Here is a 72,089-nt window from a genome sequence, read left to right as displayed (position 1 = left end):
GGGGGTGTGGGTTCTTGAGGTTTGATGAGGGATAGGGGGCCAATATAAGGGCCAAATACCAGCACGCATCACACATCATGTGCGCACACTCCTCCGCCCCCCGATCATCGGAACCCCACTACCGTCGGTCAGGTTCTCCGGCGATGGTGCCTCGACGAAGAAAAATACGGCACCAGCACATGCCCGAGCCCAGCATGTGCTACCGCAAACCTCTGTCCGGTTCGATCTTAGACTGGGAATGAACTCCATATGCTTAGACTGGGAATGAACTCCATATGCCTAAGTCAACCCACGAAACGAGCATACGGGCGCTCAAATTAGCTAAGGGGCGGGATGCACAAACCGGGGATGGTCGGGTCCCCCTCTACGTGCTGCCGATCCTGCTACCGCAACCCTCTATCCGATCCAATCTTAGACTAGGAATGAACTCCGTATGCCTAAGCCAACCGATGAAATGAGTGGTCGGGTAGGCGGGCGGGCGCTACGCCGGCCAAAAAGACGGGATGCGCAAGCCACGGATCGATAAGGTGGTAGGTAGGTTTAGGCACATCTCCATATTTTTGCATGCCAATGCCATTTTTGAGGCTTGTAAATTCATACAATGGTCCCTTAAGCCTTCACGTGAAGTTTCATCGCAAGACGACTCATTTTCTATTTTTCATGATTTTCAAAACTTTTTTCGGTTCAGGATTTTTTAACATTTTTTCGGGAGGAGTTTTGGCCCCAAACTTGGTAGACATGATCGTTTTATTTTTTTTGGCATGCACAAAAAAATTCAGCTAAAAACTCGAAGTGTACAAGATTTTGTGACCATTTGAATAAAGTGTCCCCATTTCAAACACTTTAATGGCTACTGGCAGCAAACCTGTAAAATCTCAAATGCTTTTTAAGGGGGTGTGAGTTCTCGAGGTTTGATGAGTGATAGGGGGCCAATATAAGGGCCAAGTACTAGCACACATCGCACATCATGTGCGTACACCACCCCGGCCCTCCCGATCGCCAGAACCCCAATGCCGCCATTCACGTTCTCCGGCGATGCTCCGGCGATGGTGCCCCGACGAAGAAAAATGCGGCACCAGCACATGCTCGAGCCTAGCATGTGCTACCGTAACCCTCGATCTGGTCTGATCTTAGACTGAGAATGAGCCGAGCATGTGCTACCGTAACCCTCGATCTGGTCTGATCTTAGACTGAGAATGAACTCCGTATGCTTAGATTGGGAATGAACTGCTTATGCCTAAGTCAACCCACGAAACGAGCGTGCAGGCGCTCAACCGGCCAGAGGGGGGAGATGCGCAAGCCCGGGATCGGTCGGGTCCCCCTCTGCGTGCTGCTGATCCTATTGCCACAACCCTCAGTCCTATCCGATCTTAGACAGGGAATGAACTACGTATGCCTAAGCCAACCGACGAAATGAGAGGGCGGGCGGGCGGGCATTACGTCGGCCAGAGAGACGGGATGCGCAAGCCGTGGATCGATAGGGTGGTAGGTGGGTTTACGAACATCTTCATATTTCTGTGTGCCAATGCCATTTTTATGGCTTGTAAATTCATACAATGGTCCCTTAAGTCTTCACGTGAAGTTTCATGGCAAGACGACTCGTTTTCTACTTTTCACAATTTTTGAAACTTTTTACAGTTCGGGATTTGTTAAAATTTTTTCGGAAGGAGTTTTGGCCCCAAACTTGGTAGAAGAGATCCTTGTATTTTTGTTGGCGTGCACAAAAAAATTCAGCTAAAAACTCGAAGTGTACAAGATTTTGTGACCATTTGAAAAAAGTGTCCCCATTTTAGACACTTTCCTGGCTACTGGTAGCAAACCTGTAAAATATCAAATGCTCTTTAAGGGGGTGTGAGTTCTTGAGGTTTGATGAGGGATAGGGGGCCAATATAAGGGCCAAGTACCAGCACCCATCACACATCATGTGCACACACCCCCCCGGCCCCCCCGATCGCCGAAACCCCAATGCCACCGGTCAGGTTCTCCGACGATGCTCCGGCGATGGTGCCCCGGCGAAGAAAAATACAGCACCAGCACATGCCCGAGCCTAGCATGTGCTGCCGCAACCCTTGGTCCAATCCGATCTTAGACTAGGAATGAACTCCATATGCTTAGACTGGGAATGAACTCCGTATGCCTAAGTCAACCCATGAAACGAGCGTACAGGCGCTCCGCCGGCCAGTGGGACGGGATACGCAAACCGGGGATCGACCGGGTCCTTCTCTGCGTGCTGCCGATCCTACTGTCGCAACCTTCATTTTTGTCTAATCTTAGACTAGGAATGAACTCTGTATGCCTAAGCCAACCGACGAAACGAGCGGGCAGGCGGGTGGGCACTACGTCGGCCAGAGAGACGGGATGCGCAAGCCGTGGATCGATAGCATGGTAGGTGGGTTTAGGCACATCTTCATATTTCTGCGTGCCAATGCCATTTTTATGTTTTGTAAATTCATAAAATGGTCCCTTAATCCTTCACATGATGTTTCATGGCAAGACGACTCGTTTTCTATTTTTCACGATTTTTAAAACTTTTTGCGGTTCGAGATTTGTTAAAATTTTTTCGGAAGGAGTTTTGGCCCCATACTTGGTAGACGAGATCCTTGTATTTTTGTTGGAGTGCACAAAACAATTCAGCTAAAAGCTCGAAGTGTACAAGATTTTGTGACCATTTGAAAAAAGTGCCCATTTCAGACACTTTATTGGCTACTGGCAGCAAACCTGTAAAATCTCAAATGCTCTTCAAGGGGGTGTGAGTTCTTGAGGTTTGATGAGGGATAGGGGGCCAATATAAGGGCCAAGTACCAGCTCCCATTGCACATCATGTGTGCACACCCCCCCCGGCCCCTCGATCATCGAAACCCCAATGCCGTCGGTCAAGTTCTCCGGCGATGCTCCGGCGATGGTCCCCCGGCAAAGAAAAATGTGGCACCAGCACATGCTCGAGCCCAGCATGTGCTGCTGCAACCCACGGTCTGATCCGATCTTAGACTGGGAATGAACTCCATATGCTTAGACTGGGAATGAATTTCCTATGCCTAAGTCAACCCACGAAACGAGCGTGCGGGCGCCCAACCGACCAGAGGGGCGAAATGCGCAAGCCGGGGATCGATCGGGTCCCCCGCTGCGCGCTACCGATCCTGCTACCGTTACCCTCGGTCTGATCCAATCTTAGATTAGGAATGAACTCTGTATGCCTAAGCCAACCGATGAAACGAGCGGGTCGGCGGGCAGGCAGTACGTCGGCCAAAGAGACGAGATGCGCAAGCCGTGGATCGATAGGGTGGTAGGTGGGTTTGGGCACATCTTCATATATTCTGCATGCCAGGGCCATTTTTATGGCTTGTGAATCATACAATGGTCCCTTAAGCCTTCACATGAAGTTTCGTGGCAAGACGACTCATTTTCTGTTTTTCACGATTTTTGAAACTTTTTGTAGTTCAGGATTTTTAAAAATTTTTTTGGAAGGAGTTTTGGCCCAAAACTTGGTAGACGAGATCCTTGTATTTTTTTTGGCATGCACAAAAAAATTCAGGTAAAAACTTGAAGTGTACAAGATTTTGTGACCATTTGAAAAAAGTGTCCCCATTTCAGACACTTTAATGGCTACTGGCAGCAAACCTGTAAAATCTTAAATGCTCTTTAAGGGGGGTGAGTTCTCGAGGTTTGATGAGAGATAGGGGGCCAATATAAGGGCCAAGTACCAGCACGCATCGCACATCATGTCCGCATACCCCCCAGCCACCCCGATCGTCGGAACCCTAATACCGTCAGTCAGGTTCTCCGACGATGCTCCAGCGATGGTGCCCCAACGAAGAAAATGCGACACCTGCACATGCCCGAGCCCACAAGTGCTATCACAACCCTCGGTCCGGTCTGATCTTAGACTGGGAATGAACTCCGTATGCTTAGACTGGGAATGAACTTCGTATGCCTAAGTCAACCCACGAAACGAGCATGCGAGCGCTCAGCTGGCCAGAGGGGCGGGATGCGTAAGCCGGGGATCGGTCGGTCCCCCTTTGTGTGCTGCCGATCCTGCTGCCGCAACCCTCGGTTTGGTCCAATCTTAGACTGAGAATGAACTCTGTATGCCTAAGCCAATCGACGAAATGAGCGGGTGGACGGGCGGGCACTATACCGGCCAGAGAGACGGGATGCGTAAGCTGTGGATCGATAGGGTGGTAGGTGGGTTTTGGCACATCTTCATATTTCTGCATGGAATTGCCATTTTTATGGCTTGTAAATTCAAACAATGGTCCCTTAAGCCTTCACGTGAAGTTTAATGGCAAGACAACTCGTTTTCTATTTTTCACGATTTTTGAAACTTTTTATGGTTTGGGATTTTTTAAAATTTTTTCGGAAGGAGTTTTGGCCCCAAACCTGGTAGACGTGATCATTTTATTTTTGTTGGCATGCACAAAAAAATTCAGCTAAAAACTCGAAGTGTACAAGATTTTGTGACCATTTGAAAAAAGTGTCCCCATTTCAGACACTTTAATGGCTACTGGCAGCAAACCTGTAAAATCTCAAATGCTCTTTAAGGGGGTGTGAGTTCTCAAGGTTTGATGAGGGATAAGGGGCGAATGTAAGGGCCAAGTACCAGCACCCATCGCACATCATGTGCGCACACTGCCCGGCCCCCCCAATCACCGGAACCCCAATGCCGCCGGCCAGGTTCTCTGGTGATGCTCCGACGATGGTCCCCCGGCGAAGAAAAATGCGGCACCAGCACATGCCCGAGCCCAGCAAGTGCTGCCGCAACCCTTGATCTGGTCCGATCTTACACTGGAAATGAACTCTGTATGATTAGACTGGGAATGAACTCCGTATGCCTAAGTCAACCCATGAAACGAGCGTGCGGGCGCTCAGCCGGCCAGAGGGGCGGGATGCGCAAGCTGGGGATCGGTCGGGTCGCCCTTTGCGTGCTACCGATCCTGCTGCCACAACCATTAGTCCAGTCCAATCTTAGACTGGGAATGAACTCCGTATGCCTAAGCCAACCGACGAAACTAGCGGGCGGGCGGGCGGGCACTACGTCGGCTAGAGAGACGGGATGCGCAAGCCGTGGATCGATAGTGTGGTAGGTGGGTTTAGGCACATCTTCATATTTTTGCATGCCAATGCCATTTTTACGGCTTGTAAATTCATACAATGGTCCCTTAAGCCTTCAAGTGAAGTTTAATGGCAAGATGACTCGTTTTCTATTTTTCACGATTTTTGAAACTTTTTGCGGTTCGAGATTTTTTAAAATCTTTTCAGAAGGATTTTTGGCCCCAAACTTGGTAGACGTGATCCTTGTATTTTTTTTGGCATTAACAAAAAAGTTAAGCTAAAAACCCGAAGTGTACAAGATTTTGTGACCATTTGAAAAAAGTGTCCCCATTTTAGACACTTTAAGGGCCACTGGCAGCAAACCTGTAAAATCTCAAATGCTCTTTAAGGGGGTGTGAGTTCTCAGGGTTTCATGAGGGATAGGTGGCCAATATAAGCGCCAAGTACCAGCCCCCATCGCACATCATGTGCGCAAACCCCCCCGGCCCCCCGATCGCCGGAATCCCAATGCCGTCGGTCAGGTTCTCCGGTGATGCTCCGACGATGGTGCCTCGGCAAAGAAAAATGTGGCACCAGCACATGGTCGAGCCCAGCAAGTGCTGCTGCAACCCTCGATCCGATCCGATCTTAGACTGGGAACGAACTCCGTATGGTTAGACTGGGAATGAACTCCGTATGCCTAAGTCAACCCACGAAACGAGCGTACGGGCGCTCAGCCGGCCAGAGGGGCAGGATGCGTAAGCTGGGGATCGGTCGGGTCCCATTCTCTGTGCTACCGATCCTGCTGCCGCAACCATCGGTCCAGTCCGATCTTAGACTGGGAATGAACTTCGTATCCCTAAGCCAACCGATGAAACTAGCGGGCGGGCGAGCGGGTGGGCACTACGTCGGCCAGAGAGACGGGATGCGCAAGCCGTGGATCGATAGGGTGGTAGGTGGGTTTAGGCACATCTTCATATTTCTGCATGCCAATGCCATTTTTATGGCTTGTAAATTCATACAATTGTCCCTTAAGCCTTCACCTGAAGTTCCATGGAAAGACAACTCGTTTTCTATTTTTCATTATTTTTAAAACTTTTTACGGTCCGGAATTTTTTTAAATTTTTTCGGAAGGAGTTTTGGCCCCAAACTTGGTAGACGTGAGCCTTGTATTTTTGATGGCATGCATAAAAAAATTCAGCTAAAAACTCAAAGTGTACATCATGTGCGCATAGCCCCCCGACCCTCCGATCGTAGGAACCCCAATGCCGCCGGTCAAGTTCTCCGATGATACTCCGGCGATGGTGCCCCGATGAAGAAAAATACGACACCTGCACATGCTCGAGCCTAGCATGTGCTGCCGCAACCCTCGGGCAGGTCTGATCTTAGACCGGGAATGAACTCCGTATGCTTAGACTGGGAATGAACTCCGTATGCCTAAGCCAACCGATGAAACGAGCAGGCGGGCGGACACTACGTCGGCAAGAGAGACGGGATGCACAAGCCGTGGATCGATAGGGTGGTAGATGGGTTTAGGCACATCTTCATATTTCTACATGCCAATGCCATTTTTATGGCTTGTAAATTCATACAGTGGTCCCTTAAGCCTTCACGTGTAGTATTATGGCAAGATGACTCGTTTTCTATTTTTCATGATTTTTTGAAACTTTTTGCGGTTCAAGATTTTTTAAAATTTTTTCAAAAGGATTTTTGGCCCCAAACTTGGTAGACGTGATTCTTGTTTTTTTGTTGGCATGCACAAAAAAATTTAGCCAAAAACTCGAAGCGTACAAGATTTTGTGACCATTTGAAAAAAGTGTCTCAATTCTAGACACTTTAATGGCTACTAGCAGCAAACCTGTAAAATCTCAAATGCTCTTTAAGGGGGTGTGAGTTCTCAGGGTTTGATGAGGGATAGGGAGCCAATCTAAGGGCCAACTACCATCACCCATTGCACAACATGTGCGCACACCCCCTGGCCCCCCAATCATCGGAACCCTAATGCCGCCAGTCAGGTTCTCCGGCAATGCTCCGGCGATGGTGCCCTAGTGAAGAAAAATGTGGCACCAGCACATGCCCGAGCCCAGCACATGCTGCCACAACCCTCGGTCCAATCGAATCTTAGATTGGGAATGAACTCCGTATGCTTACACTGGGAATGAACTCCGTATTCCTAAGTCAACCCACGAAACGAGCGTGCGGGGGCTCAACCGGCCAGAGGGGCAGGATGCTCAAGCTGAGGATTGGTCGGGTCCCCCTTTGCATGTTGTCGATCCTGCTACTGCAACCCTTGGTCCGGTCCAATCTTAGACTGGGAATGAACTCCATATGCCTAAGCCAACCGATGAAACAAGTGGGCGGACGGATGGGCACTACGCCGGCCAGAGAGATGGGATGCGCAAGTCGTGGATCGATAGGGTGGTAGGTGGGTTTAGGCACGTCTTCATATTTTTGCATGCCAATGCCATTTTTATGGCTTGTAAATTCATACAATCGTCCCTTAAGCTTTCACGTGAAGTTTCATGGCAAGACGATTCGTTTTCTATTGTTCACGATTTTCAAAACTTTTTGCGGGATGGGATTTTTAAAATTTTTTCGAAAAGAGTTTTGGCCCCAAACTTGGTAGATGTGATCCTTGTATTTTTGTTGGCATGCACAAAAATATTCAGCTAAAAACTCGAAGCGTACAAGATTTTGTGACTATTTGAAAAAAGTGACCCATTTTAGACACTTTAATGGCTACTGACAGCAAACCTGTAAAATCTCAAATGCTCTTTAAGGGGATGTGAGTTCTGGAGGTTTGATGAGGGATAGGGGGCCAATATAAGGGCTAAGTACCAGCACCCATCGCACATCATGTGCGCTCACCACCCTCCGACCCCCCCAATCGCTAGATCCCCAATGCCGCCAGTCAAGTTCTCCGACGATGCTCCGGCAATGGTGCCCTGGCGAAGAAAAATGCGGCACCAACACATGCCCAAGCCTAGCATGTGCTATTGCAACCCTCGGTCTGATCCGATCTTAGACTGGGAATGAACTCTGTATGCTTAGACAGGGAATGAACTTCGTATGCCTAAGTCAACCCACGAAACGAGCGTGCAGGCACTCAGCCGGACAGAGGGGCAGGATGCACAAGCTGGGGATCGATCGGATCCCCTTCAGCGTGCTACCAATCCTGCTGCCGCAACCCTCGGTCTGATCTGATCTTAGACTAGGAATGAACTCTGTATGACTAAGCCAACCGACGAAACGAGCGGGCGGGCGGGTGGGCAGGCACTACGCCGGCCAGAGAGACGGGATGCGCAAGCCATGGATCAATAGGGTGGTAGGTGGGTTTAGGCACATCTTCATATTTCTACGTGCCAATACCATTTTTATGGCCTATAAATTCATACAATGGTCCTTTAAGCCTTCACTTGAAGTTTCATGGCAAGGCGACTGGTTTTCTATTTTTCATGATTTTTGAAACATTTTGTGGTTCAGGATTTTTTAAAATTTTTTCAGGAATAGTTTTGGCCCCAAACATGGTAGACGTGATCCTTGTATTTTTGTTGGCATGCATAAAAAAATTCAGCTAAAAACTCGAAGTGTACAAGATTTTGTTACCATTTGAAAAAAGTGTCCCCATTTCAGACATTTTAATTGCTACTGGCAGCAAACCTATAAAATCTCAGATGCTCTTTAAGGGGGTGTGAGTTCTCGAGGTTTGATGAGGGATAGGGGGCCAATATAAGGACCAAGTACCAGCACCCATCGTACATCATGTGTGCACACCCCCCCGTCCCCCCGATCGCCGGAACCCCAATGCCGTCGCTCAGGTTCTCCGGTGATGCTCCGACGATGGTGCCTTGGCAAAGAAAAATATGACACCAGCACATGCCCAAGCCCAGCAAGTGCTGTCGTAACCATCGGTCTGGTCCGATCTTAGACTGGGAATGAACTCCGTATGCCTAAGTCAACCCATGAAATGAGCGTGCGGCCACTCAGCCGGCCAGAGGGGCGGGATGCGTAAGCCGAGGATCGATCGGGTCCCACTCTCCGTGCTACCGATCCTGCTGCTGCAACCATCGGTCCAGTCTGATCTTAGACTGGGAATGAATTCTGTATCCCTAAGCCAACCGACGAAAATAGCGGGCGGGCGGGCAGGCGGGCACTACACCGGCCAGAGAGACGGGATGCGCAAGCCGTGGATCGATATGATGGTAGGTGGGTTTAGGCACATCTTCATATTTCTGCATGCCAATGCCATTTTTATGGCTTGTAAATTCATACAATGGTCCCTTAAGCCTTCACGTGAAGTTTCGTGGCAAGACGACTCGTTTTCTATTTTTCACGATTTTTGAAACTTTTTACGGTTTGAGATTTCTTAAAATTTTTTCGGAAGGAGTTTTAGCCCCAAACTTGTTAGACGTGATCCTTTTTTTTTTGTTGGCATGCACAAAAAAATTCAGCTAAAAACTCGAAGTGTACAGGATTTTGTGACCATTTGAAAAAAGTGTCCCCATTTCAGACACTTTAATGGCTACTGGCAGCAAACCCGTAAAATCTCAAATGCTCTTTAAAGGGGTGCGAGTTCTCAAGGTTTGATGAGGGGTAGGGGGCCAATATAAGGGCCAAGTACCAGCACCCATCGCACATCATGTGCGCACACCACCGGCCCCCCCGATCGTTGGAACCCCAATACCGCCAGTTAGGTTCTCCGACGATGCTCCGGCGATGGTGCCCCGACGAAGAAAAATGCGGCACCAGCACATGCCCAAGCCCAGCATGTGCTGCCACAACCCTTGGTCTGGTCCAATCTTAGACTGCAAATGAACTCCGTATACTTAGACTGGGAATGAACTCCGTATGCCTATGTCAACCCACAAAACGAGCGTGCGAGCGCTCAGCCGGCCAGAGGGGCGGGATGCGCAAGCCGGGGATCGGCCGGGTCCCCCTCTGCGTGCTGCCGATCCTGTTGCCACAACCCTTGGTCTGGTCCGGTCTTAGACTGGGAATGAACTCCTATGCCTAAGCCAACCGACGAAACGACCGGGTGGGCGGGCGGGCGGGCACTACGCCGGCCAGAAAGACGGGATGCGCAAGTCGTGGATCGATAGGCTGGTCGGTGGGTTTAGGCACATCTTCATATTTTTGTGTGCCAATGCCATTTTTATGACTTGTAAATTCATACAATGGTCCCTTAAGCCTTCACGTGAAGTTTCGTGGCAAGATGACTCATTTACTATTTTTCAGGATTTTCAAAAATTTTTGAGGTTCAGGATTTTTTAAAATTTTTTTGGAAGGAGTTTTGGCCCCAAACTTGGTAGACGTGATCCTTGTATTTTATTTTGGCATGCACAAAAAAATTCAGCTAAAAACTCGAAGTGTACAAGATTTTGTGACCATTTGAAAAAAGTGTCCCCATTTCAGACACTTTAATGGCTATTGGCAGCAAACCTGTAAAATCTCAAATGCTCATTAAGGGGGTGTGAGTTCTCGAGGTTTGATGAGGGATAGGGGGCCAATATGAGGGCCAAGTACCAGCACCCATCACACATTATGTGCGCACAGCCCCCCCGGCCCCCCCCGATCATCAGAACCCCAATACCGCTGGTCAAGTTCTCCAGCGATGGTGCCCCGACGAAGAAAAATACGGCACTAGCACATGCCCGAGGCCAGCCTGTGCTGCCACAACCCTCGATCCAGTCTAATCTTAGACTGGGAATGAACTCCGTATGCTTAGACTGGGAATTAACTCCGTATGCCTAAGTCAACCCATGAAACGAGCATGCGGGCACTCAGTCGGCCAAAGGGGCAGGATGCGCAAGCCGAGGATCGGCCAGGTCCCCCTCTACGTGCTGTCGATCCTGCTACCACAACCCTTGGTCCGGTCCAATCTTAGACTAGGAATGAACTCTGTATGCCTAAGCCAATCGATGAAACGAGCGGGCGGGCGGGCGGGCACTACGCCGACCAGAGAGACGGGATGCGCAAGCCATGGATCGATAGTGTGGTAGGTGGGTTTAGGCACATTTTCATATTTCTGCATGCCAATGTCATCTTTATGGCTTGTAAATTCATACAATGGTCCCTTAAGCCTTCACTTGAAGTTTTAATGGCAGGACGACTCATTTTCTATTTTTCATGATTTTTGAAACTTTTTGCGGTTCGGGATTGTTTAAAATTCTTTCGGAAGGAGTTTTGGCCCAAAACTTGGTAGACCTGATCCTTGTATTTTTGTTGGCATGCACAAAAAAATTCGGGTAAAAACTTGAAGTGTACAAGATTTTGTGACCATTTGAAAAAAGTGTTCCCATTTCAAACACTTTAATGGCTACTCGCAGCAAACCTGTAAAATCTCAAATGCTCTTTCAGGGGATGTGAGTTCTCGAGGTTTGATGAGGGATAGGGGCCCAATATAAGGGCCAAGTAGCAGCACCCATTGCACATCATGTGCCCAAACCCCCCCGGCCCCCCCGATCACCGGAACCCCAATGCCGCCGGTCAGGTTCTCCAACGATGCTCCGGTGATGGTGCCCCGATGAAGAAAAATGCGGCACCAGCACATGCTCGAGCCCAGCATGTGCTACCACAACCCTCAGTCCAGTCTGATCTTAGACTGGGAATGAACTCCATATCTTTAGACTGGGAATCAACTCCGTATGCCTAAGTTAACCCATGAAACGAGCGTACGGGTGCTCAGCCAGCCAGCCAGCCAGAGGGGCAGGATGCGCAAGCCGGGGATCGATCGAGCCCTTCTCTATGTGCTACTGATCTTGCTGCCGCAACCCTTGATCCGGTCCAATCTTAGACTGGGAATGAACTCCGTATGCCCAAGCCAACCGACGAAATGAGTTGATAGGCGGACGGATGGGCACTACACCGGCCAGAGAGACGGGATGCGCAAGCCGTGGATCGATAGGGTGGTAGGTGGGTTTAGGCACATCTTCATATTTCTGCATGCCAATGCCATTTTTATGGTTTGTAAATTCATACAATGGTCCCTTAAGCCTTCACGTGAAGTTTCATGGCCAGATGACTTGTTTTCTATGCTTAGACTGGGAATGAACCCCATATGCCTAAGTCAACCCATGAAACGAGCATGCGGGCACTCAGCCGGCCAGAGGGGTGGGATGCGCAAGCCGGGGATCGGCCGGGTCCCCCTCTGTGTGCTTTCGATCCTGTTGCAGTAACCCTCGGTCCGGTCTGATCTTAGACTGGGAATGAATTTCGTATGCCTAAGCCAACTGACGAAACGAGCGGACGGGCGGACAGGTGGGCGCTACGCCGACTAGAGAGACGAGATGCACAAGCCATGGATCGATAGGGTGGTTGGTGGGTTCAGGCACATCTTCATATTTCTACGTGCCAATGCCATTTTTATGGCTTGTAAATTCATACATTAGTCCCTTAAGCCTTCACGTGAAGTTTGATGGCAAGATGACTCGTTTTCTATTTTTCACGATTTTTGAAACTTTTTGCGGCTCAGGATGTTTTAAAATTTTTTTGGTAGACGTGATCCTTGTACTTTTGTTGTGATGCACAAAAATATTCACTAAAAACTCGAAGCGTACAAGATTTTGTGACCATTTGAAAAAAGTGTCCCCATTTCAGACACTTTAATTGCTACTGACAGCAAACTTGTAAAATCTTAAATGCTCTTTAAGGGGTTGTGAGTTCTCGAGGTTTGATAAGGGATAGGGGAACAATATAAGGGCTAAGTACCAGCACCCATCGCTAATCAAGTGTGCACACCCCCCGGTCCCCCCAATCGTTGGAACCCTAATGCTGTCAATAAGGTTCTTCGATGATGCTCCGGTGATGGTAACCCGACGAAGAAAAATGCGGCACCAGCAAATGCCCGAGCCTAGCATGTGCTACCACAACCCTCGATCTGGTCTGATCTTAGACTGGGAATGAACTCCGTATTCTTAGATTGGGAATGAACTCCGTATGCCTAAGTCAACCCACAAAATGAGCGTGCGGGTGCCCAGCCAGCCAGAGGGGCGAGATGCGTAAGCCGAGGATCGACCAGATCCCTTTCTACGTGCTGCTGCAACCCTCGGTCCTATCCGATCTTAGACTGGGAATGAACTCCGTATGCCTAAGCCAACCGATGAAACGAGCGGGCGGGCCGGCGGACACTACGCCGGCTAGAGAGACGGGATGCGCAAGCCGTGGATCGATTTGGTGGTAGGTGGGTTTAGGCACATCTTCATATTTCTATGTGCCAATGCCATTTTTATGGCTTGTAAATTCATACAATGGTCCCTTAAGCCTTCACGTGAAGTTTCATGGCAAGACGACTCGTTTTCTATTTTTCATGATTTTTGAAACTTTTTGCGGTTCGAGATTTTTTAAAATTTTTTCAGAAAGAGTTTTGGCCCCAAACTTGGCAGACATGATCCTTGTAGTTTTGTTGGCATGCACAACAATATTCAGCTAAAAAGTCGAAGCGGACAACATTTTGTGACCATTTGAAAAAAGTGTCCCCATTTCAAACACTTTAATTGCTACTGACAGCAAACCTGTAAAATCTGAAATGCTCTTTAGGGGGGTGTGAGTTCTCAAGGTTTGATGGGGGATAGGGGGCCACTATAAGGGCCAAGTACCAGCACCCATCGCACATCATGTGTGCACACCCCACGGGCCCCCCGATCGTCGGAACCCCAATGCCGTCGGTCAGGTTCTCCGGCGATGCTCCGATGATGGTGCCCCGATGAAGAAAAATGCATCACCAGCACATGCCGGAGCCCAGCATGTGCTGCTGCAACCCTCGGTCCGGTCTGATCTTAGACTGGGAATGAACTCCGTAAGCCTAAGTCAACGCACGAAACGAGCGTGCGGGCGCTCAGCCGGCCAGAAGAACGGGATGCGCAAGCCGGGGATTGGCCCGGTCCCCCTCTGCGTTCTGTCGATCCTGTTGCTGCAACCCTCGGTCCAGTCTGGTCTTAGACTGGGAATGAACTCCATATGCCTAAACCAACCAACGAAATGAGCGAGCGGGCGGGCGGGAGGGCACTACGCCAGGCAGAGAGACGGGATGCACAAGTCGTGAATCGATAAGATGGTAGGTGGGTTTAGGCACATCTTCATATTTCTGCATGCCAATGCCATTTTTATGGCTTGTAAATTCATAAAATGGTCCCTTAAGCCTTCACGTGAAGTTTCATGGCAAGACGACTCATTTTCTATTTTTCATGATTTTTGAAACTTTTTGCGGTTCGGGATTTTTTAAAATTTTTTCAACAGGAGTTTTAGCCCCAAACTTGGTAGACGTGATCCTTGTATTTTTGTTGACATGCACAAAAAAATTCAGCTAAAAACTCGAAGTGTACAAGATTTTGTGACGATTTGAAAAAGGTGTCCCCATTTCAGACACTTTAATGGCTACTGGCAGCAAACCTGTAAAATCTCAAATGCTCTTTAAGGGGGTGTGAGTTCTCAAGGTTTGATGAGGGATAGGGGGCCAATATAAAGGCCAAGAACCAGCACCCATTGCACATCATGTGCGCACACCCCCTGGCCCCCCCGATCGTCGGAACCCCAATGCCGTCGGTCAGGTACTCCGACTGGGTCCCCCTCTACGTGCTGTCGATCCTGTTGCCGCAACCCTTGATCCGGTCTGATCTTAGACAGGGAATGAACTCTGTATGCCTAAGCCAATCGACGAAACGAGCGGACGGACGGGCGGGTGGGCCCTACGCTGGCCAGAGAGACGCGATGTGCAAGCCGCGGATCAATAGGGTGGTAGGTGGGTTTATGTACATCTTCATATTTCTGCATGCCAATGCCATTTTTATGGCTTGGAAATTCATACAATCGTCCCTTAAGCCTTCAGGTGAAGTTTCATGGCAAAACGACTCGTTTTCTATTTTTCATGATTTTCGAAACCTTTTGCAGTTCGGGATTTTTTAAAATTTTTTCGGAAGGAGTTTTGGCCCCAAACTTGGTAGACGTGATTCTTTTATTTTTGTTGGCATGTACAAAAAGATTCAGCTAAAAAATCGAAGTGTACAAAATTTTGTGACCGTTTGAAAAAAGTGTCCCCATTTTAGACACTTTAATGGCTACTGGCAGCAAACCTGTAAAATCTCAAATGCTCTTTAAGGGGGTATGAGTTCTAAAGGTTTGATGAGGGATAGGGGCCAAATATAAGGGCCAAGTACCAGCAGCCATCGTACATCATGTGCGCACACCGCCCACCCCCCGATCGTTGGAACCCCAATGCCACCGGTCAGGTTCTCCGACGATGCTCCGGCGATTGTACCCCAGTGAAGAAAAATGCGGCTGTAGCGAATGCCCGAGCCCAGCATGTGCTGCCACAACCCTCGGTCCGGTTCGATCTTAGATTGGAAATGAACTCCGTATGCTTAGACTAGGAATGAACTCTGTATTCCTAAGTCAACCCACGAAACGAGCGTGCAGGCGCTGAGCCGGCCAGAGGGGCAGGATGCGCAAGTCAGGGATCGACCAGGTCCCCCTCTGTGTGCTGATGATCCTGCTGCTGCAACACTTGGTCTGGTCTGATCTTAGACTGGGAATGAACTCTGTATGCCTAAGCCAACCAACGAAACGAACGGGCGGGTGGGCACTACGCCAGCCAGAAAGACGGGATGCGCAAGCCGTGGATCGATAGGGTGGTAGGTGGGTTTAGGCACATCTTCATATTTCTACGTGCCAATACCATTTTTATGGCTTGTAAATTCATACAATAGTCCCTTAAGCCTTCACGTGAAGTTTCATGGCAAGATGACTCGTTTTCTATTTTTCACGATTTTTAAAACATTTTACGATTCGGTATTTCTTCAAATTTTTTCGGAAGGTGTTTTGACCCCAGACTTGGTAGACGTGATCCTTGTATTTTTTTTGGCATGCAAAAAAAAATTCAGCCAAAAACTCGAAGTGTACAAGATTTTGTGACCATTTGAAAAAAGTGTCCCAATTTTAGACAATTTAATGGCTACTGGCAGCAATCCTGTAAAATCTCAAATGCTCTTTAAGGGAGTGTAAGTTCTCGACATTTGATGAGGGATAGGGGACCAATATAAGGGCCAAGTACCAGCACCCATCACACATCATGTGCGCACACCCCCCGGCCCCCCCGATTGTCGGAACACCAATGCCGTCGGTCAGGTTCTCCAGTGACGCTCCGACGATGGTGCCCCGGCGAAGAAAAATGTGGCACCAGCACATGCCTGAGCCCAGCATGTGCTGCCACAACCCTCGGTCCGGTCCGATCTTAGACTGGGAATGAACTTCGTATGCTTAGACTGGGAATGAACTCCGTATGCCTAAGTCAACCCACGAAACGAGCGTACGGGCGCTCAACCGGCCAGAGGGCAGGATGCGTAACCCGGGGATCGGTTGGGTCCCCCTCTGTGTGCTACCAATCTTGCTGCCACAACCCTCGATCCAGTCTAATCTTAGACTGGGAATGAACTCCGTATGCCTAAGCCAACCGACAAAACGAGGAGGCGGGCGGGCGGGTGGGCACTACGCCGGCCAGAGAGACGGGATGCGCAAGCCGTGGATCGATATGGTGGTAGGTGGGTTTAAGCACATCTTCATATTTCTACGTGCCAATGCCATTTTTATGGCTTGTAAATTCATGCAGTGGCCCCTTAAGCCTTCACGTGAAGTTTCATGGCAATACGACTGATTTTCTATTTTTCACAATTTTTGAAAATTTTTGCGGTTTGGGATTTTTTAAAATTTTTAGGAAGGAGTTTTGCCCCCAAACTTGGTAGACGTGATCCTTGTATTTTTGTTGGCATGCACAAAAAAATTCAGCTAAAAACTCGAAGTATGCAAGATTTTGTGACCATTTGAAAAAAGTGTCCCCATTTCAGACACTTTAATGGCTACTGGCAGCAAACCTGTAAAATCTCAAATGCTCTTTGAGGGGGAGTGAGTTCTCTAGGTTTGATGAGGGATAGGGGCCAATATAAGGGCCAAGTACCAGCACCCATCACACATCATGTGCGCACACCCCCTGGCCCCCCCGATCGCCGGAACCCCAATGCCGTCGGTCAGGTTCTCCGACGATGCTGCCCCAGCAAAGAAAAATACGGCACCAACACATGCCTGATCCCAACATGTGCTGCTGCAACCCATAGTTCGGTCTGATCTTAGACTGGGAATGAACTCCGCATGACTAAGTCAACCCACGAAACGAGAGTGCGGGCGCTCAACCGGCCAGAGGGGTGGGATGCGCAAGCCAGGGATCGGCCGGGTCCCCCTCTGCGTGGTGCCGATCCTGCTGCCACAACCCTTGGTTTGATCCAATCTTAGACTGGGAATGAACTCCGTATGCCTAAGCCAACTGACGAAATGAGCGGGCAGACGGGCGGGCACTACGTCAGCCAGAGGGGCGGGATGCGCAAGCCAGGGATCGATCGGGTCCCCCTTTACGTGCTGCCGATCCTACTGTCACAACCCTCGATCCGATCTGATCTTAGACTGGGAATGAACTCTGTATGCCTAATCCAACCAATGAAACGAGCGGTCGGGCGGGCAGGCACTATGCCGGCCAGAGAGACGGGATGCGCAAGCCGTGGATCGATAGGGTGGTAGGTGGGTTTAGGCACCTCTTCATATTTCTGCATGCCAATGCCATTTTTATGGCTTGTAAATTCATAAAATGGTCCCTTAAGCCTTCACGTGAAGTTTCATGGCAAGACGACCCGTTTTCTATTTTTCATGATTTTCGAAACTTTTTGCTGTTCGAGATTTTTTTAAAATTTTTTGGAAGGAGTTTTGGCCCCACACTAGATGTGATCCTTGTATTTTTGTTGGAATGCACAAAAAAATTCAGCTAAAAACTCGAAGTGCACAAGATTTTGTGACCATTTGAAAAAAGTGTCCCCATTTTCAGACACTTTAATGGCTACTGATAGCAAACTTGTAAAATCTTAAATGCTCTTTAAGGGAGTGTGAGTTCTCGAGGTTTGATGAGGGATAGGGGGCCAATATAAGGGCCAAGTACCAGCACCCATTGCACATCATGTGCGCACACCCCCTGGCCCCACCAATCGTCGGAACCCCAATGCTCCGGAGATGGTGCCCCAACGAAGAAAAATACAGCACCAGCACATGCCCGAGCCCAGCATGTGCTACCGCAACCCTCGGTCTGGTCCGATCTTAGACTGGGAATGAACTCTGTATGCTTAGAGTGGGAATGAACTCCGTATGCTTAAGTCAACCCATGAAACGAGCTTGCGGGTGCTCAGCCGGCCAGAGGGATAGGATGCGCAAGCCGGGGATCGACCGGGTCCCCCTCTGTGTGCTGTCGATCCTGCTGCCAGAACCCATGGTTCGGTCTGATCTTAGACTGGGAATGAACTTCGTACGCCTAAGCCAACTGACAAATCGAATGGGCGGGCGGGCACTACGCCGGCCAGAGAGACGGGAGGAGCAAGCCGTAGATCGATAGGGTGGTAGGAGAGTTTAGGCACATCTTCATATTTCTATGTGCCAATGCCATTTTTATGGCTCATAAATTCATACAATGGTCCCTTAAGCCTTCACGTGAAGTTTCATGGCAAGACGACTCGTTTTCTATTTTTTACGATTTTCAAAACTTTTTACGGTTCGAGATTTTTTAAAATTTTTCCAGAAGAACTTTTGGCCCCAAACTTGGTAGACGTGATCCTTGTATTTTTGTTGGCATGCACAAAAAAATTCAGCAAAAACTCGAAGTGTATAAGATTTTGTGATCATTTGAAAAAGGTGTCCCCATTTCAGACACTTTAATGGCTACTGGCAGTAAACCTGTAAAATCTCAAATGCTCTTTAAGGGGGTGTGAGTTCTCGAGGTTTGATGAGGGATAGGGGGCCAATATAAGGGTGAAGTACCAGCACCCATTGCACATCATGTGCGCACACCCCCCTCGGCCCCCCCATTGCCGGAACCCCAATACCGTCAGTCAGGTTCTCCGGTGATGCTACGACGATGGTGCCCCGGTGAAGAAAAATGCGACACCAGCACATTCTCGAGCCCAGCATGTGCTATAGCAACCCTCGGTCCGGTCCGATCTTAGACTGGGAATGAACTCCATATGCTTAGACTATGAATGAACTCCGTATGCCTAAGTCAACCCATGAAACGAGCGTGCGGGCGCTCAGCCGGCCAGAGGGGCGGGATGTCCAAGTCGAGGATCGGTCGGGTCCCCCTTTGCATGCTACCGATCCTGCTGCTGCAACCCTCAGTCCGGTCCAATCTTAGACTGAGAATGAACTCCTTATGCCTAAGCTAACCGACGAAACAAGCGGACGGGCAGGCGGGCGTGCACTACGCCGGCCAGAGAGATGGGACGCGCAAGCCGTGGATAGATAGGGTGGTAGGTGGGTTTAGGAACATCTTCATGTTTCTACGTGCCAACGCCATTTTTTTGGCTTGTAAATTCAGACAAGGGTCCGTTAAGCCTTCACGTGAAGTTTCAAGGCAAGACGACTCGTTTTCTATTTTTCATGATTTTCAAAACTTTTTGCGGTTCGAGATTTTTTAAAATTTTTTCGGAAGGAGTTTTGGAGCCAAACTTGGTAGACGTGATCCTTGTATTTTTGTTGGCATGCACAAAAAAATTCAGCTAAAAACTCGAAGTGCACAAGATTTTGTGACCATTTGAAAAAAGTGTCCCCATTTCAGACACTTTAATGGCTAATGGTAGAAACCTGTAAAATATCAAATGCTCTTTAAGGGGGTGTGAGTTCTCAAGGTTTGATGAGGGATAGGGGGCCATTATAAGGGCCAAGTACCAGCACCCATCATGCATAATGTGCGCACAACCCCCCGGCCCCCCGATCGTCGGAACCCCAATGCCGTCGGTCAGGTTCTTTGGCGATGGTGCCCCGACGAAGAAAAATACGGCACCAGCACATGCCCGAGCCCAGCATGTGCTGCCGGAACCCTTGGTCCAGTCCGATATTAGACTGGCAATGAACTCTGTATGCTTAGAATGGGAATGAACTCCATATGACTAAGTCAACCCACGAAACGAGCATGCGGGTGCTCAGCCGGCCAGAGGGGCGGGGTACGCAAGCCGGGGATCGGTTGGGTCACCCTCTACGTGCTGTCGATCCTGCTGCCACAACCCTCAGTTTGGTCTGATCTTAGACTAGGAATGAACTTCGTATGCCTGAGCCAACCGACAAAATGAGCAGGCGGGCGGGTGGGCGGGCACTACGCCGGCCAGAGAGACGGGATGCGCAAGCTATGGATCGATAGGGTGGTAGGTGGGTTTAGGCACATCTTCATATTTCTGCATTCCAATGCCATTTTTATGGCTTGTAAATTCATACAATGGTCCCTTAAGCCTTCATGTGAAGTTTCATGGCAAGACGACTCGTTTTCTATTTTTCACGATTTTTAAAACTTTTTACGGTTCGGGATTTTTTAAAATTTTTTTGGAAGGAGTTTTTGAACCAAACTTGGCAGACATGATCCTTGTATTTTTGTTGGCATGCACAAAAAAATTCAGCTAAAAACTGGAAGTGTACAAGATTTTGTGACCATTTGAAAAAATTACCCACATTTCAAACACTTTAATGGCTACTGGCAGAAACCTGTAAAACCTCAAATGGTCTTTAAGTGGGTGTGAGTTCTCAAGGTTTGATGAGGGATAGGGGGCCATTATAATGGCCAAGTACCAGCACCCATCATGCATCATGTGTGCACACCCTCGGGCCCCCCGATCATCAGAACCCCAATGCCATCGGTCAGGTTCTCGGTGATGGTGCCCTGATGAAGAAAAGTGCGGCACCAGCACATGCCCAAGCCCAGCATGTGCTGCCGCAACCCTCGGTCCGGTCCGATCTTAGACTGGGAATGAACTCCATATGTTTAGACTGGGAGTGAACCCCGTATGCCTAAGTCAACCTACGAAACGAGCGTGCGAGCGCTCAGCCGACCAGAGGGGCGGGCTGCGCAAATCGGGGATCGATCGGGTCCCCCTCTGCATGCTGCTGATCCTGCTACCACAACCCTCGGTCTGATCCGATCTTAGACTGGGAATGAACTCCGTATGCCTAAGCCAACCGACGAAACGAGCGGACGGGCGGGCACCACGTCGGCCAGAGAGACGGGATGCGCAAGCCGTGGATCGATAGGGTGATAGGTGGGTTTAGGCACATCTTCATATTTCTACATGCCAATTATATTTTTATGGCTTGTAAATTCATACAGTGGTCCCTTAAGCCTTCACTTGAAGTTTCATGGCAGGACGACTCGTTTTCTATTTTTCATGATTTTTGAAAGTTTTTGCGGTTCGGGATTTTTTTAAATTTTTTCAGAAGGAGTTTTGGCCCCAAACGTGGTAGATGCGATCCTTGTATTTTTGTTGGCATGCACAAAAAAATTCAGCTAAAAACTCGAAGTGTACAAGATTTTGTGACCATTTGAAAAAAGTGTCCCCATTTCAAACACTTTAACGGCTACTGGAAGCAAACCTGTAAAATCTCAAATGCTCTTTAAGGGGTTGTGAGTTCTCTAGGTTTAATGAGGGATAGGGGGCCAATATAAGGGTAAAATACCAGCACCCATGACACATCATATGCGCACACCCCCTCGACCCCCCCGATCACCGGAACCCCAATGACGTCGGTCAGGTTCTCTGGCGATGCTCCAGCGATGGTGCCCCGACGAAGAAAAATGCGGCACAAGCACATGCCCGATCCCAGCATGTGCCATCGCAACCCTCAGTCTGAGTTGATCTTAGACTGAAAATGAACTCCGTATGCCTAAGTCAACCCACGAAATGGGCGTGCGGGCGCTCAACCGGCCAGAGGGGCGAGATGCGCAAGCCGGGGATCGGTCGGGTCTCCTTATGCGTGCTGTTGATCCTGCTGCCACAACCCTTAGTTCGGTCTGATCTTAGACTGTGAATGAACTCCATATGCCTAAGCCAACCAATAAAACGAGCGGACGGGCAGGCACTACGCTGGCCAGAGAGACGGGATGTGCAAGCCGTGGATCGATAAGGTGGTAGGTGGGTTTAGGCACATCTTCATATTTCTGCATGCCAATGCCATTTTTATGGCTTTTAAATTCATACAATCATCCCATAAGCCTTCACGTGAAGTTTCATGGCAAGACGACTCATTTTCTATTTTTCACGATTTTTAAAACTTTCTGTGGTTCGGGGTTTTTCAAAATTTTTTCAGAAGGATTTTCGGTCCCAAACTTGGTAGACATGATCCTTGTATTTTTGTTAGCATGCACAAAAAATTTCAGCTAAAAACTCGAAGTATACATGATTTTGTGACCATTTGAAAAAAGTGTCCCCATTTCAGACACTTTAATGGCTACTAGCAGCAAACCTGTAAAATCTCAAATGCTCTTTAAGGGGGTGTGAGTTCTCGAGGTTTGGTGAGGGATAGGGAGCCAATATAAGGGACAAGTACCAGCACCCATCGCACATCATGTGCGCACACCGCCCCCCGGCCCCCCCGATCATCGGAAACCCAATGCCGCGGGTCAGGTTCTCCGACGATGCTCCGACGATGGTGCCCCGACGAAGAAAAATACGGCACCAACACATGCCCGAGCCCAGCTTGTGCTGTCGAAACCCCCAGTCTGGTCCGATCCTAGACTGGGAATGAACTCCGTATGCTTAAACTGGGAATGAACTCCGTATGCCTAAGTCAACCCACAAAACGAGCGTGCGGGCACTCAGCCGGCCAGATGGGTGGGATGCACAAGTCAAGGATTGATCGGTCCCCCTCTGTGTGCTGTTTATCCTGCTATCATAACCTTCGGTCTGGTCTGATCTTAGACTGGCAATGAACTCCGTATGACTAAGCCAACCAACGAAACGAGCGGACGGACAGGCGGGCACTACGCCGACCAAAGAGACGGGATGGGCAAGCCGTGGATCGATAGGGTGGTAGGTGGGTTTAGGCACATTTTCATATTTCTACGTGCCAATGCCATTTTTATGGCTTGTAAATTCATACAATGGTCCCTTAAGCCTTCATGTGAAGTTTCATGGCAAGACAACTCGTTTTCGATTTTTCACGATTTCCAAAACTTTTTACGGTTCGGGATTTTTTAAAATTTTTTTGGAAGAAGTTTTGGCCACAAACTTGATAGACGTGATCGTTGTTTTTTTGTTGGCATGCACAAAAAAATTAAGCTAAAAACTCGAAGTGTACAAGATTTTGTGACCATTTGAAAAAAGTGTCCCCGTTTCAGACACTTTAATGGCTACTGGCAGCAAACCTGTAAAATCTCAAATGCTCTTTAAGGGGGTGTGAGTTCTCAAGGTTTGATGAGGGATAGGGGGCCAATATAAGGCCAAGTACCAGCACCCATCGTACATCACGTGCGCACACCCCCTGGCTCCCCGATCGTTAGAACCCCAAAGCCGCCGGTCAGGTTCTCCGGCGATGCTCCGACGATGGTACCCCGACGAAGAAAAATGTGGCACCAGCACATGCCCGAGCCCAGCATGTGCTACCGCAACAATCAGTCCGGTCTGATCTTAGACTGGGAATGAACTCCGCATGCTTAGACTAGGAATGAACTCCGTATGCCTAAGTCAACCCACGAAACGAGCACGCGGGGGCTTAGCCGGCTAGAGGGGCGGGACGCGCAAGCTGGGGATCGACTGGGTCATTCTCTGCGTGTTGTTGATCCTACTGCCGCAACCCTCAGTCCGGTCTGATCTTAGACTGGGAATGAACTCCGTATGCCAAAGCCAACCCATGAAACGAGCGGACGGGCAGGCGGGCGGGCGGGCACTACGTCGGCCAGAGAGACGGGATGCGCAAGCCGTGGATCGATAGGGTGGTAGGTCGGTCTAGGCACATCTTCATATTTCTATGTGCCAATGCCATTTTTATGGCTTGTGAATTCATACAATGGTCCCTTAAGCCTTCACGTGAAGTTTCATGGCAAGACGATTGGTTTTCTATTTTTTAAGATTTTTGAAACTTTTTGCGCTTCGAGATTTTTTAAAATTTTTTCGAAAAAAGTTTTGGTCCCAAACTTGGTAGACGTGATCCTTGTATTTTTTTTGGCATGCACAAAAAAATTCAGCTAAAAACTCGAAGTGTACAAGATTTTGTGAGCATTTGAAAAAAGTGTCCCCATTTTAGACACTTTAACGGCTACTGGAAGCAAACTTGTAAAATCTCAAATGCTCTTTAAGGGGGTATGAGTTCTCTAGGTTTGATGAGGGATAGGGGGCCAATATAAGGGCCAAGTACCAGCACCCATCGCACATCATATGCGCACACCCCCCAGCCCCCCCGATTGCCGGAACCCCAATGTCGCCGGTCAGGTTCTCCGACGATGCTCCGACGATTGTGCCCAGACGAAGAAAAATACGGGACCAGCTCATGCCCGAGAGACGGACAGACGGGCATGCACTACGTTGGCCAGAGAGACGGGATGCGCAAGCCGTGGATCGATAGGGTTGTAGGTGGGTTTAGGTACATCTTCATATTTCTGCGTGTCAATGCCATTTTTATGGCTTGTAAATTTATAAAATGGTCCCTTAAGCCGTCACGTGAAGTTTCATGGCAAGACGACTCGTTTACTATTTTTCATGATTTTTGAAACATTTTACGGTTCGAGATTTTTTAAAATTTTTTCGGAAGGAGTTTTGGCCCCAACTTGGTATACGTGATCCTTGTTTTTTTGTTGGCACGCACAAAAAACTTCAGCTAAAAATTCGAACTGTACAAGATTTTGTGACCATTTGAAAAAAGTGTCCCCATTTCAGACACTTTAATGGCTACTGGCAGCAAACCTGTAAAATCTCAAATGCTCTTTAATGGGGTGTGAGTTCTCGTGGTTTGATGAGGGATAGGGGGCCAATATAAGAGCCAAGAACTAGCACCCATCGAAAATCATGTGCGGACACCCCCCTCGGCCCTCCGATTCACCGAAACCCCAATGTCGCCGGTCAGGTTCTCCGGCGATGCTCCGACGATGGTGCCCCGACAAAGAAAAATACGGCACCAGCACATGCCCAAGCCCAGCATGTGCCATCGTAACCCTCTGTCCGATCCGATCTTAGACTGGGAATGAACTCCGTATGCCTAAGTCAACCAACGAAACGAGCGTGCGGGCGCTCGACTGACTAGAGGGGTGAGATGTGTAAGTCGGGGATCGGTCGGGTCCCTCTCTGCGTGCTGTCGATCCTGCTGCCACAGCCCTCGATCTGGTCAGATCTTAGACTGGGAATGAACTCCATATGCCTAAGCCAACTGACAAAACGAGCAGGCGGGCGGGCGGGCGGGCACTACGTCGGCCAGAGAGACAGGTTGCGCAAGCTGTGGATCGATAAGGTGGTAGGTGAGTTTAGGCACATCTTCATCTTTCTGTGTGCCAATGCCATTTTTATGGCTTGTAAATTCATACAATGGTCCCTTAAGCCTTCACGTGAAGTTTCATGGCAAGATGACTCGTTTTCTATTTTTCACGATTTTTGAAACTTTTTACGGTTCGGGATTTTTTAAAATTTTTTTCGAAAAGATTTTTGATCCCAAACTTGGCAGACGTGATCCTTGTATTTTTTTTGGCATGCCCGAAAAAATTCAGCAAAAAACTTGAAGTGTACAAGATTTTGTGACCATTTGAAAAAAGTGTCCCCATTTCAGACACTTTAATTGCTACTGGCAGCAAACCTGTAAAATCTCAAATGCTCTTTAAGAGAGTGTGAGTTGTCGAGCTTTGATGAGGGATAGTGGGCCAATATAAGGGCCAAGTACCAGCACGCATCGCACATCATGTGCGCACACCCCCCGGCCCCCCGATCACCAGAACCCCAATGCCGTCGGTCAGGTTCTCCGACGATGCTCTGACGATGGTGCGCCGGTGAAGAAAAAAAAGCACCAGCACATGCCCGAGCCCAGCATGTGCTTCTGCAACCCTCGGTCTGGTCTGATCTTAGACTGGGAATGAACTCCGTATGCATAGACTGGGAATGAAGTCCGTATGCCTAAGTCAACCCATGAAATGAGCGTGCGGGTGCTTAGCCGGCTAGAGGGGCGGGATGCGCAAGCCGGGGATCGGTCGGGTCCCCCTCTACATGCTGTTGATCTTGCTGCTGCAACCCTCGGTCCGATCTAATCTTACACTAGTAATGAACTCCGTATGCCTAAGCCAACCAATGAAACGAGCGGGCGAACGGGCACTACGTCGGCCAGCGAGACGGGATGCGAAAGTCGTGGATTGATAGGGTGGTAGGTGGGTTTAGGCACATCTTCATATTTCTTTGTGCCAATGCCATTTTTATGGCTTGTAAATTCATACAATGGTCCCTTAAGCCTTCACGTGAAGTTTCATCGAAGGACGACTCGTTTTATATTTTTCACGATTTTCAAAACTTTTTATGTTTCGAGATTTTTAAAAATTTTTTCGGAAGGAGTTTTGGCCCCAAACTTGGTAGACGTGATCCTTGTATTTTTGTTGGCATGCACAAAAAAATTCAGCTAAAAACTCGAAGTTTACAAGATTTTGTGACCATTTGAGAAAAGTGTCCCCATTTCAGACACTTTAATAGCTACTGACAGCAAACCTGTAAAATCTCAAATGCTCTTTAAGGGGGTGTGAGTTCTCAAGGTTTGATGAGGGATAGGGGGCCAATATCAGGGCCAAGTACCAGCACCCATCGCACATTATGTGCGCACACCCCCCCCGGCCCCCCCGATTGCCGGAATCCCAGTGCCGTCGATCAGGTTCTCCGACGATGCTCCGACGATGGTGCCTCGGTGAAGAAAAATGCGGCACCAGCACATGCTCGAGTCCAGAATGTGCAGCCACAACCCTCGGTCCAGTCTGATCTTAGACTGGGAATGAACTTCGTACGCCTAAGTCAACCCACGAAACGAGCGTGAGGGTGCTCAGCCGGCCAGAGGGGCGGGATACGTATGCCGGGGATCGACCGGATCCCCCTCTATGTGCTGCCGATCTTGCTGCTGCAACCCTCGATCCGATCTGAACTTAGACTGGAATGAACTCCGTATGCCCAAGCCGACCGACGAAACAAGCGGACGGGCGGGAGGGCACTACGCCGGCCAGAGAGACGGGATGCGCTAGCCGTGGATCGATAGGGTGGTAGGTGGGTTTAGGCAAATCTTCATATTTCTGCTTGGCAATGCCATTTTTATGGCTTGTAAATTCATACAATGGTCCCTTAAGCCTTTACGTGAAGTTTCATGGCAAGACGACTCGTTTTCTATTTTTCACGATTTTCGAAACTTTTCATGGTTCAGGATTTTTTAAAATTTTTTCAGAAGGATTTTTGGCCCCAAACATGGTAGACGTGATCCTTATATTTTTGTTGGCATGCACAAAAAACTTCAGCTAAAAACTCAAAGTGTACAAGATTTTGTGACCATTTGAAAAAAGTGTCCCCATTTCAGATAGTTTAATGGCTACTGGCAGCAAACCTGTAAAATCTCAAATGCCCTTTAAGGAGGTGTGAGTTCTTGAGGTTTGATGAGGGATAGGTGGCCAATATAAGGGCCAAGTACCAGCACCCATCGCACATCATTTGCGCACACCCCCCCGGCCCCCCCGATCATCGGAACCCTAATGTCGTCGGTCTGGTTTTCCGGTGATGGTGCCCCGACGATGATGCCATCTTCATATTTCTACGATGGTGCCCCGACGGTGATGATGCGCAAGCCGTGGATCAATAGGGTGGTAAGTAGGTTTAGGCACATCTTCATATTTCTACGTTCCAATGCCATTTTTATGGCTTGTAAATTCATACAATGGTCTCTTCAGCCTTCACGTCAAGTTTCATGGCAAGACGACTCGTTTTCTATTTTTCATGATTTTCAAAACTTTTTGCAGTTCGGAATTTTTTAAAATTTTTTCGGAAGAAGTTTTGGCTCCAAACTTGGTAGACGTGATCCTTGTATTTTTTCGGCATGCATAAAAAAATTCAGCTAAAAACTCGAAGTGTACAAGATTTTGTGACCATTTCAAAAAAGTGTCCCCATTTAAGACACTTTAATGACTAATGGCAGCAAACCTGTAAAATCTCAAATGCTCTTTAAGGCGGTGTGAGTTCTAGAGGTTTGATGAGGGATAAGGGGCCAATATAAGGGCCAAGTACCAGCACTCATTGCATATCATGTTCGCACACCCCCCGACCCCCCCGATCGCGGGAACACCAATGCCGCCGGTCAGGTTCTCTGACGATGCTCCGACGATGGTGCCCTGGTGAAGAAAAATGCAGCACCAGCACATGCCCGAGCCTAGCATGTGCTACTGCAACCCTCGGTCCAGTCCGATCTTGGACTGGGAATGAACTCCGTATGCTTAGACTGGAAATGAACTTCGGATGCCTAAGTCAACCCACGAAATGAGCGTACAGGCGTTCAGTCGGCCAAAGGGGCGGGATGCACAAGCCGGGGATCGGCCAGGTCCCCCTCTGCGTGCTACTGATCTTGCTACCACAACCCTCAGTCCGGTCTGATCTTAGACTGGGAATGAACTCCGTATGCCTAAGCCAACCGACGAAACGAGCAGGCGGGCAGACGGGCGGGCATTACGCCGGCCAGAGAAATGGGGTGCGCAAGCCGTGGATCGATAGGGTGGTAGGTGGGTTTAGGCACATCTTCATATTTCTGCATGCCAATGCCATTTTTATGGCTTGTAAATTCATACAATGGTCCCTTAAGCCTTTACGTGAAGTTTCATGGCAAGATGACTCGTTTTCTATTTTTCATGATTTTTGAAACCTTTTGTGGTTCGGGATTTTCTAAAATTTTTTCGAAAGGTGTTTTGGGCCCAAACTTGGTAGACATGATCCTTGTATTTTTGTTGGCATGCCCAAGAAAACGAGCATGCGGGCGCTCAATCGACCAGAGGGGCCGGATGCACAAGTCAGGGATCGACCGGGTCCCCCTCTACGTGCTACCGATCCTGCTGCCGCAACCCTTAGTTCGGTTCAATCTTAGACTGGGAATGTAATCCGTAAGCCTAAGCCAACCGACAAAACGAGGGGGCGGGCGGGCGGGCACTACGTCGGCCAGAGATACGGCATGCGCAAGCCGTGGATCGATAGGGTGGTAGGTGGGTTTAGGCACATCTTCATATTTCTATGTGCCAATGCCATTTTTATGGCTTGTAAATTCATACAATGGTCCTTTAACCCTTCACGTGAAGTTTCATGGCAAGACGACTCGTTTTCTATCTTTCACGATTTTTGAAACTTTTTACGGTTCGGGATTTTTTAAAATTTTTTCGAAAGGATTTTTGCCCCCAAACTTGGAAGACGTGATCCTTTTATTTTTGTTGCCATGCACAAAAAAATTCAGCTAAAAACTCGAAGTGTACAAGATTTTTTTTCTACCATTTGAAAAAAGTGTCCCTATTTCAGACATTTTAATGGCTACTGGCAGCAAACCTGTAAAATCTCAAGTGCTCTTTAAGGGGGTGTGAGTTCTCGAGGTTTGATGAGGGATAGCGGGCCAATATAAGGGCCAAGTACCACCACCCATCGCACATCATGTGCGTACACCCCCCGACCCCCCGATCGTCGGAACCCCAATGCCGTCGGTCAGGTTCTCCGGCGATGGTGCCCCGACGAAGAAAAATGCGGCCCCAGCACATGCCCAAGCCCAGCACGTGCTGCCGCAACCATCGGTTCGGTCCGATCTTAGACTGGGAATGAACTTCGTATGCTTAGACTAGGAATGAACTCCGTATGCCTAAGCCAACCCAAGAAATGAGCGTGCGGGCGCTCAGCCGGCTAGAGGGGCGGGATGCGCAAGCCGTGGATCGGCTGGGTCCCCCTCTGTATGCTGCCGCAACCCTCAGTCCGATCCGATCTTAGACTGGGAATGAACTCCGTATGCCTAAGCCAACCGACAAAACGACCGGACGGGCGGGCGGGCACTACGCCGGCCAGGGAGACGGGATGCGCAAGCCATGGATCGATAGGGTGGTAGGTGGGTTTAGGCACATCTTCATATTTCTATGTGCCAATGCCATTTTTATGGCTTGTAAATTCATACAATGGACTCTTAAGCCTTCACGTGAAGTTTCATGGCAAGACGACTCGTTTTTTATTTTTCACGATTTTTGAAACTTTTTACTGTTCGAGATTTTTTAAAATTTTTTCGAAAGGTGTTTTGGCCCCAAACTTGGTAGACGTGATCCTTGTATTTTTATTGGCACGCAAAAAAAATTCAGCTAAAAACTCGAAGTGTACAAGATTTTGTGACCATTTGAAAAAAGTGTCCACATTTAAGACACTTTAATGGCTACTGGCAACAAACCTACAAAATCTCAAATGCTCTTTAAGGGGGGGTGAGTTCTGGAGGTTTGATGAGGGATAGGGCGCCAATATTAGGGCCAAGTTCAGCACCCATCGTACGTCATGTGCGCACACCCCCCCGGCGCCCCCGATCGTCGGAACCCCAATGCCGCCGGTTAGGTTCTCTGGTGATGCTCCGACGATGGTGCCCCGACGAAGAAAAATGAGTCACCAGCACATGCCCGAGCCTAGCATGTGCTGTCGCAACCCTCGATCTAGTCTGATCTTAGACTAGGAATGAACTCCGTATGCTTAGACTGGGAATGAACTCCGTATGCCTAAGCCAACGCTCGAAATGAGCGTGTGGGTGCTCAGCCGGCCAGAGGGGTGGGATGTGCAAGTCAGGTATCCACCGGCTCCTCTTCTGCGTGCTGCCAATCCTGTTGCTGCAACCCTCAGTCCTGTCTGATCTAAGACTACGAATGAGCTCCGTATGCCTATGCCAACTGATGAAACGAGCGGACGGGCGGGCGGGCACTACTCCGGTCAGAGAGACGGGATGCGCAAGCTGTGGATCGATAGAGTGGTAGGTGGGTTTAGGCACATCTTCATATTTCTGCGTGCCAATGCCATTGTTATGGCTTGTAAATTTATACAATGGTCGCTTAAGCCTTCACGTGAAGTTTCATGGCAAGACGACTCGTTTTCTATTTTTCACGATTTTTGAAACTTTTCATGGTTCAGGATTTTTTAAAATTTTTTCAGAAGGATTTTTGGCCCCAAACATGGTAGACGTGATCCTTATATTTTTGTTGGCATGCACAAAAAACTTCAGCTAAAAACTCAAAGTGTACAAGATTTTGTGACCATTTGAAAAAAGTGTCCCCATTTCAGATAGTTTAATGGCTACTGGCAGCAAACCTGTAAAATCTCAAATGCCCTTTAAGGAGGTGTGAGTTCTTGAGGTTTGATGAGGGATAGGTGGCCAATATAAGGGCCAAGTACCAGCACCCATCGCACATCATTTGCGCACACCCCCCCGGCCCCCCCGATCATCGGAACCCTAATGTCGTCGGTCTGGTTTTCCGGTGATGGTGCCCCGACGAAGAAAAATGTGGCACCAGCACATGCCTGAGCCTAGCATGTGCTGCTGCAACCCTCGGTCCGATCTGATCTTAGACCGGGAATGAACTCCGTATGCTTAGATTGGGAATGAACTCCGTATGCCTAAGTCAACCCACGAAACGAGCGTACGGGCGCTCAGCCGGCCAGAAGGGTGGGATGTGCAAGTCTGGGATCGGCCGAGTCCCTCTCTGTGTGCTGCTGATCCTGCTACCATAACCCTCAGTTTGGTCTGATCTTAGACTGGGAATGAACTCTGTACGCCTAAGCCAACCGATGAAACGAGCGAGCGGGTGGGTGGGCACTATGCCAGCCAGAGAGACGGGATGCGCAAGCCGTGGATCGATAGGGTGGTAGTTGGGTTTAGGCACATCTTCATATTTCTGCATGCCAATGCCATTTTTATGGCTTGTAAATTCACACAATGGACCCTTAAGCCTTCACGTGAAGTTTCATGGCAAGACGATTCGTTTTCTATTTTTCACGATTTTTGAAACTTTTTACAGCTCGGGATTTTTTAAAATTTTTTCGGAAAGAGTTTTGGCCCCAAACTTGGTAGATGTAATCCTTGTATTTTTGTTGGCATGCACAAAAACATTCAGCTAAAAACTAGAAGTGTACAAGATTTTGTGACCATTTGAAAAAAGTGTCCCCATTTCAGACACTTTAATGGCTACTGGTAGCAAACCTGTAAAATCTCAAATGCTTTTTAAGGGGGTGTGAGTTCTCGAGGTTTGATGAGGGATAGGGGGCCAAGATAAGGGCCAAGTACCAGCACCCATCGCACAACATGTGCGCACACCCCCCGGCCCCCTCGATCGTCGGAACCCCAATGTCGCCGGTCAGGGTCTCCGGCGATGCTCTGGCGATGGTGCCCCAGCAAAGAAAAATGCAGCACCAGCACATGCCCGAGCCCAGCATGTTCTGCCTTAAACCTCAGTCTGGTTTGACCTTAGATTGGGAATGAACTCTATTTTCTTAGACTGACAATGAACTCCGTATGCCTAAGTCAACCCATGAAACAAGCGTACGGGCTCTCAACCGGCCAGAGGGGTAGGATGCACAAGCCGAGGATCGGTCGGGTCCCCTCTGCTTGTTGCCAATCCTACTACCGCAACCCTTAGTCGGGTCCTATCTTCGACTGGGAATGAACTCCGTATGCCTAAGCCAACCAACGAAATGAGCGGACGGGCAGGCGGGCACTACGTCGGCCAGAAAGACGGGATACGCAAGCCGTAGATCGATAGGGTGGTAGGTGGGTTTAGGCACATCTTCATATTTCTGCATGCCAATGCCATTTTTATGGCTTCTAAAATCACACAATGGACCCTTAAGCCTTCACGTGAAGTTTCATGGCAAGACGATTCGTTTTCTATTTTTCACGATTTTTGAAACTTTTTGCGGCTCGGGATTTTTTAAAATTTTTTCGGAAAGAGTTTTGGCCCCAAACTTGGTAGATGTAATCCTTGTATTTTTTTTGGCATGCACAAAAACATTCAGCTAAAAACTCAAAGTGTACAAGATTGTGTGACCATTTGAAAAAAGTGTCCCCATTTCAGACACTTTAATGGCTACTAGCAGCAAACCTGTAAAATCTCAAATGCTCTTTAAAGGAGTGTGAGTTCTCGAGGTTTGATGAGGGATAGGGGGCCAATATAAGGGCCACGTACCGGTACGCATCGCACATCATGTGCGCACACCCCCCCGACCCCCCCGATCGTCGGAACCCAATGCCGCCGATCAGGTTCTCCGACGATGCTCCGGTGTTGGTGCCCCGACAAAGAAAAATGCGCCACCAGCACATGCTCCAGCCCAGCATGTGCTACCTTAACCCTTGATTTGGTCCGATCTTAGACTGGGAGTGAACTCCGTATGCTTAGACTGGGAATGAACTCTGTATGCCTAAGTCAACCCATGAAACGAGCGTGCGGGCGCTCAGCCGGCCAGAGGGGCGGGATCGGTCGGGTCCCCCTCTGCGTGCTGTCGTAACCCTCGGTCCGGTCTGATCTTAGACTGGGAATGAACTCTGTATGCCTAAGCCAACCGACGAAACGAGCGGGCGGGCGGGCAGTATGCCGGCCAGAGAGATGGGATGCGCAAGTCATGGATCGATAGGGTGGTAGGTGGGTTTAGGCACATCTTCATATTTCTTCGTGCCAATGCCATTTTTATGGCTTGTAAGTTCATACAATGGTCCCTTAAACCCTCTTGTGAAGTTTGATGGCAAGACGAATCGTTTTCTATTTTTCATGATTTTCAAAACTTTTTGCGGTTCGGGATTTTTTAAAATTTTTTTGGAAGGAGTTTTGGCCCCAAACCTGGTAGACGTGATCCTTGTATTTTTTTTGGCATGCTCAAAAAAATTCAACTAAAAACTCGAAGTGTACAAGATTTTGTGACTATTTGAAAAAAGTGTCCCCATTTCAGACACTTTAATGGCTACTGGAAGCAAACCTATAAAATCTCAAATGCTCTTTATGGGGGTGTGAGTTCTCGAGGTTTGATGAGGGATAGGGGGCCAATATAATGGCCAAGTACCAGCACCCATCGCACATCATGTGTGCACACCCCCCCGGCCCCCTCGATCGTCGGAACCCCAATGCCACCGATCAGGTTCTCCGATGATGCTCCGGTGATGGTGCCCCGGCGAAGAAAAATGCGACATCAGCAAACGCTCGAGCCCAGCATGTGCTGCGACAACCCTCGATCCGATCTGATCTTAGACTGAGAATGAACTCCGTATGCTTGGACTGGGAATGAACTCTGTATGCCTAGGTCAACCCACGAAACGAGCGTGCGGGCGCTCAGCCAGCCAGAGGGGCAGGATGCGCAAGCCGGGGATCGATCGGGTCCCTTTCTGTGTGTTACCGATCCAGCTGCCACAACCCTCGGTCCGGTTTAATCTTAGACTGGGAATGAACTCCGTATGCCTAAGCCAACCGATGAAACGAACGGCCGGGCGGGCACTACGTCGGCAAAAGAGACGGGATGCGCAAGCAGTGGATCGATAGGGTGGTAGGTGGGTTTAGGCACATCATCATATTTCTGCGTGCCAATGCCATTTTTATGGCTTGTAAATTCTTACAATGGTGCCTTAAGCCTTCATGTGAAGTTTCATGGCAAGACGACTCTTTTTCTATTTTTCACGATTTTCAAAACTTTTTACGGTTCGAGATTTTTTGAAATTTTTTCGAAAGGAATTTTGGCCCCAAACTTGGTAGACGTGATCCTTGTATTTTTCTTGGCATGCATAAAAACATTCAGCTAAAAACTCGAAGTGTACAAGATTTTGTGACCATTTGAAAAAAGTGTCCCCATTTCAGACACTTTAAAGGCTACTGGCAGCAAACCTGTAAAATCTCAAATGCTCTTTAAGGGGTGTGAGTTCTTGAGGTTAGATGAGGGATAGGGGGCCAATATAAGGGCCAAGTACCAGCACCCATCACACATCATGTGCGCACACCCCCCGGCCCCCCCGATCGTCGGAACCCTAATGCCGGCGGTCAGGTTCTACGACGATGCTAAGGTGATGGTGCCTCGGTGAAGAAAAATGCAGCACCAGCACATGCTCGAGCCCAGCATATGCTGTCACAACCCTTGGTCTAGTCCGATCTTAGACTGTGAATGAACTCCGTATGCTTAGACTGGGAAGGAACTCTGTATGCCTAAGTCAACCCACGAAACGAGTGTGCAGGCGCTCTGCCGTCTAGAGGGGTGGGATGCGCAAGCCGGGGATCGACCGGGTCCCTCTCTATGTGCTACCGATCTTGCTGCTGTAACCCTCGGTCTGGTCTGATCTGAGACTGGGAATGAACTCCGTATGCCTAAGCCAACTGACGAAACGAGGGGGCGGGCGAGCAGGCGGGCACTACGTCGGCCAGAGAGATGGGATGCGCAAGCCATGGATCGATAGGGTGGTAGGTGGGTTTAGGCACATCTTCATATTTCTATGTGCCAATGCCATTTTTATGGCTTGTAAATTCATACAATGGTCCCTTAGGCCTTCACGTGAAGTTTCATGGCAAGACGACTCATTTTCTATTTTTCATGATTTTTGAAACGTTTTATGGTTCAGGATTTTTTAAAATTATTTCAGAAGACGTTTTCACCCCAAACTTGGTGGACGTGATCCTTGTATTTTTTTTGGCATGCACAAAAAAATTCAGCTAAAAACTCGAAGTGTACAAGATTTTGTGACCATTTGAAAAAAGTGTCCCCATTTCAGACACTTTAATGGCTACTAGCAGCAAACCTGTAAAATCTCAAATGATCTTTAAGGGGGTGTGAGTTCTTGAGGTTTGATGAGGGATAGGGGGCGAATATAAGGGCCAAGTACCAGCACCCATCGCACATCATGTGCGCACACCCCCCCGGCCCCTCCGATCACCGGAAGCCCAATACCGTCGGTCAGGTTCTCCAGCGATGGTGCCCCGATGAAGAGAAATGCGGCACCACCATATTCCTGAGCCTAGCATGTGCTGCCACAACCCACGGTCCGATCCGATCTTAGACTGAGAATGAACTCCGCATGCTTAGACTGGGAATGAACTCTGTATGCCTAAGTCAACCCACGAAACGAGCTTACGGGCGCTAAGCCAACCAGAGAGGCGGATGCGCAAGTCGAGGATCAACCGGGTCTTTCTCTGTGTGTTCCCGATCTTGCTACCGCAACCCTCGGTCCGGTCCAACCTTAGACTGGGGATGAACTTCGTATGCCTAAGCCGATCGACGAAACGAGCGAGCGGACAGGCGGGCGGGCACTGCGCCGGCTAGAGAGACAGGATGCGCAAGCCGTGTATCGATAGGGTGGTAGGTGGGTTTAGGCACATCTTCATATTTCTACATGCCAATGCCATTTTTATGGCTTGTAAATTCATACAGTGGTCCGTTAAGCCTTCACGTGAAGTTTCATGGCAAGATGACTCATTTTCTATTTTTCACGATTTTCTAAACTTTTTGCGGTTCGGGACTTTTTAAAATTTTTTGGGCAAGAGTTTTGGCCCCAAACATATTAGACGTGATCCTTGTACATTTTTTGGTGTGCACAAAAAAATTCAGCTAAAAACTCGAAGTGTACAAGATTTTGTGACCATTTGAAAAAAGTTTCCCCATTTCAGACACTTTAATGGCTACTGGCAGCAAACCTGTAAAATCTTAAATGCTCTTTAAGGGGGTGTGAGTTCTCGAGGTTTGATGAGGGATAGGGGGCCAATATAAGGGCCAAGTACCAGCACCCATCGCACATCCTATGCGCACACTCCCCCGGCCCCCCCGATCGCCGGAACCCTAATGCCGTCGGTTAGGTTCTCCGACAATGCTCCGACGATGGTGACCCGACGAAGAAAAATGCGGCACCAGCACATGCCCGAGCCCAGCATGTGCTGCCGTAACGCTCGATCCGGTCCGATCTTAGACTGGGAATGAACTCCGTATGCTTAGACTGGGAATGAACTCCGTATTCCGAAGCCAACCCACGAAACGAGCATGCGGGCGCTCAGCCGGCCAGAGGGGCGAGATGTGCAAGCCGGGGATCGGCCGGATCCCCCTCTGTGTGCTGCCAATCCTTCTGCCGTAACCCTTGATCCGGTCTGATCTTTGACCGGGAATGAACTCCGTATGCCTAAGCCAACCGACGAAACGAGCTGGCGGGTGGGCGGGCACTACGCCGGCTAGAGAGACGGGATGCGTAAGCCGTGGATATATAAGGTGGTAGGTGGGTTTAGGCACATCTTCATATTTCTGCTTGGCAATGCCATTTTTATGGCTTGTAAATTCATACAATGGTCCCTTAAGCCTTCACGTGAAGTTTCATGGCAAGACGACTCGTTTTCTATTTTTGACGATTTTTGAAACTTTTTACGGTTCGGGATTTTTTTAAATTTTTTCAGAAGGAGTTTCGGCCCCAAACTTGGTAGATGTGATCCTCGTATTTTTTTTGGCATGCACAAAAAGTTCAGCTAAAAACTCAAATGCTCTTTAAGGGGGTGTGAGTTCTTGAGGTTTGATGAGGGATAGGGGGCCAATATAAGGGCCAAGTACCAGCACCAATTGCACATCATGGGCACACACCCCCCGGCCACCCGATCGTCTGAACCCCAATGCCGCCGGTCAGGTTCTCTGGTGATGCTTCGACGATGGTGCCCAGGCAAAGAAAAATACGGCAGCAGCACATGCCCGAGCCCAGCATGTGCTACCACAACCCTCGATCCTATCTGATCTTAGACTGAGAATGAACTCCATATGCTTAGACTGGGAATGAACTCCGTATGCCTAAGTCAACCCATGAAATGAGCGTGCGGGTGCTCAGTCGGCTAGAGGGGCAGGATGCGCAAGCCGGGGATCGGTCGGGTGGTTGGTGGGTTTAGGTACATCTTCATATTTCTGCGTACCAATGCCATTTTTATGGCTTGTAAATTCATACAATGGTCCCTTAAGCCTTCACGTGAAGTTTCATGGCAAGACGACTTGTTTTCTATTTTTCAAGATTTTCAAAACTTTTTACGGTTCGAGATTTTTTAAAATTTTTTCGGAAGGAGTTTTGGCCCCAAACTTGGTAGACGTGATCCTTGTATTTTTGTTGGCGTGCACAAAACAATTCAGCCAAAAACCCTCGGTCCGGTCCGATCTTAGACTTGGAATGAACTCCGTATGCTTAGACTGGGAATGAACTCTGTATGCCTAAGTCAACCCATGAAACGAGCGTGCGGGCGCTCAGCCGACCAGAGGGGTGGGATGCGCAAGCCGAGGATCGACAGGGTCCCCCTCTGCATGCTACCGATCCTGCTGCTGCAACCTTCGGTCCGGTCCGATCTTAGACTGGGAATGAACTCCGTATGCCTAAGCCAACCGATGAAACAAGTGGGCGGGCGGGCACTATGCCGGCTAGAGAGACGGGATGCGCAAGCTGTGGATCGATAGGGTGGTAGGTTGGTTTAGGGACATCTTCATATTTCTGCATGCCAATGCCATTTTTATGGCTTGTAAATTCATACAATGGTCCCTTAAGCCTTCACGTGATGTTTCATGGCAAGATGACTCGTTTTCTATTTTTTACGACTTTTGAAACTTTTTATGGTTCGAGATTTATTAATATTTTTTCGGAAGGAGTTTTGGCCAAAAACTTGGTAGACGTGATCCTTGTATTTTTGTTGGCATGCACAAAAAAATTCAGCTAAAAACTTTAAGTGTACAAGATTTTGTGACCATTTGAAAAAAGTGTCCCTATTTCAGACACTTTAATGGCTACTGGCAGCAAACCTGTAAAATCTCAAATGCTCTTTAAGGGGGTGTGAGTTTTCAAGGTTTGATGAGGGATAGGGGGCCAATATAAGGGCCAAGTGCCAGCACCCATCACACATCTTGTGCGCACACCCCCCGTTCCCCCCGATCGTCGGAACCTTAATGCCGTCAGTTAGGTTCTCTGGCAATGCTCCGGTGATGGTGCCCCGACGAAGAAAAATATGGCACCAGCACCTCCCCGAGCCCAGCATGTGCTGCCGCAACCCTCGGTCCAATCCGATCTTAGACTGGGAATGAACTCCGTATGCTTAGACAAGGAATGAACTTCGTATGCCTAAGTCAACCCACGAAACAAGCGTACGGGCGCTCAGCCGACCAGAGGGTCGGGATGCACAAGCCGAGGATCGACCGGGTCCCCTTCTGTGTGCTATCGATCCTGCTGTTGCAACCCTCTGTCCGGTGCAATCTTAGACTGGGAATGAACTCTGCATGCCTAAGCCAACCGATGAAACGAACGGGCGGGCGGGCACCACCCCGACCTGAGAGACGGGATCGATGGTTCCTTTTATGGCTTGTAAACTCATACAATGGTCCCTTAAGCCTTCACGTGAAGTTTCATGGCAAGACGACTCCTTTTCTATTTTTCATGATTTTGGAAACTTTTTACGGTTCGAGATTTTTTTAAATTTTTTTTGAAGCGAGCGAGCGGGTGGGCGAGCACTACGCTTTGCAGAGAGACGGGATGCGCAAGCCGTGGATCGATATGGTGGTAGGTGGGTTTAGGCACATCTTCATATTTTTGCGTGCCAATGCCATTTTTATGGCTTGTAAATTCATACAATGGTCCCTTAAGCCTTCACGTGAAATTTCAAGGCAAGACGACTCGTTTTCTATTTTTCACGATTTTCAAAACTTTTTGCGGTTCGGGATTTCCTAAAATTTTTTCAGAAGGAGTTTTGGCCCCAAACTTGGTAGACATGATACTTGTATTTTTGTTGGCATGCACAAAAAAATTCAGCTAAAAACTCGAAGTGTATAGGATTTTGTGACCATTTGAAAAAGGTGTCCCCATTTTAGACACTTTAATGGCTACTGACAGCAAACCTGTAAAATCTCAAATGCTCTTTAAGGGGGTGTGAGTTCTTGAGGTTTGATGAGTGATAGGGGGCCAATATAAGGGCCAATTACCAGCACCCATCGCACATCATGTGCGCACACCCCCCGGCCCGCCGATCGTCGGAACCCCAATGCCGTCGGTCAGGTTCTCTTGTAATGGGCGATGGTGACTCAAAGAAGAAAAATGCGGCACCAGCACATGCCCGAGCCCAGCATGTGCTGTCTTAACCCTCGGTCCGGTTCAATCTTAAACTGGGAACAAACTCCGTATGCTTAGACTGGGAATGAACTCCGTATGCCTAAGTCAACCCATGAAACGAACGTGCGACGCAAGCCGGGGATCGACCGGGTCCCCCTCTGTGTGCTGTCGATCCTGCTACCGCAACCCTCAATCTGGTCCGATCTTAGAGTGGGAATGAACTCCGTATGCCTAAGCCAACTGACGAAACGAGCGGGCAGGCGGGCAGGCGGGCAGGCGGGCACTACGCGCGGCCAGAGAGACGGGATGCGCAAGCTGCTGATCGATAGAGTGGTATGTGGGTTTTGGCACATCTTCATATTTTTGCGTGCCAATGCCATTTTTATGGCTTGTAAATTCATACAATGGTCCCTAAAGCCTTCACGTGAGGTTTCATGGCAAGATGACTCGTTTTCTATTTTTCATGATTTTTGAAACTTTTTATGGTTCAGGATTTTTCAAAACTTTTTTGGAAAGAGTTTTGGCCCCAAACTTGGTAAACGTGATCCTTGTATTTTTGTTGGCATGCAAAAAAAATTTCAGCTAAAAACTCAAACTGTACAAGATTTTGTGACCATTTGAAAAAGTGTCCCCATTTCAGACACTTTAATGGCTATTGGCAGCAAACCTGTAAAATCTCAAATGCTCTTTAAGGGGGTGTCAGTTTTTGAGGTTTGATGAGGGATAGGGGGCCAATATAAAGGCCAAGTACCAGCTCCCATCGCATATCATGTGCGCACACCCCCTGGCCCCCCCGATCGCCAAAACCTCAATGCCGTCGGTCAGGTTCTCCGGCGATGCTCTGACAATGGTGCCCTGACAAAGAAAAATGCATCACCAGCACATGCCCGAGCCCAGCATGTGCTGTCACAACCCTTGATCTGGTCTGATCTTAGACTGGGAATGAACTCCGTATGCCTAAGTCAACCCACGAAACGAGTGTACGGGCGCTCAGCCGGCCAGAGGGGCGGGATGCACAAGCCGGGGAACGATCGGGTCCCCTTCTGCATGCTATCGGTCCTACTACCGTAACCCTTGATCCGGTCCAATCTTAGACTGGGAATGAACTCTGTTTGCCTAAGCCAACCGATGAAACGAGTGGGCAAGTGGGCGGGCACTAGCCGGCCAGAGAGACGGGATGCGCAAGCTATGGATGGATAGGTTGGTAGATTGGTTTAGGCACATCTTCATATTTCTATGTGCCAATGCCATTTTTATGGCTTGTAAATTCATACAATGGTCCGTTAAGCCTTCACGTGAAGTTTCATGGCAAGACAACTCATTTTCTATTTTTCACGATTTTCAAAACTTTCTGTAGTTCAGGATTTTTTAAAATTTTTTTGGAAGGAGTTTTGGCCGCAAACTTGGTAGACAAGATCCTTGTATTTTTATTGGCATGCACAAAAAAATTCAGCTAAAAACTCGAATTGTACAACATTTTGTGACCATTTGAAAAAAGTGTTCCCAATTCAGACACTTTAATGGCTACTGGCAGCAAACCTGTAAAATCTCAAATGCTCTTGAAGGGGGTGTGAGTTCTCAAAGTTTGATGAGGGATAGGGGGCCAATATATGGGCCAAGTACCAGCACCCATCCCACATTTTGTGCGCACACCCACCCCGACCCCCCAATCACCGGAACCCCAATGCTGCCGGTCAGGTTCTCCGACGATGGTGCCTCAGCGAAGAAAAATACGGCACCAGCACATGCCCGAGCCCAGCATGTGCTACCGTAACCCTCAGTCTGGTCCGATCTTAGACTGGGAATGAACTCCGTATGCTTAGACTGCGAATGAACTCCGTATGCCTAAGTCAGCCCACGAAACGAGCGTGCGGGCGCTCAGCCGACCAGAGGGGCAGGATGCACAAGCCGGGGATAGGTCAGGTCCCCCTCTGCATGCTGCGGATCCTACTACTGCAACCCTTGGTTTGGTCCAATCTTAGACTGGAAATGAACACCGTATGCCTAAGCCAACCGACGAAATGAGCGGACAGGCGGGCGGACGGGCGGGCTCTATGCCTACCAGAGAGACGGTATACGCAAGCCGTTGATCGATAGGGTGGTAGGTTGGTTCAGGCACATCTTCATACTTATGCGTGCCAATGCCATTTTTATGGCTTGTAAATTCATACAATGGTCCCTTAAGCCTTCACGTGAAGTTTCATGGCAAGACGACTCGTTTTCTATTTTTCATGATTTTTGAAACTTTTTACGGTTAGGGAATTTTTAAATTTTTTTTGGAAGGAGTTTTGGCCCTAAAATTGGTAGACGTGATCCTCGTATTTTTTTTGGCATGCATAAAAAAATTCAGCTAAAAACTCGAAGCGTACAAGATTTTGTGACCATTTGAAAAAAGTGTCCCCATTTCAGACACTTTAATGGCTACTGGCAGAAAACCTGTAAAATCTCAAATGCTCTTTAAGGGGGTGTGAGTTCTCGAGGTTTGATGAGGGATAGGGTGCCAATATAAGGGCCAAGTACCAGCACCCATCCCACATTTTGTGCGCACACCCACCCTGGCCTCCCCGATCGTCGGAACCCCAATGCCGCAGGTCAGGTTCTCCGGTGATGCTCTGACGATGGTGCCCCGATGAAGAAAAATACGACACCAGCACATGCCAGAGCCCAGCATGTGTTGCCGTAACCTTTGGTTCGGTCTGATCTTAGACAGGGAATGAACTCTGTATGCTTAGACTGGGAATGAACTCTGTATGCCTAAGTCAGCCCACGAAACGAGCGTGCGGGCGCTCAGTAGGCCAGAGGGGCGGGATGCGCAAGCCGGGGATCGGTCGGGTCCCCCTCTGCATGCTACTGATCCTACTACCGCAACCCTCGGTCAGGTCTGATCTTAGACTAGGAATGAACTCTGTATGCCTAAGCCAACTGACGGAACAAGCGGGCGAGCGGGCGGGCACTACGTCGGCCAGAGAGACGGGATTCGCAGGCCGTAGATCGATAGGGTGGTAGGTGGGTTTAGGCACATCTTCATATTTCTGTGTACCAATGCCATTTTTATGGCTTGTAAATTCATACAATGGTCCCTTAAGCCTTCACGTGAAGTTTCATGGCAAGACGACTCGTTTTCTATTTTTCACAATTTTGGAAACTTTTTGCGGTTCGAGATTTTTTAAACTTTTTTTGAAAGGAGTTTTGGCCCCAAACTTGGTAGACGTGATCCTTCTATTTTTTTTGGCACGCACAAAAACATTCAGCTAAAAACTCAAGGTGTACAAGATTTTGTGACCATTTGAAGAAAGTGTCACCATTTCAGACACTTTAATGGCTGCTGGCAGCATACCTGCAAAATCTCAAATGCTCTTTAAGGGGGTGTGAGTTCTCGAGGTTTGATGAGGGATGGGGGGCCAATATAAGGGCCAAGTACCAGCACCCATTGCACATCATGTGCGCACACCCCCAGGCCCCCCCGACCGTCGGAACCACAATGCCGTCGGTCAGGTTCTCCGGCGATGCTCCGGCGTTGGTGCCCCAACGAAGAAAAATACGACACCAGCACATGCCCAAGCCTAGCATGTGCTGCCATAAACCTCGGTCTGGTTCAATCTTAGACTGGGAATGAACTCCGTATGCCTAAGTCAACCCAAGAAACGAGCGTACGGGCGCTCAGCCGGCTAGAGGAACGGGATGCACAAGCTGCGGATCGATCAGGCACCCCCTTGCTACTGCCGATCCTGCTGCCACAACCCTCAGTTTGGTTCGATCTTAGACTGAGAATGAACTCCGTATGCCTAAGCCAACCGACGAAACGAGCGGACGGGCGGGCACTACGTCGGCCAGAGAGATGGGATGTGCAAGCCGTGGATCGATAGGGTGGTAGTTGGGTTTAGGCACATCTTCATATTTTTGTGTGCCAATGCCATTTTTATAGCTTGTAAATTCACACAACGGTCCCTTAAGCCTTCACGTGAACTTTCATGGCAGGACGACTCGTTTTCTATTTTTCATGATTTTCAAAACTTTTTGCAGTTCGGGATTTTTTAATATTTTTTCGAAAGGATTTTTGGCCCCAAACTTGGTAGACTTGATCCTTGTATTTTTGTTGGCATGCATAAAAAATTTCAGCTAAAAACTCGAAGTGTACAAGATGTTGTGACCATTTGAAAAAAGTGTCTCCATTTCAGACACTTTAATGCCTGCTGGTAGCATACCTGCAAAATCTCAAATGCTCTTTATGGGGGTTGTGAGTTCTCGAGGTTTGATGAGGCATAGGGGGCCAATATAAGGGCCAAGTACCAGCACCCATTGCACATCATGTGTGCACACCCCCCCCGGCCCCCCCGATCATCGGAACCCCAATGCCGCTGGTTAGGTTCTCCGGAGATGCTCCGACGATGGTGCCCCGGCGAAGAAAAATGTGGCACCAGCACATTCTAGTGCCCAGCATGTGCTGTCGCAACCCTCAGTCTAGTCTGATCTTAGACTGGGAATGAACTCCGTATGCTTAGACTGGGAATTAACTCCATATGCCTAAGTCAACCCATGAAACGAGCATGTGGGCGCTCAGCCGACTAGAGGGGGGGATGCACAAGCCGGGGATCGATCGGGTCCCCCTCTGCATGCTGTCGATCCTGCTGCCGTAACCCTCGGTCTGGTCCGATCTTAGACTAGGAATGAACTTCGTATGCCTAAGCCAACCAACGAAACGAGTGTGCGGGCGGGCGGGCGGGCACTATGCCGGCCAGTGAGACGGGATGCGCAAGCCGTGGATCGATAGGGTGGTAGGTTGGTTTAGGCACATCTTCATATTTCTACGTGCCAATGCCATTTTTATGGCTTGTAAATTCATACAATGGTCCCTTAAGCCTTCACTTGAAGTTTCATGGCAAGATGACTCGTTTTCTATTTTTCATGAATTTTAAAACTTTTTACGGTTCAAGATTTTTTAGAGTTTTTTCGAAAGGATTTTTGGCCCCAAACTTGGTAGACGTGATTCTTGTATTTTTTTTGGCATGCACAAAAAAATTCAGCTAAAAACTCGAAGTGTACAAGATTTTCTGACCATTTGAAAAAAGTGTCCCCATTTCAGACACTTTAATGGCTACTGACAGCAAACCTGTAAAATCTCAAATGCTCTTTAAGGGGGTGTGAGTTCTCAAGATTTGATAAGGGATAGCGGGCCAATATAAGGGCCAAGTACTAGCACCCATCGTAAATCATGTGCGCACACCCCCCGGCCCCCCCGATCGTCGAAACCCCAATACCACCGGTCAGGTTCTCCGATGATGCTCCGGTGATGGTGCCCCGATGAAGAAAAATGCAGCACCAGCACATGCCCGAGCCCAGCATGTGCTGCCGCAACCCTCGGTCCAGTCCGATCTTCAACTGGGAATGAACTCTGTATGCTTAGACTGGGAATGAACTCCGTATGCCTAAGTCAACCAACGAAACGAGTGTGCAGGCGCTCAACCAGCCAGAGGGGTGGGATAAGCAAGCCGAGGATCGGTCGGGTTGCCCTTTGCGCGCTACCGATCATGCTACCACAACCCTCGGTTTGATCTGATCTTAGACTGGGAATGAACTCCATATGCCTAAGCCAACCGACGAAATGAGCGAGCGGGCAGGCGGATGGGCAATACGTCAATCAGAGAGACGGATGCGCAAGCCATGGAATGATAGCGTGGTAGGTGGGTTTAGCCATATCTTCATATTTCTACGTGCCAATGCCATTTTTATGGCTTGTAAATTCATACAATGGTCCCTTAAGCCTTCACGTCAAGTTTCATGGCAAGACGACTTGTTTTCTATTTTTCATGATTTTTGAAACTTTTTGCAGCTCGGGATTTTCTAAAATTTTTTCGAAATGATTTTTGGCCACAAACTTGGTAGACGTGATCCTTGTATTTTTTTTGGCACGCACAAAAAAATTCATCTAAAAACTCGAAGTGTACAAGATTTTGTGACCATTTCAAAAAAGTGTCCCCATCTTAGACACTTTAATGGCTACTGGCAGCAAACCTGTAAAATCTCAAATGCTCTTCAAGGGGGTGTGAGTTCTCAAGGTTTGATGAGGGATAGGGAGCCAATATAAGGGCCAAGTACCAGCACCCATCGCACATCATGTGCGCACACCTCCCCGGCCCCCCCGATCGCCGGAACCCCAATGCCACCGGTCAGCTTCTCTGGCGATGCTCCGACGATGGTGCCCCAGTGAAGAAAAATGCGGCACCAGCACATGCCCGAGCCCAGTATGTGCTGCCACAACCCTCGATACAGTCTGATCTTAGACTGGGAATGAACTCCGTATGCTTAAACTGGAATCAACTCTATATCCTACGTCAACCCACGAAACGAGCGTGCGGGCGTTCAGCCGGCCAGAGGGGCGGGATGCGTAAGTCGGGGATCGACCGGGCCCCCCTCTGCGTGCCACCGATTTTACTGCCGCAACCCTTGGTCTGCTCCGATCTTAGACTGGGAATGAACTCCGTATGCCTAAGCCAACCGACGAAACGAGCGGGCAGACGGGCGGGCAGGCACTACGTCGGCCAGAAAGACGGGATGCAGAAGCTAGAGATCGATAGGGTGGCAGGTGGGTTTAGGCACATCTTCATATTCTTGCAAGCCAATGCCATTTTTATGGCTTGTAACTTCATACAATGGTGCCTTAAGCCTTCACGTGAAGTTTCATGGCAAGATGACTCGTTTTCTATTTTTTACGGTTTTGAAAACATTTTGCGGTTCGGGATTTTTTCAAATTTTTTTGGAAGGAGTTTTGGCTCCAAACTTGGTAGACATAATCCTTGTATTTTTTTTGACATGCATAAAAATATTCAGCTAAAAACTCGAAGCGTACAAGATTTTGTGACCATTTGAAAAAAGTGTCCCCATTCCAGACACTTTAATGGCTACTGGCAGTAAACCTGTAAAATCTCAAATGCTCTTTAAGGGGGTGTCAGTTCTCGAGGTTTGATGAGGGATAGGGGGCCAATATAAGGGCCAAATACCAGCACCCATCGCCCATCATGTGCGCACACCCCCCGGCCCCCCCGATCGCCAAAACCCTAATCCTGTCGGACAGGTTCTTCGATGATGCTCCGTCGATGGTGCCTCGACAAAGAAAAATGCGGCACCAGCACATGCCCGAGTCCAGCATGTGCTGCTGCAACCCTCGGTCTGATCTGATCTTAGACTGGGAATAAACTCCATATGCTTAGACTGGGAATGAACTCCGTATGCCTAAGTCAACCCACGAAACGAACGTGCAGGCACTCAGTCGACCATAGGGGCGGGATGCGCAACCGGGGATCGGCCGGGCCCCCTCTACGTGCTACCGATCTTGCTGCCGTAACCCTCAGTCTGGTGCGATCTTAGACTGGGAAAGAACTCCGTATGCCTAAGCCAACCGACGAAACGAGTGGGTGGGCGGGCACTACGCCGGCCAGAGAGACGGGATGCGCAAGCCGTGGATCGATAGGGTGGTAGGTAGGTTTAGGCACATCTTCATATTTCTGCATGCCAATGCCATTTTTATGGCTTCTAAATTCATACAATGGTCCCTTAAGCCTTCACGTGAAGTTTCATGGCAAGACGACTCGTTTTCTGTTTTTTACGATTTTCGAAACTTTTTACGGTTCGAGATTTTTTAAAATTTTTTCGGAAGGAGTTTTGGCCCAAAACTTGGCAGACATGATCCTTGTATTTTTGTTGGCATGCATAAAAAAAGTCAGCTAAAAACTCGAAGTGTACAAGATTTTGGGACCATTTGAAAAAAGTGTTCCCATTTCAGGCACTTTAATCGCTACTGGCAGCAAACCTGTAAAATCTCAAATGATCTTTAAGGGGGTGTGAGTTCTCAAGGTTTGATGAGGGATAGGAGGCCAATATAAGGGCCAAGTACCAGCACCCATCGCACATCATGTGCACACACCCCCCCGGGCCCCCCGGTCGTCGAAACCCCAATGCCGCTGATCAGGTTCTCCGACGATGCTCTGACGATGGTGCCCCGACGAAGAAAAATGCGGCACCAGCCCATGCCCAAGCCCAGCTTGTGCTGTCGCAACCCTCGATCCGGTCCGATTTTAGACTGGGAATGAACTCTGTATGCTTAGACTGGGAATGAACTCCGTATGCCTAAGTCAACCCACGAAACGAGTGTGCGGGCGCTCAGCTAGCCAGAGGGGCGCTCAGCCGGCCAGAGGGGTGGGATGCGTAAGCCGAGGATAAACTGGGTCCCCCTCTGCGTGCTGTTGATCTTGCTACCGCAACCCTCGGTCTGGTGCGATCTTATACTGGGAATGAACTCTGTATGCCTAAGCCAACCGAGGAAACGAGCGGGCAGGCGGGCGGGCGGTCACTACGCCAGCCAGAGAGACGGGATGCGCAAGCCGTGGATCGATAGGGTGGTTGGTGGGTTTAGGCACATCTTCATATTTCTGTGTGCCAATGCCATTTTTGTGGCTTGTAAATTCGTACAATGGTCCCTTAAGGCTTCACGTGGAGTTTCATGGTGAGACGAATCATTTTCAATTTTTCACGATTTTTAAAAATTTTTGCGGTTCAGGATTTTTTAAAATTTTTTCAAAAGGCATTTTGGCCCCAAACTTTGTAGATGTGATCCTTGTATTTTTGTTGGCATGCCCAAAAAAATTCAGCTAAAAACTCGAAGCGTATAAGATTTTGTGACCATTTGAAAAAAGTGTCCCCATTTCAGACACTTTAATGGCTATTGGCAGCAAACCTATAAAATCTCAAATGCTCTTTAAGGGGGTGTGAGTTCTCAAGGTTTGATGAGGGATAGGGGGCAATATAAGGGCCAAGTACCAGCACCCATCGCACATGATGTGCACACACCCCCCCGACCCCCCCGATCGCCGGAACCCTAATCCTACCTGTAGACACCCAATTGGGTCCTGGCCCAGATCAATTGGGCCTGGCCCAAATGGGTAAGCCCAATGCAATTTTTACTTTGTAATTTTTTTTCCTTTTTTTCGTTTCTTTTCTTTTGTATTTTATGTAGTTTATTATTTATTATTATTATATGTATATTTTTACTTATTTATTTATTTATTTATTTTTTCTGTTAATATTTATATGTATTTTATTTATATAGTTCTATATTTATTATGTATTATAATTTATTTATTATTATTATTTATTATTTTTTTTTCTTGTAATATTTTTTTGATTTATCTTATTGTATTATCTATTAATAATTCTTGTTCCGTTTATCTGATTTTTTGTATATCTGATATATTTTTTTTTATCTATCCTATCTTTTGTAATTATCTATTATTTTTTTTTATTTGATTTTGGAGGGCTGGGATTGAAAGTGGAAGAATCCCACTGTGAAGGAGAATTCAATCAAGAGAGTCCAGATTGGATTCAAAGATTGAATTCCCGTCCAAAGAGGAATTGGGATTAATCAGGAACTCCTAATCAATCCCTATAAAAGGGACCTCTGGAACAGAATGCTGGACAGAAGAAAAACAGTAAGCAAAAGCTACTGATTTAAGGGAAAAGAGGCGTATAGAAGGCTAAGAAAAGGTGTAGAAGGGTTCTGGGAATTAGAAGAAATTTTTTGAAGATTTTTGGCATTTTTTTCTGGGAATTTCTGGAAAATTCCAAATTCCAGATTCCGGTGAAGTTTCCGGCAAAGTTTGAATTTTTCGGTGGAAATTTCGGCCAACCTTAAAGTTTCCGGTGACCTGCCCAATTTTTGGTAAAGAATCCCAGAAATCGGTGACCTTCTGGTGAACTTTCGATGAAAAAACCCAAAATCCAGTGAATCTTCAACCGGAGTTCTTCGGCCTTTTAGAGAGAAGGAAGAGGAAAAAAGAAGAAGAAAGAGAGAGGGGAGGAGCGTTCTGCCGAAAAACAGAGGGAAGTGCCTTTTATACCCTCTCAAAATGACGTCGTTTTGGCCTTAAGTGGCCCAGAGGATCCACACGTTTTGCCGTGACCCGACCCGACCCGAGCGTCGACCCGCTTCCTGACCCGCGCGCGTGCCAGCCCCCCTCTGAGCCAAGCCGAGTCGAGCCGAGCTTCCCAAGCTGCCCCCCGAGCCGTTTCTCTTCCTTGAGCCGAGCCGAGCCGAGTCGCGATCCGAGCCGCTCCAGGTTTTTTTTATTTTCATTTATTTGTTTTTTTGTTTTTTTTTATTTATTAGATTAGGTTTATTTAATATTCTTTTTATCTTAATTTCATTTTTATTTTTGTTTTACTTTTCTTTATTTTTCTATTTTTATTATTCTATTTTCTTTAAATAAAAATCAAAATTTCCAAAAAATATATTTTTAGGGAAAAGTTGAAAGTATCAATTTTCCTTAAAAATAAATTTTCAAAACAGGGTTTTTAAGGAAAAGTTGAAAGTATCAATTTTCCTTGGAAATCAAAGTTTCAAAAAAAATATTTTTGAGGAAAAGTTGAAAGTATCAATTTTTCTTAAAAATAAATTTCCAAAAAAATATTTTTTGGGAAAAGTTGAAAGTATCAATTTTCCTTAAAAATAAATTTTCAAAAAAAAATATATTTGGGGAAAAGTTGAAAGTATCAATTTTCCCTACACAAGAACAATCATTCTTTCCTTCCTTTCTATTTTGATTTTGATTTTGATTTTTCTTTAACTAATCCGACGATGGAGCCTCTGCAAGTGAAGCAGTAGTTTTTCTTGCATACTCTTGAGGTGAGGGAATTTTCTCAATTTTTTGCTAAAAGTATTTGAGTCAATTGAGAATAATTTCCAATAATTAATTACTTGGTAAAATTTTAAGGCTTTTTGGCTAACACAAATTTCAGCTAGTACCATCTTTTGATGGGCGTTGTGAGGGTGCTATAACCTTCCTCATAAGTAGCTGAACTCTCGAACCCTGTTCTGGTTTGTAGACCTGAACCTATTCTTTTAGGGACCCTTAAACTTAGGTGTTCCCTGAAAGGACAGATTCCTTAGGTGGCCAATCGCACCTAGATTAAAAAGATTGGTGGTGACTCCCTTAAGTCAATGTCTAGCGATAGATCCCCGGATCTAGACGTTATGACAGCTTGGTGACTCCACTGGAGACTTTGAGAGTCAGGCCAGCAAATAATTTGTGTTATCCAAAAGCCTAATAAAATTGAACCTTTTTGTATATATGTGTTATTATTCATTCATGTTTATTTACCTTGTTAATTATGTCATTCATGTGCATGTGCATAACATGAGCTCTATACCCGAGCTCCGTCCCTCTAGGAAGGAGTAAAGTACCTATTGCTTTCATGAGGTCTAGTGCCTCCGCAGTGCCTAGCGAAATACTCCCACTCAAATTGAACCTTTTCCTCTTGTAGCCTGTAATGGGTGAGGATTAGGGTGCCTTACTAGTCTATGATGGACAAGGATGTAAGGAACAATTTGAGGACCTTTAGACTTTGACCTTAAAATCGCATGTAGTGAACCTTAAGAGTGCCTACACCTAAGATAGAGCCCTTTCTACCCAATGATAGATATACCCTGAAATTAGGACACAAAAAGGGTGTTTGTCTAATCATTTTGACTGTTTAACTTTGTGTATTATTTTTATCATATGTAACATTATGCATCAGCATCACTTTCATTTCATCCATCGAACTAACTATGTTGTTTGTCTGATTGTATTCATCTGCATTACTTTCATGATCATGTTTTAACACAATCATTTGCATTCATTTCATACTAGATTTCATTCAGAAAAATGTACATTTCATTTGTGTATCAAAGCATCATACATAAGGCACAGCATAACATTTCTAATCATAAGTATGGTACTCAAGGTCCCAGGACAGCTCCATCTAGTGAAAACCCTACTCATCCATACAACACAAGATCCAGAGTAAGGCAAATGGAAGAGGAAAGTTCTCATAGATTTGAAAAGCTAGAAAAAGCTCAGGAGAAGATTGAAAATGAACTAAACAAGATTCTGAAGGCCCTTAATAACATGAATAAAGGAAAAGGAGTTGAAGGAAGTACAAGCCAGCAAGAAGTGGCTGACCCTTTGTACCCTCCAGGTTTTGGCCCACCTCAAGCCTAGTCTGCCCAAGAGGTCCCACCACAACATTTTGCATATCCAACATATCCTGGAATGCCATCAGCTTTCAACCCAAGGTAGTATAATAGCTATATAAATCCTGTCTTCACTGAAAAAACAGCATAACCAATTCATGATCTAGATGATTTAAAAGAGAAAGAGAAGGAAAAGATAAGGGTGTAAGCTGAGGAAAGCTCCAAAATTAGCATGCTAGAGCAAAGGCTACGGGCTGTGGAAGGATTTAGCTTTTATGGGTCAGTTGATGCTGCTGGGCTCTGCCTAGTTCCTGATGTGGTTATCCCCAATAAGTTCAAAGTACCAAAATTTGAAAAATATGATGGTACAAAGTGCCCCAAAACCCGCATCACCATGTATTGCAGAAAGATGGCAGCTCATGCACATGATGAAAAACTCTTGATGCATGTCTTCCAGGATAGCCTTACTGGTTCTGCTGCCAGGTGGTATGTTCAGTTGGATAGGACCCACATTCACTCTTAGAGCGATATGGCTCATGACTTCATCAGTCAATATCGACACATTATCGATTTGGCTCCTGATCGTTTGTCTTTATAGAATCTAGAGAAAAAGGTAAATGAGTCTTTTAAAGAATACGCCCAGAGATGGAGAGATATAGCTTCACAGGTACAACCTCCACTGATCGAGAAAGAAACTACAGTGTTGTTTGTTAGCACTTTAAAACCTCCCTATTATGAAAAGATGATAGGGAATGCAACAAAAAATTTTGTCGACATGGTGATCTCTGGAGAAATTATTGAAAGTGCCATAAAAAATGGCAAGTTAAAAGGAGGAGAAACCAAGAAGAAATCAGAAAAGAAAGAAGCTGAAGCTCAAACTGTGAGCTTTGACAGACAACAATTCAGGGGTTATCAACCCTATCCATCCCAAGGTTACTCTCCATACTATCCTACTGTGAATAATGTCTCATCCTACCTATACCAGTTGGCTCCACAACCACCTTATTCATCCACATACCGATCAATTTATAGCCCTCAAGATCTTACATACAGCCTCAACATTCAAGCTCCTGCAAGAACCCAAGTTCACCCTATTAACCCAGTAAGTGGTTTACGAGAACAACGAACTACTCGAGAAAAACCTGTATTTGATCCAATCCCTATGACTTATACAGAGTTATATCGAGAACTCTATAATAGCCATTTGATTGCCCCCAACCATGTGGAGCCACTTAAACCACCCTACCCAAAGTGGTATGATCCTACAGCCCACTGCGACTATCACTATGGAATTACTGGCCATTCTACTAAAAATTGCACTACTTTAAAGTATAAGGTGCAACGGTTGATCAATGATGGAATGGTAAGTTTTGATCAAGGAAAAGCAACAACATCAGTGCTCTGAGTGAAAGTCAAGAACAGAAAGGGTCCGAAAAGTCACAATGAATTGAGGGGCAAGATGTCAATAGAGATTCTTCACCTGATCATATAGGGGGACAATTTTAAAAAATGGAGATAAGGCTGGTTGAAGGTTTCTTCTGTCATTTTAGGATTTCTTTTCAAATAATGTTAGATTTCTTTTTGCAATATGACTTGTTATCATTTTAATAAAGGCAAGTCAATGCATTTCATTACATTTTTCTCTTTCACTTGACCATTACTCCATGCTCCATTACCTTTCATAACTTTACATTCCCATTCTTAAATTTCAGATGATGAATATTTAGACAATGATAACAATAATTCTGGGATTTAATTTTGAGAACTCATCCACATTTAATATGAGAAGATGATTTGAGCAAAAATAGGCTGTTACCGAAGGTGAAATAGATATGTCTTGAAGATGTGTAATCTTTTATACAGATTCATGAGCTTTGTTCAATAGATGATGTTCAAGAAAGGTATTCATAATTGAGATGAAAAATGGCCATCTTTCTTTTACCATTCGAAAAACCATTTATTGCTACCCCTTTGAGCCTGTTATGATTTCTTTTTCTGAAGAACCCTAACCAAGGATCACCCTCTACACTGGGGGGCAATTTTTGAAAAAATCACAAAAAGATCTCAAAAAAAAAAAAAGAAAAAATGCCACACATGACTTGGGGCAAAGTAATGAGAATCCTTTGTGTGAAGAAAGTAAATAGTGAAACAATGTGGGGGCAAAATGCCAAGTTATATCAAATGATCCTTTGGTGTTGAACCTTTTTAATACGTGTTTTGAGCCTATTATATCCATTTTTTTTATGACCCTTCAACTTGGCCTACATTGCAACCTTGAAAAGTCCATTTGGATCAAATGGGAATACTCAACTTGAATGATCATATGTTGAGTGAAGGTATGCTCATAAGGAAGCAATGGAATCAGCTCTAAAGTTTGATGTATGAAAAATATCAACAATGGATGAAAAATGAGAAAAGAGAAAAAAAATGATGAAAAAAAGAAAAAAAAAGAAAGAAAAAAGAAAAAGAAAGAAATGAGAAAATGAAAAAAAAAAGATTCAAATTAAAAACCTGAAAGGTTGATAGAAAAAGATCCAGGTCAAACGGCTCACATAAATGGAAGATCAAAGACATATGAAGATCCTTCAAAGACTGGGGCAAAGTTCACCAAGCTCAAGCTGACTTCAACAGTAAATGGAATGAGTTTTTGATAAAGAATGCTAGATTAATGTTGAGAATTGTCTAGATATTCATCATTTGGACATACCATCCATCCCAATGACATATGTCCAATTTATTTTCTTTCCCATTTGTTTTGTACCAAAACAGATCTTCATTGATTATCTTTACCATAATTCACCTTGTGTTCTCTTATTGTTTCACCCCTAGAATGAATAAAGAAAATGCTTGATTGCATTGTATTTGTCAAGAATTGAAATGATAATGAATGAATGAATATGTGCTTAAAAGAGTCTTGCATTCATTTGAAAAAAAAATCTAAGATGATGGTGGTAGCAAAATGAAGAAATGGTAGAAACCTAAAAAAGATGATTTGGAAGGATATATGATGTGACCAAATAGAGAATATAATGGGGCAAATCTTGAAAAGTGGTATAACCGAGTGATGAGTACAACGATGAATTGGTCGATATGATTTGCAAGTTATGATTGAATGATGAGAACAGTCAGTGGACAAAGTTTGTTTTGGAATGGTTAATGCTGAGACACCTTTGAGTAATGACCCAGTGATGGTGGATGAAACTTGTTTTAAAATTTGTTAGTGCTGAAAAATTCATTGAATGATGGTCAAGTGATGATCGATTGATGAAGCTTATTCCAAAGTATTGAGAAACTGAACAAGAAAGAATGTGAGTGGAAAAAAACAATTAAGAGCTACACTGTTTCGATCTTAGAAGAGCAGTGTAATTGGATCTCTGAAGAATCAAAAAGCTTGATGCCCAAGAAGAGCTTGAGAAACTTGAGTACCATACATTGAATAGGAATTATTTGGCTAACATTTGCATAGCATGCATTGAAATTCATATGCATTTGCATAGCATACACTACTTTCAGGAAAGTAGAGTGTATAAATTCAAGAAGCAAGGGTGTTCCAATATCCCACATGGAGAAGACAGATATGAAGATATTTTGTAAAATTGAAAAAAAAAGCTTGTCAGGTAAGTTCCTAATCCTTGAAATAGGATGTCTTTTGGTATCAGGGTTGATTTATAAGACCTTTGGGCATAATCTCCTGAAATTCCTTCAAACACAACTTTCAACTCCTTTGGACATGATTGTCGAGGAGCAATTTACTTTCCAAAAGTCGTGGTGCCTCTGTTTAGAGGAGCAATTTATTTTCCAAAGTCGTGGTGCCTCTGTTTAGAGGAGCAATTTACTTTCCAAAAGTCGTGGTGCCTTTGTTTAGAGGAGCAATTTACTTTCCAAAAGTCATGGTGCCTCTGTTTAGAGGAGCAATTTATTTTTCAAAGTCGTGGTGCCTCTGTTTAGAGGAGCAATTTACTTTCCAAAGGTCGTGGTGCCTCTGTTTAGAGGAGCAATTTATTTTCAAAAGTCGTGGTGCCTCTATTTAGAGGAGCAATTTATGTTTCTCAAAGTCGTTGAGCCTCTATTTAGAGGAGCTTTGGTAAAAAAAAAAAGAAACAAAAAACAAAAAACAAAAAAAAGACACAAAAAAAACAAAAAATGACAATGTTGAGTTGAGTCTTGATTGGGTGTCTACGGCTTTGCGCAATTTCTGTTTCACAAAAAATGTGCAAAGAGGGGCAGCTATAGACACCCAATTGGGTCCTGGCCCAGATCAATTGGGCCTAGCCCAAATGGGTAAGCCCAATGCAATTTTTACTTTATATTTTTTTTCCTTTTTTTCGTTTCTTTTCTTTTGTATTTTATGTATTTTATTATTTATTATTATATGTATATTTTTACTTATTTATTTATTTTTTTCTGTTAATATTTATATGTATTTTATTTATATAGTTCTATATTTATTATATATTATAATTTATTTATTATTATTATTATTTTTTATTATTTTTCTTGTAATATTTTTTTGATTTATCTTATTGTATTATCTGTTAATAATTCTTGTTCCGTTTATCTGATTTTTTGTATATCTGATATTATTTTTTTTTTATCTATCCTATCTTTTCTAATTATCTATTATTTTTTTTATTTGATTTTGGAGGGCTGGGATTGAAAGTGAAAGAATCCCACTGTGAAGGGGAATTCAATCAAGAGAGTCCAGATTGGATTCAAAGATTGAATTCCCGTCCAAGGAGGAATTGCGATTGATCAAGAACTCCTGATCAATCCCTATAAAAGGGACCTCTGGAACAGAATGCTGGACAGAAGAAAAATAGTAAGCAAAAGCTATTGATTTAAGGGCAAAGAGGCGTATAGAAGGCTAAGAAAAGGTGTAGAAGGGTTCTGGGAATTAGAAGAAATTTTTTGAAGATTTTTGGCATTTTTTTTCTAGGAATTTTTGGAAATTTCCATATTCCGGTGAAGTTTCTGGCAAAGTTTGAATTTTTCGATGAAAATTTCGACCAACCTTGAAGTTTCCGGTGACCTGCCCAGTTTCCGGCAAAGAATATCAGAAACCAGTGAACTTTCGGTGAACTTCCAGTGAAAAAACCCAGATTCTGGTGACAAAACCCAGAATTCGGTGAATCTTCAACCGGAGTTCTTTGGCCTTTTAGAGAGAAAAGAGAGGAAAAAGGAAGAAGAGAGAGAAAGGGGAGGAGCGTTCTGCCAAAAAACAGAGGGAAGTGCCTTTTATACCCTTTCAAAACGACGTCGTTTTGGTCTTAAGTGACCCAAAGGATCCGCGCATTTTACCGTGACCTGACTCAACCCGAGCGTCGACCAGCTTCCTGACCCGTGCGTGCCAGCCCCCCACCGAGCCAAGCCGAGCCGAGCCGAGCTTCCCAAGCCGCCCCCCGAGCCATTTCTCTTCCTTGAGCCGAACCGAGCCGAGCCGCAATCCGAGCCGCTCCAGGTTTTTTTTTTTTGAAATTTTTTTATTTTCATTTATTTGTTTATTTGTTTATTTATTTATTAGATTAGGTTTATTTAATATTCTTTTTATCTTAATTTTATTTTTATTTTTGTTTTACTTTTTTTTTATTTTTCTATTTTTATTATTCTATTTTCTTTAAATAAAAATCAAAATTTCCAGAAAAAATATTTTTAGGGAAAAGTTGAAAGTATCAATTTTCCTTAAAAATAAATTTTCAAAAAAGGGTTTTTGAGGAAAAGTTGAAAGTATCAATTTTCCTTGGAAATCAAAGTTTCAAAAAAAATATTTTTGAGGAAAAGTTGAAAGTATCAATTTTTCTTAAAAATAAATTTCCAAAAAAATATTTTTTGGGAAAAGTTGAAAGTATCAATTTTCCTTAAAAATAAATTTTCAAAACAAGTATTTTTGGCGAAAAGTTGAAAGTATCAATTTTCCCTACACAAGAACAATCATTCTTTCCTTCCTTTCTATTTTGATTTTGATTTTGATTTTTCTTTAACTAATCCGACGATGGAGCCTATGCAAGTGAAGCAATAGTTTTTCTTGCATACTCTTGAGGTGAGGGAATTTTCTCAATTTTCTGCTAAAAGTGTTTGAGTCAATTGAGAATAATTTCCAATAATTAATTACTTGGTAAAATTTTAAGGCTTTTTGGCTAACACAAATTTCAGCTGGTACCATCTTTTGATGGGCGTTGTGAGGGTGCTATAACCTTCCTCACACGAAACGGAACTCCCGAACCCTATTCTGGTTTGTAGACCTGAACCTATTCTTTTAGGGACCCTTAAACTTAGGTGTTCCCTGAAAGGACAGATTCTTTAGATGGCCAATCGCACCTGGATAAAAAGGATTGGTGGCGACTCCCCTAAGTCAATGTCTAGCGATAGATCCCTGGATCTAGACGTTATGACACTACCGGACAGGTTCTTCGACGATGCTCTGACGATGGTGCCCCGGCGAAGAAAAATGCGGCACCAGCACATGCCCGATCCCAGCATGTGCTACCGCAACCCTCGGTCCAACTTAGACTGGGAATGAACTCTGTATGCCTAAGTCAACCCACGAAATAAGCGTGCGAGCACTCAGCTGGCCAGAGGGGCGGGATGCACAAGCCGGGGATCGATCGGGTCCCCCTCTGCGTGCTATCGATCATGCTGCCGTAACCCTCGGTCTGGTCCGATCTTAGATTGGAATGAACTCTGTATGCCGAAGCCAATCGACAAAACGAGCGGACGGGTGGGCGGGTGGGCACTATGTCAGCCAGAGAGACGGGATGCGCAAGCCGTGGATCGATAGGGTGGTAGGTTGGTTTAGGGACATCTTCATATTTCTGCGTGCCAATGCCATTTTTATGGCTTGTAAATTCATACAATGGTCCCTTAAGCTTTCACGTGAAGTTTCATGGCAAGATGACTCGTTTTCTATTTTTCACGATTTTCAAAACTTTTTACGGTTCAGGATTTTTTAAAATTTTTTCGGAAGGAGTTTTGGCCCCAAACTTGGTAGACGTGATCCTTGTATTTTTGTTGGCATGCACAAAAAAAGTCAGCTAAAAACTCGAAGTGTTCGAGATTTTGTGACCATTTGAAAAAAGTGTCCCCATTTCAGACACTTTAATGGCTACTGGCAGCAAACTTGTAAAATCTCAAATGCTCTTTAAGGGGGTGTGACTTCTCGAGGTTTGATGAGGGATAGGGGGCCAATATAAGGGCCAAGTACCAGCACCCATCGCATATCATGTGCGCACACCCCCGCCGGCCCCCTCGATCATTGGAACCCCAATGCCGCCAGTCAAGTTCTCCGATGATGCTCCGACGATGGTGCCACGGTGAAGAAAAATGCAACACCAGTACATGCCCGGGCATCGCATGTGCTGCCGTAACCCTCAGTCCAGTCCGATCTTAGATTGGGAATGAACTCCGTACGCTTAGGCTGTGAATGAACTCCATATGCCTAAGTCAACCCACGAAAGGAGCGTGCGGGCACTCAGCCGGCCAGAGGGGCGGGATGCGCAAGTCGAGGATCGGTCGAGTCCCCCTCTGCATGTTGCAGATCCTGCTACCGCAACCCTCAGTCTGGTCTGATCTTAGACTGGGAATGAACTCCGTATACCTAAGCCAACCGATGAAACGAGCGGGCGGACGGGCGGGCACTACGTCGGCCAGAGAGACGGGAAGCGCAAGCCGTGGATCGATAAGGTGGTAGGTGGGTTTAGGCACATCTTCATATTATTGCATGCCAATGCCATTTTTATGGCTTGTAAATTCATACAATGGTCCCTTAAGCCTTCACGTGAAGTTTCATGGCAAGATGACTCGTTTTCTATTTTTCACGATTTTTGAAAATTTTTGCGGTTTGGGATTTTTTAATTTTTTTCGGAAGAAGTTTTGGCCCCAAACTTGGTAGACGTGATCCTTGTATTTTTTTTGGCATGCAAAAAAAAATTCAGCTAAAAACTTGAAGTGTACAAGATTTTGTGACCATTTGAAAAAATTGTCCCCATTTCAGACACTTTAAAGGCTACTGGTACCAAACCTGTAAAATCTCAAATGCTCTTTAAGGGGGTATTAGTTCTTGAGGTTTGATGAGGGATAAGAGGCCAATATAAGGGCCAAGTACCAGACCCATCACACATCATGTGCGCACATAGCCCCCCCGGTCCCCCCAATCACTGGAACCCCAACGTTGTCGGTCAGGTTCTCCGGTGAAGCTCCGACGATGGTGCCCCGGTGAAGAAAAATGTAGCACCAGCACATGCACGAGCCCAGCATGTGCTGCCACAACCCTCGGTCTGGTCTGATCTTAGACTAGGAACGAACTCCATATGCTTAGACTGGGAATGAACTCCGTATGCCTAAGTCAACCCACGGAACGAACGTGCGGGCGCTCAGCCAGCTGGAGGGGCGGGATGCACAAGCCGAGGATCGACTAGTTCCCCCTCTGCGTGCTGTCGATCCTGCTACCATAACCCTTGGTCCGGTCTGATCTTAGAATGGGAATGAACTCCGTATGCCTAACCCAACCGACGAAATGAGCGGGCGGGCGGGCGGGCGGGCACTACGCCGGCCAGAGAGACGGGATACGCAAGCCGTGGATCGATAGGGTGGTAGGTGGGTTTAGGCACATCTTCATATTTTTGCATGCCAATTCCATTTTTATGGCTTGTAAATTCATACAATGGTCCCTTAAGCCTTCACATGAAGTTTCATTGCAAGACGAGTCGTTTTTTATTTTTCACGATTTTGGAAACTTTTTACGGTTTGAGATTTTTTAAAATTTTTTCGAAAGGAGTTTTGGCCCCAAACATGGTAGACATGATCCTTATATTTTTTTGGCATGCACAAAAAATTTCAGCTAAAAACTCAAAGTGTACAAGATTTTGTGACCATTTGAAAAAAATGTCCCAATTTCAAACACTTTAATGGCTACTGGCAGCAAACCTATAAAATCTCAAATGCTTTTTAAGGGGGTGTGTGTTCTGGAGGTTTGATGAGGGATAGGGGGCCAATATAAGGGCCAAGTACCAGCACCCATCGCACATCAAGTGCGCGCAGACCCCCGGCCCCCCCGATCGTCGGAACCCCAATGCCGTCGGTCAGGTTCTCCGACGATGCTCCAGTGATGGTGCCCCGACGAAGAAAAATGCGGCACCAGCATATGCCCTAGCCCAACATGTGCTGTTACAACCCTCGATCCAATTCGATCTTAGACTGGGAATGAACTCCGTATGCCTAAGTCGACCCACGAAACGAGCGTTCGAGCACTCAGCCGGCCAGAGGGGTGGGACACGCAAGCCAGGCATCGACCGGGTCCCTCTCTGTATGCTATCAATCCTGCTGCTGTAACACTCAGTCCGGTCTGATCTTAGACTGGGAATGAACTCCGTATGCCTCAGACAACCGACGAAACGAGCGGGCGGGCGGGCGGGCACTACGTCGGGCAGAGAGACGGGATGCGCAAGCCGTGGATCAATAGGGTGGTAGGTGGGTTTAGGCACATCTTCATATTTCTGCATGCCAATGCCATTTTTATGGCTTGTAAATTCATACAATGGTCCCTTAAGCCTTCGCGTGAAGTTTCATGGCAAGACGACTCGTTTTCTATTTTTTATGATTTTCAAAACTTTTTGTGGTTTGGGATTTTTTAATATTTTTTCGGAAGGATTTTTGGCCCCAAACTTGGTAGACATGATAATTTTATTTTTTTTGGCATGCACAAAAAAATTCAGCTAAAAACTCGAAGTGTATAAGATTTTGTGACCATTTGAAAAGAGTGTCCCTATTTCGAACACTTTAATGGCTACTGGCAGCAAACCTGTAGAATCTCAAATGCTCTTTAAGGGGGTGTGAATTCTGGAGGTTTGATGAGGGATAGGGGGCCAATATAAGGGCCAAGTACCAGCTCCCATCGCACATCATGTGCGCACACCCCCTGGCCCCCCGATCGCCGGAACCCCAATGCCACCGGTCAGGTTCTCCGGCGATGCTCCGGTGATGGTGCCCTAACAAAGAAAAATATGACACCAGCACATGCCCGAGCCTAGCATGTTCTGCCGCAACCCTCGATCCGGTCCAATTTTATACTGGGAATGAACTCTGTATGCTTAGACTGGGAATGAACTCCATATGCCTAAGTCAACCCACGAAACGAGCGTGCGGGCACTCAGCCGGCCAGAGGGGCGGGATGCACAAGCCGGGGATCGGCCAGTTCCCCCTCTGTGTGGTGCCGATCCCGCTACCATAACCCTCGGTCTGGTCCAATCTTAGACTGGGAATGAACTCCGTATGCCTAAGCCAACCGACGAAACGAACGGGCGGGCGGGCACTACACCGGCCAGAGAGACGGGATGCGCAAGCCGTGGATCGATAGGGTGGTAGGTGGGTTCAGGCATATCTTCATATTTTTGCATGCCAATGCCATTTTTATGGCTTGTAAATTCATATAATGGTCCCTTAAGCCTTCACGTGAAGTTTCATTGCAAGATGACCCGTTTTATATTTTTCACAATTTTTGAAACTTTTTACGGTTCGAGATTTTTTAAAATTTTTTCAGAGGAAGTTTTGGCCCCAAACTTGGTAGACGTGATCCTTGTATTTTTGTTGGCATGCATAAAAAAATTCAGCTAAAACGTCAAAGTGTACAAGATTTTGTGACCATTTGAAAAAAATGTCCTCATTTCAGACACTTTAATGGATACTGGCAGCAAACCTGTAAAATCTCAAATGCTCTTTAAGGGGTGTGAGTTCTCGAGGTTTGATGAGGGATAGGGGGCCAATATAGGGGCCAAGTACCAGCACCCAACGCACATCATGTACGCACACCGTCCCGCCCCCCCAATCGCCGGAACCATAATGCCGCCGGTCAGGTTCTCCGATGATGCTCCAGCAATGGTTCCCTGATGAGGAAAAATGTGGCACCAGCACATGCCCGAACCCAGCATGTGCTGTCGCAACCCTTGGTTTGGTTCGATCTTAGACTGGGAATGAACTCCATATACTTGGACTGGGAATGAACTTCGTATCCCTAAGTGAACCCATGAAACGAGCGTGCGGGCGCTTAGTCGGCCAGAGGGGCAGGATGAGAAGCCGGGGATCGGTCGGGTCCCCCTCTACGTGCTGTCGATCTTGCTGCCGCAACCCTTGGTCTGGTCTGATCTTAGACTAGGAATGAACTCCGTATGCCTAAGCCAACTAATAAAACGAGTGGGCGGGCGAGCGGGCGGGCACTACGCCAGCCAGAGAGACAGGATGCGCAAGCCGTGGATCGATAGGGTGGTAGGTGGGTTTAGGCATATCTTCATATTTTTGCATTCCAATGCCATTTTTATGGCTTGTAAATTCATACAATGGTCCCTTAAGCCTTCACGTGAAGTTTCATTGCAAGACGACCCGTTTTCTATTTCTCACAATTTTTCAAACTTTTTACGGCTCGAGATTTTTTACAATTTTTTAAAAAGGAGTTTTGGCCCCAAACTTGCTAGACGTGATCCCTGTATTTTTGTTGGCATGCATAAAAACATTCAGCTAAAACCTCGAAGTGTACAAGATTTTGTGACCATTTGAAAAAAGTGTCCACATTTCAGACACTTTAATGGCTACTGGCAGCAAACCGGTAAAATCTTAAATGCTCTTTAAGGAGGTGTGAGTTCTCGAGGTTTGATGAGGGATAGGGGGCCAATATAGGGGCCAAGTACCAGCACCCATCCCACATCATGACCGCACACCCCCCCAGCCCCCTCGATTGTCGGAACCCCAATGCCGCCGGTCAGGTTCTCCGGTGATGCTCCGACGATGGTGCCCCGACGAAAAAAATGCGGCACCAACACATGCCCAAGCCCAGCATGTGCTACCGCAGCCCTCGGTCCGGTCTGATCTTAGACTGGGAATGAACTCCGTATGCTTAGACTGGGAGTGAACACCATATGCCTAAGTCAACCCATGAAATGAGCATGCGGGCGCTCAGCCGTCCAGAGGGGCGAGATGCGTAAGCCGGGGATCGGTGGGGTACCCCTCTGCGTGCTACCGCAACCCTCACTCTGGTCCAATCTTAGACTAGGAATGAACTCCGTAAGCCTAGCCCAACTGAGGAAATGAGCGGGCGGGCACTACGTCAACCAGAGAGACGGGATGCGTAAGCCGTGGATCGATAGGGTGGTAGGTGGGTTTAGGCACTTCTTCATATTTCCTCATGCCAATGCCATTTTTATGGCTTGTAAATTCATACAATGGTCCCTTAAGCCTTCACGTGAATTTTCATGGCAAGACGACTCGTTTTCTATTTTTCACGATTTTTGAAACTTGTTGCGGTTCGAGATTTTTTAAAATTTTTTCGGAAGGAGTTTTGGCATCAAACTTGGTGGACATGATCCTTGTATTTTTGTTACCGTGCACAAAAAAATTCAGCTAAAAAACCGAAGTGTACAAGATTTTGTGACCATTTTAAAAAAGTGTCCCCATTTTAGACACTTTAATGGCTACTGGCAGCAAACCTGTAAAATCTAAAATGCTCTTTAAGGGGTGTGAGTTCTCGAGGTTTGATGAGGGGTAGGGGGTCAAAAAAAGGGCCAAGTACCAGCACCCATCGCACATTATGCGCACACCCCCCGACCCCCTATCTCGGGAACCCCAATGCCGCCAGTCAGGTTCTCCGGTGATGCTCCGGAGGATGGTGCCCTGACAAAGAAAAATGAGGCACCAGCACATGCCCGAGCCCAGTATGTGCTGCTGCAACCCTCGGTCCGGTCCGATCTTAGACTGGGAATCAACTCCGTATGCTAAGTCAACCCACGGATCGGCCGGGTCCCCCTCTACGTGCTGTCAATCCTGCTGCCGCAACCCTCAGTCTGGTCCAATCTTAGACTAGGAATGAACTCCGTATGCCTAAGCCAACCGACGAAATGAGGGAGCGGGCGGGCGGGCGGGCACTACGCCGGCCAGAGAGACGGGATGCGCAAGCCATGGATCGGTAGGGTCTTAGGTGGGTTTTGGCACATCTTCATATTTCTGCATGCCAATGCCATTTTAGAGGCTTGTAAATTCATGCAATGGTCCCTTAAGCCTTCACGTGAAGTTTCATAGCAAGACGACTTGTTTTCTATTTTTCACGATTTTCAAAACTTTTTACGGTTCGAGATTTTTTAAAATTTTTTCGGAAGAAGTTTTGGCCCCAAACTCGGTAGACTTGATCCTTGTATTTTTGCTACCGAAAGCCTCACTCTAGTCTGATCTTAGACTGGCAATGAACTCAGTATGCCTAAGCCAATCGCCGAAACGAGCGGGCGGTCGGGCGGGCGGGCGGGCACTACGTCGGCCTGAGAGACAGGATGCGCAAGCCGTGGATCGATAGGGTGGTAGGTGGGCTTAAACACATCTTCATATTTCTGCATGCCAATGCCATTTTTATGGCTTGTAAATTCATACAATGGTTCCTTAAGCCTTCACGTGAAGTTTCAAGGCAAGACGACTCGTTTTTTATTTTTCACAATTTTTAAAACTTTTTACGGTTCGGGATTTTTTAAAATTTTTTCAGAAAGAGAATTGGCCCCCAAACTTGGTAGAAGTGATCCTTGTATATTTTTTGGCATGCACAAAAAAATTCATCTAAAAACTCGAAGTGTACAAGATTTTGTGACCATTGGAAAAAAGAGTCCCCATTTCAGACACTTTAATGGCTACTGGCAGCAAACCTGTAAAATCTCAAATGCTCTTTAAGGGGGTGTGAGTTCTGGAGGTTTGATGAGGGATAGGGGGCCAATATAAGGGCCAAGTACCAGCACCCATCGCACATCATGTGTGCACACCCCCCCGGCCCCCCCGATCGTCAGAACCACAATGCCGCTGATTAGGTTCTCCGATGATGGTCCGACGATGGTCCCTCGACGAAGAAAAATGCGGCACCAGCAAATGCCCGAGCCCAGCATAGGCTACCGTAACCCTCGCTCCGGTCCAATCTTAGACTGGGAATGAACTTCGTATGCTTAGACTGGGAATGAACTCCGTATGCCTAAGTCAACCCACGAAACGAGCGTGCGGGCGCTCAGCCGGCCAGAGGGGCGGGATGCGTAAGTCGGGGATCGACCGGGTCCCCCTCTATGTGCTGTTGATCCTTCTGCTGCAACCCTCGGTTCGGTCTGATCTTAGACTGGGAATGAACTCCGTATGCCTAAGCCAACCGACGAAACGAGCGGACGGACGGGCGGGCAGGCACTACGCTGGCCAGAGAGACGGGATGCGCAAGCCATGGATCGATAGGGTGGTAGGTGGGTTTAGGCACATCTTCATATTTCTACGTGCCAATGCCATTTTTATGACTTGTAAATTCATACAATGGTTCCGTAAGCCTTCACGTGAAGTTTCATGGCAAGACGACTCGTTTTCTATTTTTCAACATTTTTGAAAATTTTTGCGGTTCAGGATTTTTTAAAATTTTTGCAAAAGGAGTTTTGGGCCCAAACTTGGTAGATGTGATCCTTTTATTTTTTGTGGCATGCAAAAAAAAAATCAGCTAAAAACTCGAAGTGTACAAGATTTTGTGACCATTCGAAAAAAGTGTCCCCATTTTAGACATTTTAATGGCTACTGGCAGCAAACCTGTAAAATCTCAAATGCTCTGTAAGGGGGTGTGAGTTCATGAGGTTTGATGAGGGATAGGGTACCAATATAAGGGCCTAGAACCAGCACCCATCGGACATCATGTGTGCACACCCCCCGGCCCCCCCGATCGTCGGAACCCCAACACCGTCGATCAGGTTCTCCGATGATGCTCCGGTGATGGTGCCTCGGCAGAGAAAAATGTGGCACCAGCACATGCCTGAGCCTAGTATTTGCTACAGCAACCTTCGGTCTGATCCAATATTAGACTGGGAATGAACTCCGTATGCCTAAGTCAACCCACGAAACGAGCGTGATGGCGCTCAGCCGGCCAGAGGGGTGGGATGCGCAAGTTGGGGATCAGCCGGGTCCCCTCTGCATGCTGTCAATCCTACTGCTGCAACCCTCGATTCGGTCTGATCTTAGACTGGGAATGAACTCTGTATGCCTAAACCAACCGACACAACAAGCGGGCGGGCGGGCGGGCGGGCGAGCGGGCACTACGTCGGCCAGAGAGACGGGATGCGCAAGCCGTGGATCGATAGGGTGGTAGGTGGGTTTAGGTACATCTTCATATTTCTGCATGCCAATTTCATTTTTATGGCTTGCAAATTCATACAATGGTCCCTTAACCTTCACGTGAAGTTTCATGGCAAGACGACTCATTTTATAATTTTCAGGATTTTCAAAACTTTTTACAGTTCGATATTTTTAAAATTTTTTTGAAAGAAGTTTTGGGCCCAAACTTGGTACACGTGATCCTTCTATTTTTCTTGGCATGCACAAAAAAAATCAGCTAAAAACTCGAAGTGTACAAGATTTTGTGACCATTTGAGAAAAGTGTCCCCATTTCAGACAGTTTAATGGCTACTGGCAGCAAACATGTAAAATCTTAAATGATCTTTAAGGGGGTTTGAGTTCTCGAGGTTTAATGAGGGACAAGGGCCAATATAAGGGCCAAGTACCAGCACCCATCGCACATCATGTGCGCACACCCCACGACCCCCCGATCACCGGAACCCCAATGCCGCCGGTCACGTTCTCCGGCGATGGTCCGACGATGGTGACCCGGTGAAGAAAAATGCGGCACCAGTACAAACCTGAGCCCAGCATGTGCTGCCGCAACCCTCGGTCCGGTCCGATCTTAGACTGGGAATGAACTCCGTATGCCTAAGTCAACTCACGAAACGAGCGTGCGAGCGCTTAGCCGGCCAGAGGGGCGGGATGCGCAAGCCGGGGATCGACCGAGTCCCCCTCTACGTGCTGCCAATCCTGCTACAGCAACCCTCGGTCTGATCCAATCTTAGACTGGGAATGAACTCCGTATGCCTAAGCTAACCGACGAAATGAGCGGACGGAAGGGCGGGCGGGCACTACGTCGACCAGAGAGACGGGATGCGTAAGCCGTGGATCGATAGGGTGATAGGTGGGATTAGGCACATCTTCATATTTCTCCATGCCAATGCCATTTTTATGGCTTCTAAATTCATACAATGGTCCCTTAAGCCTTCACGTGAAGTTTCATGGCAAGACGACTCGTTTTCTAGTTTTCACTATTTTCAAAACGTTTTACGGTTCGAGATTTTTTAAAATTTCTTTGAAAAGTGTTTTGGCCCCAAACTTTGTAGATGTGATCCTTCTATTTTTTTTGGCATGCACAAAAAAATTCAGCTAAAAAATCAAATTGTACAAGATTTTGTGACCATTTGAAAAAAGTGTCCCCATTTCGGACACTTTAATGGCTACTGGCAGCAAACCTGTAAAATCTCAAATGCTCTTTAAGTGGTGTGAGTTCTCGAGGTTTGATGAGGGATAGGGGGCCAATATAAGGGCCAAGGACCAGCACCCATCGCACATCATTTGCGCACCCCCTCGGCCCCCCCGATCGCCGGAACCCCAACCCCGCCGGTCAGGTTCTCCGATGTTCCTTCGACGATGGTGCCCCGACAAAGAAAAATGCGGCACCAGCACATGCCCGAGCCCAGCATGTGCTGCCGCAACCCTCGGTCCAGTCCGATCTTAGACTGGGAATGAACTCCGTATGCTTCGACTGGGAATGAACTCCGTATGCCTAAGTCAACCCACGAAATGAGCATGCGGGCGCTTAGCCGGCCAGAGGGGCGGGATGCGCAGGCCAAGGATCAACCGTGTCCCTCTCTGTGTGCTACCGATCCTGCTACCGTAACCCTCGATCTGGTCTGATCTTAGACTAGGAATGAACTCCATATGCCTAAGCCAATTGACGAAACGAGTGGGCGGACGGGCGGGCGGGCACTACGTCGGCCAGAGAGACGGGATGCGCAAGCCGTGGATCGATAGGGTGGTAGGTGGGTTTAGGCACATCTTCATATTTCTGCATGCCAATTCCATTTTTATGGCTTGTAAATTCTTACAGTGGTCCCTTAAGCCTTCACGTGAAGTTTCATGGCAAGACGACTCGTTTTTTATTTTTCATGATTTTTAAAACTTTTTGCAGTTCAAGATTTTTTAAAATTTTTTCAGAAAGAGTTTCGGGCCCAAACTTGGTAGATGTGATCCTTGTATTTTTTTGTTGGCATGTACAAAAAAATTCAGCAAAAAACTGGAAGTGTACAAGATTTTGTGATCATTTGAAAAAACTGTCCCCATTTCAGACACTTTAACAGCTACTGGCAGCAAACCTATAAAATCTGAAATGCACTTTAAGGGGGTGTGAGTTCTCGAGGTTTGATGAGGGATAGGGGGCCAATATAAGGGCCAAGTACCAGCAGCCATCACACATCATGTGTGCACACCCCCCCGACCCTCCGATCGTTGAAACCCCAATGCGGCCAGTCAGGTTCTCCGACGACGGTGCCCCGACGAAGAAAAATACGGCACCAACACATTCCCCAGTCCAGCATGTGCTGCCGTAACCCTTGGTCTGGTTCGATCTTAGACTGGGAATGAACTCCATATGCTTAGACTGGGAATGAACTCCGTATGCCTAAGTCAACCCACGAAACGAGCGTGCAGGCGCTCAGCTGGCCAGAGGGGCGGGATGCATAAGCCGATGATCGGCTGGGTCCCCTCTGCGTGATGTCGATCCTACTGTCGCAACCCTCGGTCTGATTCGATCTTAGACTGGGAATGAACTTCGTATGCCTAATCCAACCGACGAAACGAGCGGGCAAGCGGGCGGGCGGGCACTACGCCGGCCAGAGAGACGGGATGCGCAAGCCGTGGATCAATAGGGTGGTAGGTGGGTTTAGGCACATCTTCATATTTCTGCATGCCAACACCATTTTTATGGCTTGTAAATTCATATAATGGTCCCTTAATCCTTCACGTGAAGTTTCATGGCAAGACGACTCGTTTTCTATTTTTACGATTTTCAAAACTTTTTGCGGTTCGGGATTTTTTAAAATTTTTTCGGAAGGAGTTTTGGCCCCAAACTTGGTAAATGTGATCCTTGTATTTTGTTGGCATGCACAAAAGAATTCAGCTAAAAACTTGAAGTGTACAAGATTTTGTGACCATTTGAAAAAAAGTGTCCCCATTTCGGACACTTTAATGTCTACTGGCAGCAAACCTGTAAAATCTCAAATGCTCTTTAAGGGGATGTGAGTCCTCAAGGTTTGATGAGGCATAGGGGGCCAATATAAGGGCCAAGTACCAGTACCCATCCCACATCAAGTGCGCACACCCCCCCAGGCCCCCCGATTGCCGGAACCCTAATGTCGCCGGTCAGGTTCTCTGACGATGCTTTGGCGATGGTGCCCCGACGAAGAAAAATGTGGCACCAGCACATGCCCGAGCCCAGCATGTGTTGCCACAACCCTCGATCCGGCCTGATCTTAGACTGGGATTGAACTCTGTAAGCTTAGACTGGGAATGAACTCCGTATGCCTAAGTCAACCCACGAAGCGAGCGTGCGGGTGCTCAACCGGCCAGAGGGGCGGGATATGCAAGCCGAAAATCGGCCGAGCCCCCCTCTATGTGCTGCCGATCCTGCTGCCGTAACCCTCGGTTCGGTCCGATCTCAGGCTGAGAATGAACTCCGTATGCCTAAGCCAACCGACAAAAAGAGCGGGCGGGCGGGCGGGCACAACGTCGGCCAGAGAGACGGGATGCGCAAGTCGTGGATCGATAGGGTGGTAGGTGGGTTTAGGCACATCTTCATATTTCTATGTGCCAATGCCATTTTTAAGGCTTGTAAATTCATACAATGGTCCTTTAAGCCTTCACTTGAAGTTTCATGGCAAGACGACTCGTTTTCTATTTTTCATGATTTTCAAAACTTTTTACGGTTCGAGATTTTTTAAAATTTTTTTGGAAGGTGTTTTGGCCCCCAAACTTGGTAGACGTGATCCTTTTATTTTTTTTTGCATGCACAAAAAAATTCAGCTAAAAACTCGATGTGTACAAGATTTTGTGACGATTTGAAAAAAGTGTCCCCATTTTAGACACTTTAATGGCTACTGGCAGCAAACCTGTAAAATTTCAAATGCTCTTTAAGGGGGTGTGAGTTCTTGAGGTTTGATGAGGGATAGGGGGCCAATATAAGGGCCAAGTACCAGCACCCATCGCACATCATGTGCGCACACCCCCCGGCCCCCCCGATCGCCGGAACCCCAATGTCGCTGGTCAGGTTCTCCGTTGATGGTGCCCCGACGAAGAAAATTGTGGCACCAGAACTTGCCTGAGCCTAGCATGTGATGCGGCAACCCTTGGTCTGATTCGATCTTAGACTGGGAATGAACTCCGTATGCTTAGACTGGGAATGAGCTCTGTACGCATAAGTCAACCCATGAAACGAGTGTGTGGGCGCTCAGTCGACCAGAGGGGCGGGATGCGTATGCTGGGGATCGGCCGGGTCCCCCTCTATGTGGCTGCCGATCCTGCTGCCACATCCCTCAATCCGTATGCCTAAGCCAACTGACGAAACAAGCGGACGGGTGGGCGGACACTACGTCGGCCAGAGAGACATGATGCGAAAGCCGAGGATCAATAGGGTGGTCGGTGGGTTTGGGCACATCTTCATATTTCTGTGTGCCAATGCCATTTTTATGCCTTGCCAATTCAACAATGGTCCCTTAAGCCTTCACGTGAAGTTTCATGGCAAGACGACTCGTTTTCTATTTTTCATGATTTTCAAAACTATTTGCTGTTCGGGATTTTTTAAAATTTTTTCGAAAGGAGTTTTGGCCCCAAACTTGGTAGACGTGATCCTTGTATTTTTGTTGGCATGCAAAAAAAAATTCAACTAAAAACTCGAAGTGTACAAGATTTTGTCACCATTTGAGAAAAGTGTCCCCATTTCAGATACTTTAATGGCTACTGGCAGCAAACCTGTAAAATCTCAAATGCTTTTTAAGGGGGGCTGAGTTCTCGAGGTTTGATGAGGGATAGGGGGCCAATATAAGGGCCAAGTACCAGCACCCATCACACATCATGTGCGCTCACCCCCCCAGCCCCCACGATCGCCTGAACCCCAATGCCGTCCATCAGGTTCTCTGACGATGGTACCCCAGTGAAGAAAAATGCAGCACCAGCACATGCCCGAGCCCAGCATGTGCTGCCGTAACCATCGATCTGGTTTGATCTTAGATTGGGAATGAACTTCGTATGCTTAGACTGGGAATGAACT

Source organism: Durio zibethinus, chromosome 2, assembly GCF_047325235.1.
Source record: "Durio zibethinus cultivar Kanyao isolate XHJ-2024 chromosome 2, ASM4732523v1, whole genome shotgun sequence".
Taxonomy (NCBI): Eukaryota; Viridiplantae; Streptophyta; class Magnoliopsida; order Malvales; family Malvaceae; genus Durio; species Durio zibethinus.
The sequence above is the reverse complement of the archived record's forward strand: the minus strand, read 5'-3'. Positions refer to the sequence as shown.